Genomic DNA, 72,089 nt, shown 5'->3' on the forward strand with positions numbered 1-72,089 from the left:
CTTTCATAATTCAAGGAGAAAATTAGTCCTTTTAAGGGAAAATCCTTTGATTCCCCTTCATCCTGCTTGGGGTGACAGAATATAGCTTTGTCTGCTTTCAGTTCAAGACGGTGTAACAAATGAGAATGTAACAAAACCGCTCCCCCCCCCCCCTCTCTCTCTCTCTCTCTCTCTCTCTCTCTCTCTCTCTCTCTCTCTCTCTCTCTCTCTCTCTTTTAATCACTAAAAGGAGAAAGGAAAAGAAAAGGGGGGGGGAGAAAAGATCCAGAGCTTTTAAAAGGAACATCAGCAATTCCTGCATTGCCTCATTCACACAAATCATGTTTTTGCCCCCCTAGAAAAGAAAGCAAGCATAAGCCAACAGGCATGTATGGAAGGGATTCATTCTTTTGAACTCACTACTAGGATACTCTTTTGAGGGCTTTTTCCCATCTCAGTGTAACCCCCAAGTTTCACAACCTTGGCAACTTTAAGATGTATGGGCGTCTACTCCCAGAATTTCACAGGAAATTCTGGGAGTTGAAGTCCACAATCCTGGAATATTCTGGAATATTGTAACCTAAAATATCCTAAAATATTGGTCACCGTACTACTACTACAAAAAAAAAAAAAGATGTCACCATAGCAGGGGTCGAATCCAGCAGGTTCTGACAGGTTCTGGAGAACCAGTAATGGAAATTTTGAGTACTTCGGAGAACTGGTTTGAGAAATTTTGAATAGTTCAAAATCAGAGTGGGGTGGGAATGGCGATTTTGCAGTATCCTTCCCCTGCCACGCCCACCAAACCACACCCAGCAAGCCACGCCCACAGAACCACTAGTTTAAAAAAATGAATTTCACCACTGCACCATAGACATCCATGGGTTGGGTCCAGATTCAGCCAACTGTGAGGTTAGAATCGCACTCCTTCATACCAGCAGTGACTTTTGCTTCAGCCTCAGTGGCACAGTGGTTAGAGTGCAGGCTACGTCTGCTGACGGACAACTGTGGTTGTAAGTCGAGGACTACCCGCATTCCTTGGGGGTGGCAGGGGGAAGGAGTGGTGGCGGTGGAGGTTTTATTTTTATTCCCCCCCCCCAGAAAATGTGTGCATTGTGTGTGTGACTGTGTGTGTGTGTGTGTGTGCATCAGCTTTCTCCACCTCCCTTTCATGAGGCCATTCCCGAAGCGTGAAGAAGCCCTGGAATGTTTTATTGAAAGCTCTTCGTTGACTTGTAGCCATCCTTTTTCTGTTAAGCGTGGCATTGTGAGATGGCTGCTGTTGCACCTCTTCCCAATCTATCCCCCCCCCCCCCGATTGCTCCGTTTCTCTCCCCCCCCCCCGTAACCAGGCAACACTTTCTGAATACCCCAAAATTGAAAAGAACCGCTTCGTCTTCCAGAAAGTCCTCAATAATAGTAGGGAAAAGAACAAAGATCCAGGAGACAACAAAATGCCACAGGGGTGACTTTTCAAGAGCAATTATCTCTCATTAATCAGAAGAACAGCTGCAATATTAATTTTCTCGCTTTCTTCCTTGCTTTTCAAAGTGTTGTCTTCCCCCTCCCCACAGCCCTCCCGACATTTGAATCATCATAGATTTTTGGCTTCGTACTCAGAGAAGCCACCGATTCAGGAGCGGAAAACTGCACACTGAAGAAATAGTTGGCAGTTTTAAGGTTTTGGGGAGGGAATCAGAGTGACAATGTTAATCACAATTCTTTTTTCTCTCTCTCTCTTAAAAAAAAAAAGAGAGAGATTTAGTTTGGATCAAACCGATCCATTAGCCTGTAGAGATTCTCAGTCATCCAGGTGATGGTTGTCCCAAAGGTGCGTTTTCAGGAGGCAACTGGACTTTCTTGTTTTTCTTTCTGAAGAGTTTTCGCTTCTCATCCAAGAAGCTTCTTCAGTTCTGACAGGATGGTGGAGAATGGAAGGATTTATATTCATTGCAGACCGCTGGTTATTTGCCTCCTTTTAGAAGCCCTTGGAGATTTATCTGTGTCCTCAGGGTCTACTACTACTCACTACTCCCATACATCCCTTCGGCCGATTCGCTCACACAGAGAGGGACTCCTCCGGGTGCCGTCCACTAGGCTGTGCCAGCGGGCGACGCCTAGGGGAAGGGCCTTCTCTGTGATGGGCCCAACCCTCTGGAATGACCTTCCCCCCGACATTAGAATGACTACGGATCTCCGCTCCTTCCGTCAGAAACTTAAAACCCACCTATTCCAGCTAGCCGGCTTGGCCTAATTCCATCTTTCCCACCTCAGTTTTATTTCTAAATTTTTAGGATTGGTTTTAGGGTCTGTTTTTAATGTTTTTAATTTTTATAAATTTGTACAGGGGTTGTTTAATTTGATTTTTAGCTATGTATATGATTGTTTGTATGTTTTTAAATTTATTCCTGTACACCACCCCGAGTCCCTCCGGGGAGAGAGGGCGGTCTAGAAATTTAATAAATTATTATTATTATTATTATTATTATTATTATTATTATTATTATTATTATTATTACTCAGGAGATCCTGACGGAAAGAGTGTTTCTGAGAACATGCAATACCATGGAGATGACTCACCTTAAGATAACCACAAGACCATGTTCTGCCAATCTTTGGACACTGATTGGACCTCCTCCATCAATGTAATGTACTGTAATGGCAAAGGTGATGTTAGGTATCCTGACCTCAAATGGTGTGTTTATAAACCACCAGCAAGACCTTTAAAAAGAATGTACTTCCTGCATCAGCTCATACAACTCAAGACTGCTGATACAATTCTACGGAGGAATTATTGAGTCTGTCACAGAATCAAAGTCACGTGAAACATTAGTACCACTTTATAAAGTCTGAGTAAGGCCACACCTGGAATACTGCAGCCTGTCTTGGTCCCTGCATTGCAAAAAAAAGATGTTGAAGCTTTGGAAAAAGTGAAAAGAAGGGTAACCAGCACGATTAAAGGCCTGGAGACCAAAACATATGAAGAACGGTTGCAGCAGTTGGGCTTGGCTAGTCTATACAGTACGCCAGGGGTGTCCAAACTTGGGAACTTTAAGACTTGTGGACTTCAACTCCCAGAATTGAAATCCACAAGCCTTAAAGTTCCCAAGTTTGGACACCCCTGCAGTATGCAGTGGCTCAGTGGCTAAGATGCTGAGCTTGTCGATCAGAAAGGATGGCAGTTTGGCGGTTCGAATCCCTAGTGCCGCGTAATGGAGTGAGCTCCCCTTACTTGTCCCAGCTTCTGCCAGCCTAGCAGTTTGAAAGCACGTAAAAAATGCAAGTAGAAAAAAGTAGGGACCACCTCTGGTGGGGAGGTAACAACATTCCGTGCACCTTCGGCGTGTAGTCATGCCGGCCACATGACCACGGAGACGTCTTCAGACAGTGCTGGCTCCTCGGCTTTGAAACGGAGATGAGCACCGCCCCCTAGAGTCGGGAATGACTAGCATGCATGTGCGAGGGGAACCTTTACCTTTTATCTTTAGTCTAGAGAAAAGAAGGACTGGGAGGGGGGGCACGATAGCAGCAATCCAGTATTTGAGAAGCCACGAAGAGGAGGGGGTCAATTTATTTTCCAAAGCCTCAGAGGGCAGGACAAGAAACAATGGATGGAAACTAACCAAGGAGGGAAGCAACCTGAAATTAAGGAGAAACTTCCCAACAGTGAGGCTAATCAACCAGTGGAACACCTTGCCCTCAGAGGTTGTGGGTGCTTCATCACTGGAGGCTTTTAAGAAAAGACTGGACAGTCACTTGTCTGAAAGGGTATAGGGCAGACCTCCTGAAGGTCCCTGAAGGCTCTGGAAGGCTAAAACCGACCCTACGAGCAACCCGGAAGTTCATTCCTGAACCTCTCTGGTTTGCCCGTAGGGTCAGTTTTTCGTGAAAAATGGCATCAAAAGAAGGCTGAAGCATACGTGCTGGCCAGCTGACAGGGCAATGCCTCGTGTGCCCTGAGAAATGGCTCCGCGTGCCACCTGTGACCCTCGTGTCATAGGTTCGCCATCATGGGTATAGGGTCTCCTGCTTGAGCAGGGGGCTGGACTAGAAGATCTCCAAGGTCCTTTCCAGCTCTGCTCTGGTTTATTCCTCTTTAACTATCTGGTTTGGTACCTGTCCCAAACAGGACAGGTACAAACTTCAAGAAAAAACAGCTGCAACCAGCCTACCTTCCATTGAGAATCTGCATACTGCACGAGCCAGAAAGAGGGCTAAAAAAAATATCTCCAGACGCCCCCCCACACCCCAGATGTAAACTGTTTCAACTCCTCCCCTCAGGATGCCACTACAGAGCATCGCAAGCCAAAACAACTAGACACAGGGACTCTGCTGAACACCTAATTCCCACAGCACTGTCTGAGGATGTTAACCCGTGCAGTAGGACTGCATTGCTATTATCCTTCTCATCTTTCCTATTACCTTCTCCTATTGGTCTCTTACAATTATATTACTTTGTTGTTTATATGTACACTGAGAGTTGACGCACCAGAGACAAATTCCTTGTGTGTCCAATTACACTTGGCCAATAAAGAATATTGTGTATTGTGTATTGTGAACTTGGCTGAGCTGTGCAGTTGCTTTTGCAGAAGTGAAATATGTACACCATGTTTCCCAGAAAATAAGTCCGAAATAAATGCTTGGCCTTATTTTCGGGGAGGTCTTATTATTTTTGAGGTGCCGGAGGCAGGCGAGCGTGGTCACCTCATGGCTGCTGCTGTGTTGCACGTCGCTGGACCTGCTGCTCTTTTTGCAGCGGCCATTAGTGTGACAGAAGTAGCATGGTGGCTAGGTAGTTAGAGAAGGGCGTGTAGGTTGCATGGGGCATGTTCCCCATCCCTTTCCCCCACCTCCAGCCTCACCTCACCTCGTGTTGTTTGGATGGCAACCAAGCAGAGGGATCGTCTGCGGACATGTTTAAATATTTTTGGGAAGCTCTTATTTTAGCACATGCACTCAAAAGCCCGATTGGGCTTATTATCTAGGGAGGTCTTATTTTGGGGAAAACAGGATACTATATGACAGTGGTGGGTTCCGGATCCCGTTCCAACCAGTATGGCGCATGCGTCTTAGCACCTCCGTGAGCCTCCGTGACGCTCCAGCTGCTCAGCAGAGCATTGCGCAGGCGCTGTAAGTGCCATGCTCGTGCGCAGAAGCGCAGAAGACTTAAAAGACTGGTAAGGAGCTCGGGCGGGCAGATGGGCACTCTGGAGCACCGTACCAGAACGGTATCCGGTGCTCCGGGGCGTACAGCCTGCAACCCACCGCTGCTATATGACCAGATGCACTATGGCTGCTGTATTTTTTAATTTTTGGCTCGAATCAAGGAGAAGCTGCCTCAACTTAGCATTCTGTGCTGAGGCAAGATTTCTTAGGTTTAAGATTTCTTAGTTTAATTTGTCTCTGACCAGGTAATAACATACTGTATTTTTCGGAGTATAAGATGAACTTTTTTCCCTCAAAAAAGAGGCTGAAAATCTGGGTGCGTCTTATACACTGAATACAGCATTTTTTTGCCTCCTGAAACTCTGCCCCTTCACTAAAATGGCCGCGCATTGCCTTTAGGAGGCTTCCAGAGAGCTCCTGGGGGCTGGGGAGGGCAAAAATGAGTGAAAAATGGCCCATTTTTTGCCCCCCCCCAGCAGCAATCTATAAGCTTTCTAAAGGCTATCCACGTCCTTTTTTTTTTTTGACAAAAAACGAGCCCATTTTGGTGAAAAATGAGCCATTTCTTGCTCGTTTTTGCTCCCCCACCCCCCAGGAGCACTCTACAAGTCACCTAAGGCAGGGGTGTCCAAACTTGGGAACTTTAAGACTTGTGGACTTCAACTCCCAGAATTCCCCATCCAGCACTGGCTGGGGAATTCTGGGAGTTGAAGTCCACAAGTCTTAAAGTTCCCAAGTTTGGACACCCCTGACCTAAGGGCTATTCATGCCCTTTTTTTGGAAAAAAACAGGCCCATTTCCGTGAAAAACGGGTGTTTTGGGGAGGTTTGCAGAGTGCAAAAACTTTTTTTTTTAAAAAAAATCCTCTTCAAAACCTTGCTGCGTCTTATACTCCGAAAAATATGGTACATGTTAGAACAAAGTTCAGCCCTGATCATTCTTCTTTTCTTTGCAACATTTGATATCACCCATATAGGATGGGCTATCAAGAGGGATTGTGAGTTTGTACGATTACAGAATGGTGATGGGAGATTGTCCTACAATATTTGGCAATGAGTCTTCTTCTTATTTTAAGGAAGACTGGAGAACACACAGTTACAGGGCTTCAGGTAACTCAAAAATACTACAATTAATTCACTATTGAAGTCCTATATATTCAGAAACAATTCAAACTTTTTTTCTTTTCTTTTTTGATAAAGCAAGAAAATGCCAATTTGTCTGTTTGGGACAATTTTGTCAACCATTTCAGAAAATATTGTTTAATTAGAGGTTAAAAATGGTAAAGCGTACAAATATGGTTATTTTTCCACATTGCAAAATGAAGCCTACAACAAAGAACAAATGTGATCATTTTGACACTTTTGAACTCAGTCATCTTTTGTGATTTTTCTCAAGATCAAAATTTGTCATTGAGGAAGGGCTAAGTACAGGGATGGGCTGCTGTAGATTCACCCGGGTTTGGGAGAACCTGTAGCTAAAGTTATGGAAGGTTCAGAGAGCCTCCAAATCCTATCCTGGCTGGCCCCGCCCACCCCACACTGCCCACTCCACCCCTCCCCTCACAGGAGTCTCCATGTGGCCCATTTTGGATGCGAGGTAAATGCAGGAACCATGCGAGATTCAGGGAGGGGGAAAATGGGCTTACTGGAAGTTCTGGAACTTTGAAAACGAGCCCATTTCCAGCCTCCGGAGACCCTCCGGACCCCAGGGGAGGCAATTCTCAGTGTGCACATGCACACAGCTGCCAGAAGACAAGAACAACTAAGAAAGCAGGGTCGACTTAGGAGTAAAGCCACACCTTGAAGGTGATTGGCCCCTCCTATAGGAAACAAAAGAGGAGCGAGTGGGGAGTGGGCTTTTGCAGGAAACAATTCGTTCCTTCGGTCAGTTCAAGAGTAGAAAGTTCTGTGTGTGACTATAAGAGACTCTGTGTCAAGTTTTGCCTTGCCCTGCGTTTGGAAACAAGTTATCAGGCAGCTCGCCAAGCGAGATAAGGTTCGTGTTGATAAACATTCCTCTGAAAGACTGTTTGCTAAGCCTTGCAGACTGTGAATGACAGGAATTCACAGTCACATAAATAAAGGGGCGTTTGCCGGGACCAAGAATCTGCTTCTTGCTTTTTAAGGAAGCCTGTATCAGAACACCCCTCTTTCTCGAAAGTCAATCCCACATTCTGTTACAAATTTTCAATTGGGATTATCTCATAGCATCAATATTTCATGGGAATTAGGAGCGAATTTAAACTTTCTTCTCAACTTTACCCGTGTGAGTGTCCTGATCTTTTAAGGACAGTGACAACTGACAAGCAAGCCTTGCTCAACTTAGAAAACTGAATCCAATCTTTTGACTCTTACAAAAGTCCAATTCCTACTGTTGGAAGAAATGTCCATCTGGGTTCAGTTCCATGTGGGGAAAAGGACACTGGAAACATGGAGACAGCTTGGAAAGATGGTTTAATGGTGGACAGGATCATATGATTTTGAGGTCCTGGGGGGGGGGGAGAGTGCATGGGTGAGAGAGGGAGATAGATTGGGCCCTGCCTTGGAGCTTCTTGTTCCTGTGTAAGAAATGTATTCTGATTGGTTGTCAGACTCCCATGGGACCGTGCAGGGGTAACTTTGCAGTGTCTTGAGTCCCAAGCTTGGTTGAATCTTGCTGGGTGATGTAATCTCCCCAGGTGCCATGTGGTGAGTTCTGTTGCTAGATGGGTAGACGGCTAATCCTATCACATCCTGAGTATTGTGGCCCGCCAGTGGCCAGTGGAGCTGGCAGCGGCTTTGGACACTGAGGAGGTTGAGGAGGAAGATAGGCCAGTCCTGGAGTCTGGGGAAGGCTCTGATGAGGGCTCTGTGTCGGAGGCAGAGAGGGGGCTAGAGCCATATGCCAGTTATCAGCTGCCTTCAGAGTCAGGCATCAGTGAAGCAGACGAACAGCTGGAGCCTGTTCCCGGTGTGTGTATGAGCAGAGTTGCCAGACAAAGGGAACAGCTAAAGGATAGGGGTTGACTTGGGAGTAAGGTCACAGATGGACGATGAATGACCCCTCCCAGAGGAAATAAAAGAGGAGTGAAAGGGGAGGGGAGTTTGCAGGAGACAATTAGTTTGCTTAATTAGTCTCTCTGAGACTCCTTGCCAAGTTCTGCAGATATCGGCCTGGCAGCTCTCCAAGCCAGATAAGGTCTGTGACTGTAAATCCTCCCTTGAAAGACTTTGCTGGATGTGAATGAGCAGAATTCACAGTCAATTAATAAAATGGGGTTTTGTTGGGACCAGGAGTTTGCTTCATGCTCTTGGGAAGCCTAGGTGAGAATACGGAGGGCCATGTCTTTTGTGTTGTAGATAAGCTGGCCCAGTTTTCTGGGGCTATTAGCAAAGGTGGGGGCTGCTTTCCAAGAGCCTGTTTCTCCTTTTCTCATCCAGGGAGGTATAATATTCTGCCTTTTTAATATTTCCTAGAACAGTGATGGCTAACCTTTTCCCCATTGCGTGCCAAAAGCCTAGGGAGTGCAGGGAGGTCAATTCTATGCGCACGACACACACCCATACCCCCGCGTACGTGATAGATCCGTTTTTCACCATCCCCAGGCTCTGGAGGCTTTCTAGGAGCCTGGGTAGGACGAAAACACCCCCCCCCCACCGCTCTCCCGGAGGCCCTCCAGAGGCTTCAGGAGACTTCCTTGAAGCCTCCGGAGGGCGCAAAACGGCCCTACGGTCAACCCAGAAGTCCATTCCTGAACTTCCGGGTTGCGCATTGGGTTGTTTTTCACCCTTCGGAGGTTTCAGGAAAGCCTATGGAGGGCGAAAAACAGACAAAAATGAAGGCTGAAGTCAGTTGGCCAGTGCCCGCATACACGTTGGATCTGACAGGGCAATGCCTTGCGTGCCTTAATAAATGGCGCCATCTGCCACCTGTGGCATGCATGCCATTGGTTCGCCATCATGGTCCTAGAATATTTCATTCTTCTAGGAGGGGGGTGGGTGCTCACTTCCTACAAAACCATTTGTGAAATGGGAAACGATTGAGTTTTTGTCCTTCATGGGAGTTTTGATGATCTTCGCTATTGGAAACTTGAGAAGATTAAATGGAAGCCTTCAATGGTAAGTAGGTAGATTTATTAACAAGACTGATATGTCCATCTATCTCATATAACCATGATGCATGCCAGAAGAGCAGGGGTAGGTTCCTGCCAGTTCTAGCCTCTTCTACAGAAGAGGTTCCACAAATCTACCGTGCCGTTTAGAACAGGTTCCAGCTCCCTCCCCCCACCCTTCCGCACATCATCAAGATGAAGAGCGAGAGGAGGAATTCTGGGAGTTGAAGTCCACAAGTCTTAAAGCTCTCAAGTTTGAACACCCCTGGGTTTTTTTTCCCTAAAGGGTTAGGGGTGCAAGGGTCTTGTAACTTGACAGCTTTAAGACTTGCACACTTCAATGCCAGAGTTTCTAAGCCAACATGACTGGAGGAGGAATTCTGGTAGTTGAAGTCCACAAAGCTCTCAAGTTTGAACACCCCTGGGTTTTTTTTCTAAAGGGTTAGGGGTGCAAGGGTCTTGTAACTTGACAGCTTTAAGACTTGCGTGCTTCAAATGCCAGAGTTTCTGAGCCAACATTTTGGTTGCTAAGCAAGAGCGTTGTTAAGTGAGTTTCACCACATTTTACAATTGGCCACGCCCACCCAGTCACATGGCAGGCAAGCCACTCCCATTCAGTCACATGGTGGGCAAGCGACTCCCATCCAATCACATGGCCGGCAAGCCACTCCCACCCTGTCACATTGCTGGCAAGTCACCTCCACCCTGTCACATGGCAGGCAAGCCATTCCCACCCAGTCACATGGCCGGAAAGCCATTCCCACCATCACATTGCAGGCAAGCCACTCCCACCCAGTCACATGGCTGGCAAGCCACTCCCACCCAGTCACATGGCTGGCAAGCCACTCCCACCCAGTCACATGGCAGAAAGCCACTCCCACAAAGCAGGCCAAACCTACAGAAGAGGTTCTAAAAAAAATTGAAACCCATCACTGCAGAGGCAGCACGCAGAGCCCTCTCTGTGGGCAGGTGCACTGTGTTGCTCTTAAGAGTTCTGTTGCGCCCATGCGCATCAGCCAACTGGTCTGGCGTTCATGCACGTGGCAGCCGACTGTTCTCTTCTGGATTCCATCATGTGCATGTGTGCCAGCCAGCTAGTCTTCATGCGAAGACCAGCTCTATTGTGTGCATGTGTGCACTGGAACCTGGAAGTGCAGCTGGCCACTATGCGCATTCGCACCAGCCAGCTGCTCTCTTCCAGGTTCTGGTGCTCCAGTACATGCGCACGCTCCAGTTTCGGCACTCGCTGCTGAAAAGGTTAACCATCACTGTTACATAACAACTCTGGTCAACTAACAACAATCCATGAAAAACATCGTTAGTAACAAAAATACTCTCGCTTCCACCCCTCCACCCCACCCGTGCCAGTCTAATCATCCTCTGAAATCAACTCCATCCAAGTTCAATGCTTGGAGGAAGAGCCAGGTTTTCCCAGCTCTCCAGAAGTTTAAAAGAATTTTGCCAAATCATCACAGTACAAATGGAAGCAATGAAATTGAACTGTAAATGTGACCACTAAAATTCATTTAGGTCATTGACAAGTGCTTGTGAAACTTCCTTGCAGTTCGGCAACCCTATAAGCTACAGTCAGATGATAGGTTTTAATATAATTCTTTATTGGCCAAGTGTGATTGGACACGCAAGGAATTTTGTGTCCCTATGCGCTCAGTGTACATAAAAGAAAAGATACATTTGTCACGAATCATAAGGTACAACACTTAATGATAGTCCTAGGGTACAAATAAGCAATCAAATTATACTACAAAACAATAAAACAATATAAAATTTAAAGATACAAGCAACATGGTTATAGTCATAAGTGGGAAGAGATAGGTACTAGGAAGGATGAGAAGAGTAATAGTAATAGACTCTTACTAAATTATTGACAGTGTTGTGGGGATTAGTTGTTTAGCAGAGTGATGGCATTTGGGGGAAAACTGTCCTTGGGTCTAGTTGTTCTACTGTGCAGTGCTCTATAGCATCGTTTTGAGGATAGAAGTTGAAACAATTTATGTCCAGGTCTGTAGATACTGTACTTTCACAGCCCCCTTTTTGACTCGTGCAATATACAGGTCCTCAGTGGAAGGAAGATTGGTAGCAATTGTTTTTTCTGCAGTTTTAATTGTCCATTGAAGTCTATGTTTGTCTAGTTTGGTTGCAGACACTTATGGAGGTGCAGATGACAGACTCAATAATTATTTATTTTTAGAATAAATAGCCCAGTGCTGCTTTAAAATAACTGTCAAATATCTCTTTCAGAATAGGTTGCAATGGAAGGACACTTTGATTCCTACAATGGATTAAATGGTTGCAAAAGTTGGTGGAATTAGCAGAGATGGCCAAATGGACTGTTTTGACAAAAGGAAAAAAATACAATTAGTTTGGAAACTGCCCTGGACTTTGTGCTTCAGGTGGAGGAAAAAAATGAAACTTCGATTTTGGGTTTTTACCGATTAATAGGTTTGTTGTTATAGAAATGGCTAGTTCATATTATTATGCAAAAGGAAAAAGTTGAGGCTTGAAGTTTGTTTTATTCTATTGCACCAGAGACGGAAGTCAACACCGTTTCTTTCTTTTTTCACTTTGCCCACACTATTCCCTTCCCTTTTTCCTCCCTTATTTTCCTTCTATTTTCTTTCATATTTTTGAATTATATATTATAAACTAATAAATAAACATAAGCACAACCATCAAGAATAGGCTTCATAACAAAGAATTAAGAATACCTTCCACATAATTGCAACCTGGTGATTATAAGGGTATTGTTTAAAATATGATATAGGACAATCGTCACAACATTTTTATAAAGTCACTCTAGAACAGGGGTGTCAAACTCGATTTCATTGAGGGCCACATCAGGATTGTGTTTCACCTCGGGGGTGGTGGTGGTAGGCGTGGTCAGGGTGGATGTGGCCAGCTTCACATCATTCATGTCGGGGGCACATGTTGTGGTCTGAGTGCTTTACCAGCGAAAACGGGCTCCCGAGCTCTGTTTTCGGCTGTGACAGCCTCCTGCAGCCCTCTGCCAGAGAAAATGGACCTCCGTTTTTGCTAGCAGAGGCACCATGGGCCGGTCCTTTGCTGTTTCCAGGGTGGCCCCACGAGCCAGATCTAAGCGCCCTGCGGGCCGGGTTTGACCCCCGGGCCTTGAGTTTGACACCCCCTGCTCTAGAATGATTTGTCTTTACTGAAAAATATGTCAATAATAAGAAACAAAACTGGACTTCCCATCTAGAGAAAAAGAGGAAGAGAGATCCTTAGTTGCCTGTTAAGTTCTGTTGATTGTTTTAGGATTAGAAATTAGAATTTGTTTTAGTTTTCTTTATTTTTGTTCTGCACTGCCCAGAGTTGTAATTTCTTGGGCAGAAATTATCCCAGCCCTTAGCAGATTTAACAGATTGACAGAGTTGGAAGGGACCTTGTAGGTCATCTAGTCCAACCCACCACCCAAGCAGCAGACCCTATACCATTTCTGACAAATGGCAGTCTAGTCTTTTCTTGAAAGTTTCCAGTGATGAAGCTCCCACAACTTCTGACGGCAACTTCTGTCCATTGGTAGATGTTTGTCACTGTCAGAAAATTTCTCCTTATTTCTAGGTTGAATCTTTCCTTGTGAAGTTTCCATACATTATTCCTTGTCTGGGCTTTAGATGCTTAGGAAAATAGCTTGATTCCCTTCCTCTCTGTGGCAGCCCCTCAAATATTGGAACATCACTATCATGTCTCCCTTTGACCTTCTCTTCATTAGGCCAGCCATGCCCAGTTCCTGCAACCATTTGTCATGCGTTTTAGTCTCCAGTCCTCTAATCATTTTGGTTGCTCTTCTCTGCACTCTTTCTAGAGCCTCAACATCATGAATGTTGTTAATGAATTCAGTATCTCAGGCCATGGTGAGAATTTTCTATTAAAAGTGGTTCCCATGCCCACATTCAATTGCTACTTTGGCTCACAAATTACAGATTTCTCTCTTAAGTCACTGGGCATCTGACTATATTTATGAGATGGCCGAAGTCCGGATAATATTATAATTCTAACATTTAATATGAATACTTCTTAACTCAATATATAGTCCTTGACTTACAACAGTTCCATTTGGCGACAATTTGAAGTTATAACAGCACTGAAAAAAACTGACGTATGACTGTTTTTCACACTTACGATCATTGAGGCATTCCCATGGTCCCATGATCAAAATTCAGAAGCTTGGCAATTGATTCATATTTATGACCATTGCAGGGCCCCAGGGTCATGTGATTCCACTTTATGACCGCCTGAGAAGCAAAGTCAATGGAGAAGCTACATTCACTTAACAACCAACTTAACAGCTGTAGTGATTCATTTAACGACTATGGCAAGAAAAACTGTAAAATGGGGAAAAAGTTATTTTGGTCTCAGTTGTGGTTATAGGTTAAAGATTATCAGGGGTGGGATTGAAAAATCTTAACGAACTGGAACCCTATCTCAAACCTCAAAACATGGAAGAAGAAAAGGGAGAAAATTTGGCAGAAACAATGAGAGAAATTCTGGCAGAAGCACCGGTGATAACTGGTGGAACAGATAGAGGTTTCGAGTTTTTACAAGATACACAATGAACAACAAGGTGCCAAGAGAAGTCCACATAAGACGTATCAAGAAAATAATTAGAATACAAATATCACAAACGGCAAAGAGATATAGGACTGCACTACTGCTGGAAGGATACAGGATGATGAAATGAAATGTTAGAATAAAAATTACGTTAAACTTAGTTAAATTTAGAGTATTATGTATAAAATAAAGTAATAATAGTTATAAATAAATGATTAGTAATGATAATAATGCATATATATAAACTAGATTGATAATATGAAAATTTATATAAATTGTAAGTGAGGATTATGGTTCTGTTTTAGGCCCAGTACTCTTCAACATCTTCATCAATGATTTGGATGAGGGAATAAATGGGGAACTCACCAAATTTGCAGATGACACCAAGCTGGCAGGAATAGCCAACACTCCAGAAGATAGGCTTAAGATACAGAAGGATCTTGACAAACTTGAACATTGGGCACTATCTAATAAAATGAAATTCAATGGTGAAAAGAGTAAGGTTCTACATTTAGGCAACAAAAATGGAATGCACAGGTACAGTATAGGTGGTACCTTGCTCAGTAGTAGTAACTGTGAAAGGGATCTTGGAGTCCTAGTGGACAACCATTTAAATATGAGCCAGCAGTGTGCAGCAGCTGCCCAAAAAGCCAACACAGTTCAAGGCTGCATCAACAGAGGGATAGAATCAAGATCACGTGAAGTGTTAATACCACTTTATAATGCCTTGGTAAGGCCACACTTGGAATACTGCATTCAGTTCTGGTTGCCACGATGTAAAAAAGATGTGGAGATTCTAGAAAGAGTGCAGAGAAGAGCAACAAAGATGATTAGGGGACTGGAGACTAAAACATATGAAGAACGGTATACAGGAACTGGGTATGTCTAGTTTAATAGAAAGAAGGACTAGGGGAGACATGATAGCAGTGTTCCAATATCTCAGGGGTTGCCGCAAAGAAGAGGGAGCCAAACTATTTTCCAAGGCACCTCGGGGTAGAACAAGAAGCAATGGGTGGAAACTAATCGAGGAGAGAAGCAACTTAGAACTGAGGAGAAATTTCCTGACAATTAGAACAATTAATCAGTGGAACAGCTTGCCTCCAGAAGTTGTGAATGCCCCAACACTGGAAGTCTTTAAGAAGATGTTGGATAGCTATTTGTCTGAAACGGTATAGGGTTTCCTGCCTAGGCAGGGGGTTGGACTAGAAGACCTCTAAGGTCTCTTCCAACTCTACTATTGTATTGTATTGTATTGATTATGGAGAGGATGTTGAAAAGCTTTGTTATAAAAGATAAATGATTCTATATAGAATAGAATATAAAGATGTAATACTATTGGATGATTTCAGGATGATGTAATGAAATGCCATAATATAAATTTATTTTAAATTTAGAATATTTTACATAAAAAGGATGTAATAATAGCTATTGTCAAATGAATGTTTAATAACCATAACAATTATATACATATATATTAGAATGATGATATGAGTCTTTATGTAAATTGCAAGTGAAGACTATTGTGAGAAAGCACAAAAGTTTTGTAACCAATCGACACACTGTAAGTAATTGGAGAAGGGTTTTTATTTTGTGGGTGTTTATGTCTGTTTGTTTTATGATTGTCTAAAAATAAAAACTTTTTTATATATAAAAAAAGAAAAATCTCGGCCCAGTTGCTGGGTTGGCGTGGCCATGGTGGACGTGGCCTACTCGGCCTACTGCACCATGGTAGGTGGAGGAGGCGTGTGTTCAACCTCCCCAGGCTTCGAAGGCTTTCCTCGAACCTCCGAGAGGTTGAAAGCGACCTCCCCGGGCTGCGGAGGCCCTCTGGAGGCTGGAAACTGGCCCGTTTCTGGACTTCTGGAAGGCCTGTTTTCAACCTCCCCAGGCTCCGGAAGGTTTGTTTGAGCCTCCGGGAGGGTGAAGACGGCCTCCCCCAGGCTCTGGAGCCCCTCTGGAGGCTGGAAGCAAGCTCGTTTTTCAGACTTCCGGGACGCCCGTTTTTCGCCCTCCCAGGCTCTGGAAGGTTTCCTTGAGCCTCCAGGAGGGGGGAAATGCGCCCATTTATGGACTTCCAGAACTTCCGGGAAGCCCATTTTTCACCCTCCCAGAACCTTTGTGCGGGGCCCTGCACTTACCTGGCATCCAAAATTGGCTGCATGGATACTCCTGGGAGAAGCAGGGTGGGGTGGGCAGGGCCAGCCAGTCCTTGCAACTATTGGTTCGGCGAACCAGATGTAAAATTAGCATCTCGTTCGCCCAAACCGGCTGAATCCCACCCCTGAAGACTATTCTTCTTATTTCATTCCTATCCTGTAATTACAATGTATTTGTATGTCAAGAAGTATATTGCCATAAGTTTCTAAAATAGGTTTTCACTAATTGATTCCCTCAATATTTTAAGCATTATTGTAAATAAATAAAAGGGTAGGGTATATATGTCACAATTTTCCCCCAACCCTTAATTCTTCAATATAAAGTTGGTATTTTGTTCAGTTAAATCAGGATAAATCACTCTTGATGCTAATAATAGAATTATTAATAATAATTCTAAGAAGCTTATGAGTATGTCCAGAAGAGCTTGTTTGCTACAAAGATTAGTTTTTGCATATCAAAGGCAATGTTTTGGCTCCAAGGAAAAACATGCTTTCCTAAATTTTAAAAGGAGGCATGGATGCCATTGCTAAAATGCTAATATCACCTTTATGCAAATTAATTTTTAATCAATTTATTAGCCACTTCTAAGAGAACCGGAGGAAACCAGAGCTGTAAATAGCTGTGGAAATTGGAAAGACCTCTGAGGGATCCTTGGTACTCTCTGAGTTTGCTTGTTTTCTCGCAGACGTTCCATTACCCAGTTAGGTAACACCATCAGTGCTAGTAAGGAGTAGTGTTTGCTGTCAGTTTATAGTCTGGTGATTTTCCTGTCTGTGTGGGTGGGGGCGGCCTTAGAGATTCTTTGGTTGGGCTGTTTACTGATGGCTCTTTAGAAGTTTCTTCATTAGGGTATTATTTACTTGATTGCTGGTCTGAAGTTGACCTTGAAATTAATCTATGCTGATCTGAGCGCTGATAACTGGTGGAGAGGTGCTGGAGTCTTTTTCTCTTTTGGGCTGGTTGATTGTCTCTTTTGCATTGTCTATAGATGCTGTTAATGTCTATGTGTCAAGTAAACAATACCCCAATAAAAAAACTGCCAAAGAGCCATGGGTAAATAGTCCAACCAAAGAATCTCTAAGATGATCCCCACCCACACAGACAGATAAGACACCAGAATGAAACTGACAGCCAACAAAACTCCTTACTAGCACTGATGATGTTACCTAGCTGGGTAATGAAACATCCACAAGAAAACAAGCAAGCTCAGAGAGCACCAAGGACGTCTCATTTCAACCTTGAGCTACAAATATTCTCCTTTACACTTAGAATAACGTTGTCACTTTGAATGTACACTAATTGGTATACATTAAAATGAAATTTCGTTGCATACAGCTCTCAAAGGCTCTAACCACCTCCAATACACACTACATAAACATGACAAGATAAATTCAAAATTATGTATATACCCACATATATGATATGACACAGAGAAACAACACAGTCTCATTTGGATGTATACACGTACATGGCAAGAAAAACAAATCTTGTGAGATGGACGTCATAGGAACAAATTATTCATTGGAAATACCTCTAAAACAGACTTTCTCAAACATGTTTGGTTTCAGATTCGGGTTAATGTCAGGGTTCCAAGTAACACCCCCAACGAAAGAAGACTCCGAGGCTTGAGTTTCCTCAAAGTTCCATTTTATTAGAGATGGCATATTGGCACATCTGGGAAAACCCGAATCTGAAAGTTTCCAGGTTTTTCCCCACCCAAACCAAAGTTCAAGTCCCTGCCCAGCACCAATAAGTCCATCACATGGTCCAATCAGGCATCATCCAAAATGGGAAGCCTCCCAGTCACCTCATTGCAGCTGCAGGGCAAGGTGGCCGTGACTTTCTGAGAAAGGAATGTTATTTTGACTATATATCACCCACTCTCTCTATAGCCCCCCCTCCCATTTTCACACTGTAGAACAGGGGTGTCCAAACTTGGGAACTTTTAAGACTTGTGGACTTCAACTCCCAGAATTCCCCAGCCAGCTGCTGGGGAATTCTGGGAGTTGAAGTCCACAAGTCTTAAAGTTGGCAAGTTTGGACACCCTTGCTGTAGAAAATGTGGGAGGTGTGAAAGCCCAAATGCAAAAGATGGCTTTGAGGTCTGACATTTGGCTGGAGAATTCATTAATCTTAAAAGTAGCCAAGTTTGAAAACCATTGCTCTAGAAGATGCACAAAGGCAAATTACAATTCTGTAGTCAAGTGCACAAAGTCAGTTTAAGCTCAATGCCTCATCCCTCATCTCAAGAGGGGCCGCTGTCCTCCCCCCTCCAGCTCTCCAGTCATCGCTGCCCTGCAGCCCCAACCCAACCGATTACCCAAGGGGCATTTGCGTATTTATTTATTTATTTACTCGTTTATTTGTTTCTTTCTTTGTTTATTTTCCCAAAAGGCAACTGGACTTTCTTGCTTTTTCCTGGAAAAAGTTTCGCTTTTCATCTAAGAAGCTTCTTCCGTTCTCGGAGGAGAAGCGAACGGGAGAAGCTTCTTGGGTGAGAAGCGAAACGCCTTCCAAGAAAGCCCAGTTGAAGTTTTGGAATAAGAAAAAAAAGATTTAAAAAAAGCGCCCCTCTGGGTCAACCAGAATGACTGAGAACTCTATAGACGTTCAGCCCAACGGACGCGACAACCGGCGCATGCGTTTAGGGGCTCTCTCGCGCAGGCCGGGAAGAGAGGCGGGGCTTCGCGGGCCCACTCGGGCTCCTCTAGCCAGTAGCTGCCGAGGCTTCCGACGACCGGATGTTGTGATTGTGACTGTTCCTGTCCCTCCCCTTCCGGGGGAGCTCGACGGGCTCTTCCTTCCCGGCGGTTCTGAGGGGGGGAAATTTTTTTTTTGGCCCGGGCGGTGGCCGCTTGGGCTGACCGTTTCCCTCGCTTCGCTTCCCGGCTCTCGAGTCTCTCCCTCCTCGAAGGGTCCTCGGGAGAGTCATCGTGGCCCGGCCTCGGTCATGGCGGACTTCGACGAGATTTATGAGGAAGAGGAAGACGAGGAGCGGGCTTTGGAAGAGCAGCTGCTGAAGCACTCGCCGGACCCGGTGGCGGTGCGCGGCTCGGGCCATGTGACCGTGTAAGCAAGGGCCGCGAGGAAGGGCGAAGAGGGCGGCGGGTATTAGAAGGCCGGGCAGGCAGCCTTTCCGGGGCTGTTGCTCTTCCGCCGCCGCCACCGCCGCCTCCTCCTCCTCATCCCTCGTCCCCACCCGACCTTTCACGCGGCTTCTTTTAATCCGGCCTCTCCTTTCCACACAAGGCGATCCGTAGCGAAGGACAATCGCTAAAAACGCTCCCTTTAGGTTACCAAACGCTGCATTTGGGAATTTCCCCCAAGCTGCTGCTGCTTCTTCCTCTTCCTCTACTTCTCTTCCTCCCTTCTTTCTCCTCCTCCCTTCTTCTTATCCCTTTTCCTCCTCTCCTCCCTCCTTTCTTCTTCTTCCTCTTCCTCCTCTTCTTCCATTTCTTCTTTCTCCTCCTCCCTTCTTCCTATCCCTCTTCCTCCTCTCCTCCTGTTCCTCCTTTCTTCTTCCTCCCCTCCTGCTCCTTTCTCCTCCCTTCTTTCTTCTTTCTCCTCCTCCTTCTTATCCCTCTTCCTCCTCTCCTCCCTCCTCCCTTCTTCTTCCTCCTCTCCTCCTCTTCCTCTTTTCTTCCTTTTCCTCTTCCTCTTCCTCTCTTCATTCTCCTCCTCCCCCTTCTTTCTTCTTTCTCCTCTTCCCTTCTTATCTCTCTTCCTCTTATTCCCTTCTTTCTTCTCCTCCCTTCCTCTTCCTCTACTTGTCTTCCTCCTCCTCCTCCCTTCTTTCTTTTTTCTCCTCCCTTCCTCCTCCTCCATCTCCATCATCGGACATTGGTCATCATGTTGGCAATCCTATTTTTGTCAGCAGCCACATGAAAAAGTGCTGCTGAGTTTTGTCCAAACCAGTCAGTCCCTTAGGTTTTGAAGCTATGATGTTCTTCTTCTGCCTGGACCTTGTTTGCCTTCAATCTTTCCCTGGAGGATTAAGTGAAGGATGCCTTTTTGCTAAGCGGGTGTCCCCCCCCTTCCCCCTTTTGGCTCCACCCCTTTTAACGATCCCCCCAGGAAGCGATTCTTGGGCTGTTATTCTGGTTCCTTTTACAGGTAGCTCTCGACATAACCTCAGTGGAGCACAGAGTTTAGGTTGCTAAGTGAGACATTGGTTAAGAGAGTTTCCCCCCGTTTTACATTTTTTCTTTATATGTTAGGGTTTAGGTAGATACGTGTATGTATGCATGTAGCTTGTTTGTATGTGTCCACTTTTGAGAGCAGGAGATAGGATTTTCTTTTCAATGGGTGCCAGAGTGCCCACGGGGAAAAAATGACAATAATGGTTATCTTATCTTGACAGGCTTGTTAAGTGGATCATTGCAGTCGTTAAGCTAGTAATATGGTTGTTAAGTAAATCCAGCTTCCTCATTGACTTTGCTTGCTACAAGGTTACAGAAGGGGATCGCATGATCCTGGGACACTGCAACTGTCATAAATCTGAGACAGTTGCCAAGCATCTGAATGTAAATGACTTGACCCTGGGGATGCTGCAACGCTTGTAGGTGTGAAAAATGGTCATAAGTCACTTTGTTGGGTGCCATTGTAATTTTGAACAGTCACTAAGCAAACTGTTGTAAGTCGAGGACTACCTGTACGTTAGAGGGGTTAAAATGGGGACTCGACTGGTGCTTTGGTCTTCATGCTCCAAATAAAAACCTACCCAAAGCCAGAATGGAATGAGAGATGCCTTTTATCTTCTCCCTAGTTGTTATGTTAGGTCAGTACCAGGTAGTCCTCAACGTATGACCACAGTTGAGCCCAACGTTTATGTTGATGAGACATTGGCTAAAGGAGTTTCCCCCCATTTTATGACTTTTCTTTATATGTTAGGGTGTAGGTAGACATATGTGTATGTATATATCGTATCTACATGTATGCTATGTGTCTACACTTTTGAGAGCAGGCGACAGAATTTCATTTTCAAGGGGTGCCAGAGAGCCCACAGGAAAGAAAATGACAATAAAGGTGATCTTGTTTATCTTGCCACGTTTATTGAGTGAATCACTGGAGTTGTTAAGTTAGTAACACTGTTGTTAAGTGGCTTCCCCCATTGACTTCGCTTGTCAGAAGGTTGCAAAAGAGGATTGCCTGACCCCGGGACATTTCAACCGTCATAAATATGAGTCAGTTGTTAAGCATCTGAATGTAAATCACATGACCATGGGGATGCTGCAACGGTCATAAGTGTGAAAAATGGTCATGTCACTTTTTTCAATGCCATTGTAATTTTGAACGGTCACTAAGCAAACACTTGTAAGTCGAGGACTACCTATATCTGGTGTTTTGTAAGATCTGGTAAAACCGAGATGCCATAGTGGGTGTGTGATTGAATCATTTTTTAAACATAGGTCTCGTGAGAGCAGATAAAATATATAGTAATTTGCATAGTCTTTCTTCTGGTATTGATTAACATAATGATAGTTATTTTTCACCTGCCGTCACTCTGCTGAACACTTAATTCCCCCAGCACCGTCTCATTTTTAAGCCTCTCATCTTTCCTACCATCTTCTATTGCTTTCTTATGATTTATCAATCATTTGTAACATGATTAATTATTTATGACCTATTACTTACTGTTTATATGTATACTCTGAGCTTGTGCACCGGAGACACATTCCTTGTGTGTGATCGCATTTGGCCAGTAAAGAATTCTATTCTATTGATGGGAAGTAAAGCATATTTGATTATATGTATTTTTTTTACAGTACTGTAGAAGATGAGGAATAGAGATGAAAAAAATGTGGTGAAAGATTGCATTGTAGATCCATGTTTGAAGGAAGGCAGGTCTTAAAAAGTATAGTTTAAAAGTCTTGTCTTCCAATATAGGTTAAATGATAACATACCTATGTGGGTAGTACCCAGACACACGATAGAGAATATAAGTATAGAACAAAAACAGGATGTAATTACATATAGAGAACTTCTTAATATAGAGAGAGGTGTACTACAGTTAAAGCCTTTGAACGTATTAAGAGAGGAAAGGGTAATTCAAACCTGGTTCCAGTATGGACAGTTACAAGCTAGATGGAAAAAAGATCAGACAATTGGTATCACGCAAAATGAGGATAGTTTGGTAAAACAAATTAGGGACCAGAGTCAAATGCATATAAAAAGGTTGTATAATATACTGATAGAAATAGATTCTGAAACAGAGTTAGTTAAAGACTGTATGATAAAATGGGCACAAAATTTCAAAGAGCCAATAATGATGGAAACATGGGAAAAGATTTGGGTAAGAAATGTAAAATTTACGCAAGCTCAGAATATGAGAGAGAATTTTTATAAGATGTATAGATGGCATTTAGATCCCAAAAAGTTATCTTGTATGTATCCGAATTTACAACCTAAATGTTGGAGATGTGATTGTGTTGATGCTACGTATTATCATATATGGTGGACTTGCAAAAAAGTCAAAGCATTTTGGATAAAAATATGGTGGGTTATTCAAAATATAGTTAAAAAGAGGATAAAGTTCACTCCCCAGTTGTTTTTGTTAGGTATAATTACAGACTGTACAGTTATAGAGACTAATTTGATTTTGAACTTAACGACGGCAGCAAGATTGTTGGTGGCGCAGTACTGGAAGAGGGAAGAATTGCCTACTATTCAAGAATGGACGCTAAAAGTAGTAAATCTAGCAGAGATGGCCAAAATTACAGCATATTTGAAGGACCATTCGGATGAGAAATATAAGTTGGAATGGAGAAGATGGATTGACTATATTCAAAATAAATATCGGACTAAAAAATTTCAATTAGCTTATGAGTGAAGGCACAAAGAATGTTACAATTTATCTAAAGTTAGCTTAACAAAAGGGGAATTAAAGCTCAAGAGGAGGTAGGATGTTAAAATCAGTTAGCTTATGTTAGTGTATGATTGTTAAATGTTTATACCCTGTATTTTGCTCTGGGAGGTTGGGGGGAGGGAGGGTCGGAGGGTGGGAAGGGGAAGGAGTAATATTTGTGAAATTTGTTAAAACTTCTAATTAAAAAAAAAGTCTTGTCTTACCCAAACTTTAATGGGCAAATCAGAGGATAGCTCTGAAAAGTATTATTATATTATGTTTCAAGTTTTTTTCCTCAAACTTCATGTTTGCTCGTTTTTCTCCATCTCTTCTTTTGAATTACTGAAATCAAACATAAAATTTGTAATTAGAATTTGCTGAATCTTTATCTGTTCCTGTCCTCCACTTTTCCTCTCCTTTGGTTTTAGAGCAGGTAAATCAGATTAGATCAAAATATTGAATATTGTATTTGCTCCACATTCAATTGGCAATTTATTCAAGTGCATTATGATGCACAAATGCTAGAGAATTGTTAGGTTGCATAGGGCTTACATTTTTCATATTTCCTGTAGGAGACTCCGTTTTGAAGTACAGATAGTCCTCGACTTAAAACCAGTCACTTAACACCCATTCAAACTTATAACACAGCCACCCCTGCCCCCAAAAGTTACTTACAACCTAGATTCGAAGTTCCAATGCTCTCCCTCCCTACAGTAATGCAACCACATTCGGAGAACTCAACAACCAGTCCACATTTATGACTGTGTGCCCTGCATGTTTTTTGCTGGAAATTGATATTTATTTCTAGTTTTGGCAAAAAAAAAGGCTATTAAAGGCAATGGGTTTGCTTAACAACGGCTGCATTGGCTTAAAAATTGCCACAAAAAATGTAAAATCATGTCAGTCACATAGGTGTCTTGACCTATGACAGTCATGATATATGATGAAAATTCCAGGCTCCATTACCCTCATAAGTCACATGCTAACTGTACTCTTCAGCAGTATATTAAATTGTGCCTTTAGTCACACAACCTGAAGGCGAAGGATCCTTTGTTATGTGTTATATTGAAATCCTGGGAAAAATGTGTTAGGTTTAAGGAATTGCAGATAAGTGTATACAATGTTGGTATTGTATACAAAACATTATTTCATGTAGCTAGTGAAGACTCATGTAGTAGATTACAGGATCTAACTTACCTGGGGTGATACTGAAAAAGCTCAGTAGGGTCAAACTGGGCTAGTAGAGGGGCTTGGATAGAGACCATTATGAATTTCAGAATTGTAGATAATGTGAAAGAAGGCAATGCAGAAGTAAATGTCTTCTGTATTGCTGAATCTGTCCATGTTGAATTTGTCTTGAAGGAAACTAAACTTAAACAAAATGATTTGAGTCATTTTGTTTAAGATTCAGAGTATATATTACATATACCCATATACACTTGCATTCAAATTGTACTCTCTGTGCAAAGCCTTAAGAGTGACTGTATGATTTGTCTGATAGTTTAGTTCAGACCAAGGGAATATTAGATTATGCACTACTACTATGCTTGTATGTTGAATTCCTTTTTGGGGTTTTGGTATGTTGTATATGTTATTTGCCTGGACTTATTTGTAAAAATAATAAAAGCAGGATATAAAGAAAACAAACAAACAAGAAACCACAATGTCTGGGTCAGTAAGGAAATTCAGCTAATTATGACTAAGGCAGCATATAAAGAATTCAAACAACATGATGACTTGTCAGGTAGAAGAATGCTTGGAATATATAGCAACAGCAATATTGTAGCTAAACGTAAAAACTTAATGCTTCTTTTAATCACAGCCTTGACCTACTCATGTAATAACAAGTTTGACCTTTTTTCTAAGGCATGAAGAAGCTGCTTTAATATATAGTTTGTAAATAGGACATGCTTGGTTATTTCAACATTATTGCCCTCATTACATGGAATATAATGTATAACTTGCTCTGTTTTTTTCTTACGAACCTGGGCCCATTTCTTGTAGCTTTATTAGTATTTTCTCATGATCCTTAGCTGGAGCATTTTCAGGATACTAATCAGTGTAAGAAATAGTGCAAAATTATAGATTTAATGTGGATTGTTTGAAATTATTCTAGAAAATGACTAATTTAAGTTGTTGGCTTAAATCATATTTCCAGTACTTGACAGCTATTACAAATAAAGTACAATATCTTGCAACTGAATATGCTCTTAATATCTAGGAACATAGTAAAATATTGTAAGTAGCCCATTTACCGTACCTGTTGTATTGTGTAAAATATTTGTGGAAGTGAGTTTGAGGGATTACCTTAAAATTATTTTCTGTTTTGCTGGTTATATATTCAGTGATTAGTAACATATATCCTTATCTAGATCATTTATTAAGTCTGGAAAAATTCATGATTTATATGCAATATGATATTTTGTGTGAGAGTTCAGTTCTTAGGGAATGATAACACTGAAAACGGTAATAAAAATGTGAGTAATATATTCAAAAACTAAGTTATCTGCTGCTAACTTCAAACTGGAAGCAGTGGGCAAAGAGAATATGAACTATATAATTTCAGTTTTTCAAAATGTACAAGGAGGCTAATGGTGAAAATGGGGAAATCATTTTTTTAATGAAGAAGAAAGAATATCCAGGAATAATAAAATAGTTTGCCGGAATGCTCGCTGGAATAAAAAAAATTTTTTTAATAGAGTCACAAAAATATGTGAAGGAAGTTCAAGGTTAAAAGTATATTGCTTGGATGCAACTGGCCAAGAAGCCTCCCCTGCATCCCAGCAGCTTTTTTTATTGATTTCAAAGTCATGCAAAGACAAGACTTCCAAGTGAATAGAATATTTTTTTTTATTTTTTTAAAGAATTTTATTGGTTTTTACAAATATTTATAGGAAAGGGTAAATAGGTACAAGAAAATTTTGACAGCTACATCGTGCGAAAGGTAGAAATCCCCCCCGAATCTCACAACTTTTACAGAAAAAAAAGGATCAAAAATTAAGAAATAAACATTGGCAGCTTTTTGTTTTACATTATATCAACAATATATTCAATCATCTTTTATATCACTTCCAACAATTACATTATAACAACAATTGCAATAATGTTTCAGACTCATTTTTGTGACCTGAGTCTTTTCACTATTGCTTCCCCCCTGTCTTCTGGCAGAGCCATGGCCCCTCCCCCCCTCATATCTTGTGTTCTGTCCTCTGTTCCATCCAGAAAGGCACTGTATTTTTCAATGAAAGTCTCTGCCTCCACAACTGTATTAATTCTAATTCTAGTGCCCTCCCAGAAAATCACCATTCCTTTTGGCAATAACCATCTGAACCAAACTCCTTTATTATATAATTTCTTTGATAAAGAGGAATATTTCTTCCTCTTATCTCTTACTTTCTTCGGAATTTGTTTAAGGATGGTTATTTCTTTGCCTTTATATTTTAATGGTCCCACCCTTTGAGCTCCTAAGACCTCATCTCTTGTAGTCTTTCTAAGAAATTTAACATGTATTTCCCTTGGAACATTGTATTTTCTAGTGTATGCTGAATTGATCCTATAAATCAAATCAATATCCCACCATAGCTGTTGTTTATCTCTTTTAATATATTCTGCTAAAATTGTGGTCATGATTTCCTTAAGGTCTTCATTTTCTGTCTCTGGTAAGTTTTGAAATCTAAAAAAAAAACATTCTTTCAAATTCCATTTTTATCATATGATTTTCAAATTCTCTATTCCCCTTCTGGACAATCTTAACCTCCTCCCTCAGCCCAGTCGTGTCTTCCTCCAGCACACCTATTCTCTGTTTATTTTGTGTTGCTTGTTGTTGCGTTTCTCTGAGCTGATCATTTAAGTCTGCCAGTTGTTTTTTCAGTTTGTCTTGTCCCTTCATAATAGTTTGAAACATTTGGACAACAGATAAGTCCTTTGAACTCTCTTCAGTTGTTTTAGGTTGTAGAAATGAGGCCATTTGTGTCTGTTGAGTAATCGGGCTAGACGTAGAAGATGTCGGGGCCGAGGATGCCTTACCAGGCGATGGCTTTTTAAGACCCATGTTAAGTTCAGAGATAGCTGTAAGTCTTATACAGAAGAAACAGCATCTGTGGAATGCACAGCTGGGAGAGATCGTGAGGCAAACAAGCCCAGAAGTGAAAGTTAGTCTTCCTGTACAGCTCCAAGCCAAAAGATAAGAATCAAATGTTCCAAATCCAAGGGGACCACATAAGAAGAGATGCTCCAGGAGATCTCTGGGGTGTAGAGTAATATAAAGCCAGAAATCCTTTCAAAGGGGAAACTTCATTCGTAAAAGCAAAGAAGAAGGAGGAAGTTGGCCATCTTGGCTCCGCCTTCACAGGGGATCAGAAAGCAACGTATCTAAAGTTTCCAAAAGGTAGTTTAAAAGAATCAACTCAGTAGTCATCTCTTGCAATTGTTGCAAAAGTCATTCTCCCATTGCTTAGTGGAAGTGAAAGTTAACTTTTAACTCTCTCTCTCTCCTCCTCTGAGAGAGAGAGATATTCCGAGTGCCGCTTTTCCGGGGGTGGTGGTGGAAAATCCCCCCCTCCAATCTTAACACTTCAAAGGATTGAATCCACAATTTAGAAAGGCTGCTGCTCATCAATTAGATAGATTTAAAAGAGATTGAGGGAAGCTTCCCACCTCACCGCACTTCAGCTGTAACATCTGATTGATTGTTTCCTTCCAGGCTCCGTTCGGCAAAGGTGCACAGTGACAGCGCGCAGCGCCGCCATGCACCCCCATGCTCCCCGGCTCCTGGGGCGAGGTTGGAAACCCCCCTGTGGCCGCCGCCGATCCAGGGGGTCCCAACGAGCCGCCCTACAGCAGGGAGCCCCTCCAAGGCCCTCTGTGCTCCTAAAAGGAGCCCACCAAAGAGACGAGCAGCGGGCCTTCGGGGACCGGAAGTTGTCTCTCTAGAATATTTTTTTTATTATGGCCACTGACGAGAATTACAAATAGAAACACATTTAAAGTAAATCTTCCAGGTGTCATTTTGGGTTTCTAACATAAACCCCAAAATGCATTTATTTGTAGTTAGGAAAGAACTCACTTTGCCAGAGACCCAGTCATAGGAATTTTTGTTGCAGTGTTTTGCACGCCAAAAAAGTGTTCACGATAGTAGTCTGACCTTGAGAGAACTGAGGTTCATGTCACTTAGCCGTGTCAGCCTTTTGAAGAATGAATACATTTGAAATACCTTAACACCTGAAATTTAGTAACAAGAAATTAACTTATTGCAAGTGTGTTTTCAAAGGGAATGCTACCCCAATTTAAAAAGTCTGAAATACTGTTCTCTGATTCAATTTCCACAAAAAAAGTTTGGTCTATTAGCCAAATCTACAGCATCTTTTCTTGATCTCAGAAATTATTCAGATATTGTGCCGCTCTTATTGCGTCCGCTGATAACCGCCCTGCCACCCTGTTTAGGGTGACCCGCTCCCTCTTATCGCAGAGGACGCGGGGGGCGCCCTTGCAGGGCAGAGCAGAGGAGTTTGGGGAATATCTGCAGGACAAAGTCGCTCAGATCCGGAGTGGATGGGCCCCCTTCAGTGGACCGGACGGGCCGTCAACAGTGAGTCTTGTGAGACCATTCTGGGAGGAGTTTGATTCTGTTGCCCCCGAGGATTTGGACAGGTTGCGTGGACGGCTGCGACCCACCACATGTTTAATGGACCCGTGTCCCTCCTGGTTGGTAATGGCATCTTGGGAGGTGACTTGAGGCTGGCTTCTGGGCCTGGTGAATGCCTCATTGGGTGAGGGATCCTTACCAACCGCCTTGAAGGAGGCGGTGGTGAGGCCCTTACTTAAGAGGCCTTCACTCGACCCAACGGAGCTAGCTAATTATCGTCCAGTCTCCAACCTTCCCTTTCTAGCGAAGGTTGTCGAGAATGTGGTGGCGCAGCAGTTTCCACGACACCTTGACGAATCCGATTATCTAGACTCACGCCAGTCCGGCTTCCGACCCGGGCACAGCACGGAGACAGCCTTGGTCGCGTTGGTCGATGATCTCTGGAGGGCCAGAGATAGAGGTTGTTCCTCTATCCTGGTCCTATTAGACCTATCGGCGGCTTTTGATACCATCGACCATGGTATCCTATTGCGCCGGTTGGAGGGGATAGGAGTCGGAGGTACCGTTCTGCGGTGGTTCGGCTCCTACCTCTCCGACCGGAAGCAATGTGTGTTGACGGGGGCAGAGGTTGGCCCTGAGGCCACTCACTTGTGGGGTGCCACAGGGGTCGGTCCTCTCGCCTCTCCTGTTCAACACATATGTGAAGCCGCTGGGTGAGATCATCCGTGGTTTTGGGGTTGAGTACCATCTGTACGCTGATGATACTCAGCTGTACATTTCAACCCCAAACCACCCCAACGAGGCTGTCAAAGTGATGTCCCGGTGTTTGGAAGCCGTCGGGGTCTGGATGGGGGACAACAGACTCAAACTCAACCCCTCCAAGACTGAGTGGCTGTGGCTACCGGCACCTCGGTTCAGCCAGCTGATTCCATCGCTGGCCATAGGGGGCGAACAATTGCCCCCTGTGGAACGGGCGCGCAATTTGGGCGTCCTCCTTGATGCCCGGCTGTCAATGGATGACCATGTGGCAGCCGTGGCAAGGGGGGCGTTCCACCAGGTTTGCCTGGTGCGCCAATTGCGCCCCCTACTGGACCGGGATGCCCTGCGCACGGTCACTCATGCGCTGGTGACGTCCCGCCTGGACTACTGCAATGCTCTCTACATGGGGCTGCCCTTGGAACGCGCCCGGAGACTGCAGTTAGTTCAGAACGCAGCCCCGCGGGCTGTGATGGGGAGTACTAGGTACTCCCACGTAACACCTCTCCTGCGCGAGCTACACTGGCTACCTGTGGTTTTTCGGGTGCGTTTCAAGGTCCTGATTACCATCTTTAAAGCGCTCCATGGCACAGGACCTAGTTACTTGCGGGATCGCATCCTCCCACACACATCCCTGCGGCCAATTCGCTCACACAGGGAGGGGCTTCTCCTGGTGCCGTCCACTAGGCAATGCCAGCGGGCGACACCAAGGAGTAGGGCCTTCTCTGTGATGGGCCCAACCCTCTGGAATGACCTCCCCCCCGACATCAGAACCACCACTGACCTCCGCTCCTTCCGGCAAAAATTGAAGACTCACCTGTTCCGATTAGCGGGCCTGGCATAATTACAACTGTTACCTCCTGGTAGACGTATTATTAACTGGTTATTTTAGGGGTATTGTTTTTAATTTAATTTGTGTGTTTCTCAGGGGTTTTAAAATTATATTTATATATACTGGCTAACTGTACAGTTCTTTTTAACTCTATTTTAACCTCCTCCATATTTAACTGTACATATTTAATTTAATTTTTCTATTTATTGTATTTTGATGTACTCTTTGCATGGACTGTACACCGCCCCGAGTCCCTTTTGGGAGAGGGGGCGGTCTAGAAGCACAGTAAAATAAATAAATAAATAAATAAATAAATCCTGGATAGACTTGGTAGCTTGTGAAAAATGAGAAGAATATACTACTAGTTCTTGATGAAATTCTTTAGCAGTAATTGTCTTGTTCAGGCTGTTCAACCAGATATTTATACAGGTGAAACTCAAAAAATTAGAATATCGTGCAAAAGTTCATTTATTTCAGTAATGCAACTTAAAAGGTGAAACTAATATATGAGATAGACTTAATACATGCAAAGCAAGATAGTTCAAGTCGTGATTTGTCATAATTGTGATGTTTATGGCTTACAGCTCATGAAAACCCCAAATTAGAAAGAAAATTAGAATATTACATGCAATCAATAAAGCAAGGATTGTACATAGAACAATATCGGACATCTGAAAAGTATAAGCATGCATGTGTACTCAGTACTTGTTTTGGGCCCCATTTGCAGCAATTACTGCCTCAATGCGGCGTGGCATGGAAGCTATCAGCCTGTGGCACTGCTGAGGTGTTATGGAAGACTAGGATGCTTCAATAGCAGCCTTCAGCTCTTCTGCATTGTTCGATCTCATATCTCTCATCTTTCTCTTGGCAATGCCCCATAGATTCTCTATGGGGTTCAGGTCAGGCGAGTTTGCTGGCCAATCAAGCACCGTTATCCCACGGTCATTGAACCAGGTGTTGGTGCTTTTGGCAGTGTGGGCAGGTGCCAAGTCCTGCTGGAAAATGAAGTCTGCATCCCCATAAAGCTCATCTGTGGAAGCATGAAGTGCTCCAAAATCTCCTGGTAGATGGCTGCGTTGACCCTGCACTTAATGAAGCACAGTGGACCAACACCAGCAGATGACATGGCTCCCCAAATCAGCAAAGACTGTGGAAACTTCACACTGGACTTCAAGCATCTTGCAGTGTGTGCCTCTCCATTCTTCCTCCATATTCTGTGTCCTTGGTTTCCAAATGAGATGCAAAAGTTGCTCTCATCAGAAAAGAGGACTTTGGACCACTGAGCAACAGACCAGGTCTCTTTTTCTTTAGCCCAGGTAAGACGCTTCTGACGTTGTTTGTTGATCAGGAGTGGCTTGACAAGAGGAATACGACATTTGAAGCCCATGTCCAGGATCGGACTGTGTGTGGTGGCTCTTGATGCATTGACTCCAGCCTCAAAGTCCCAACACTTTTGAATGGCCTTTTCCTGATAATCCTCTCCAGGCTGCGGTCATCCCTGCTGCTTGTGCACCTTTTTCTTCCACTTTTCCCTTCCACATAACTTTCTATTAATGTGCTTTGATACAGCACTTTGGGAACGTCCAACTTCTTTTGCAATTACCGTTTGAGGCTTTCCCTCCTTATGGAGGGTGTCAATGATGGTTTTCTGCACAACTGTCAGGTCAGCAGTCTTTCCCAGGATTGTGATTCCTACTGAACCAGACTGAGACCATTGAAAGGCTCAGAAACCCTTTGTGGGTGTTATGGCTTAATTAGCTGATTAGAGTGGGACACTTTGAGCCTAGAATATTGCCCCTTTTCACAATATTCTAATTTTCTGAGATTGTGGATTTGGGTTTTCATGAGCTGTAAGCCATAATCATCACAATTATGACAAATCACGGCTTGAACTATCTTGCTTTGCATGTAATGAGTCTATCACATTAGTTTCACCTTCTAAGTTGCATTACTGAAGTAAATGAACTTTTGCACGATATTCTAATTTTTTGAGTTTCACCTGTAAGTTAGAATTTATTTATGTATTTATTCAATTTATATGCTGTCCATATCACTAGTTGACTTATAATCATTATGGGTTTGAAGCCCTGCTGTTTCACATTTGAAGTGGACAGTTTTTATCATTTTGGATAAACTGTTGAGATGAATATTTTGAGATGAATAAAATCCTTGATTATATTGTAGTCCAGTAGTTGTCCAACTTTTTAGGGGTGGAAATGCTTAAATATCCTAAATATCTATTACTATAGTACTTGCTCTTTTTATCTACCCTGATATTACAAACCAGGATATTTTTTTAAAGTTGTATTTACTATATTTGACATAATGACCCCTTTCTTTTACTATCCTATTGCTGCTTTATTGTCTTGGAGCACAACTGTTTGTTTCTGTGACATTTACTATTCTTATCTCTCCATGGGATGCAAACATATACCACAGAAATTCTCTGATACCGTTCTATAGCATGGTTATTTTCCGGACATTTGGTCAAAAGCTTGCCACAAATTCTTCCAGTAAAAAGGAAATATAAAGAGAATGTGAATATAAACAATATAAAGGTTTTGTACTGTATCCATGTTATGGATTTGTACTGTTCTGTCCAACACTACTTGGGTATATAAATATTTTCTTATTTTTTTTCTCTGACAAATGTATGTCTTGATTCTTTGAAGTTGACATAAGGGAAAATATATTGAAGAAATATAAGTAAAAGAAATACATTTTAAATTGAAGCCCTACTTCAATTTTTTAAAGTATAGATACTGTGTTTCCCCGAAAATAAGACAGGATCTTATTTCTTTTGACCCCCGAAATAAGCACTTGGCCTTATTTTTGGGGAGGTTTTATTATTTTTGAGGTGCAGGAGGGAGTGAGCATGATCACCTCAGGGCTGCTGCTGTGTTGCAATATTTTTGGGGAGGGTTTATTTTCAGAGAGGGCTTATTTTAGTGCATGCGTTCAGAAGCCCGATTGGGCTTATTATCTGGGGAAGTCTTATTTTGGGGGAAACAGAATACATATATATTTTCATATAAAACTTTCTATTACTATTGCTGTATAATTGATCATGGTAGTTGTTCTTAGTGGGTGAGGAAATTTTGAAATTATAAGATCATTGGACCCAGGTGATTCCTAGAATTGAGTTTCAGTGTTGGCTGAGAATAGGTTTGAACTGTAAACAGTACACTTGTTGTGTACGTTGCTTGTTGATATAAAATATAACATTTGTCTTCAGAGGGATTTGTCCTTAGAATATATTTTAAAAGTCATTTATAATCTAAATGGTTCCTTATAAACTGTTGAGATATCCTTTGGGGTTTATTTATTTCTTTAACAACTTTCGATTGAAGAAGTTTCTCCAGAATGACCTATAACGATGACATCTTTTCCCTCAACCTTACAACCAAGAAGGAAGAGAAGGCGGCAGTGTTTTTAGTCACCAAGCTCTTGTAGCAAACAGCTTAAACGGCCTGGCTCTGGCCTCACAATGCAGGCAGTCCTCCTGCTTCCCTATCCTCCCTCTGGTAAAGCTTTATGACGTGGCGGCTGCCAGGAGACTGTTGCTGTAGAGAAGCTGGCTGCTCCAAAAGACTGGTATACGCTGGCACAGTTTCCCTTATTGCAGCCTCGTAGATTAGCAGCTGAAAGGTTTTATCACTGAGTCTGCTTGACCTCTTTGATTGCTTAGCATTCTGCACCACAGTGCTGCTGTAATTTTCTAAGAGCAAGGACTTACTCACATTCTCAGTGTCTCCTGTTATGGCTTAGTCCTTGTACCATTTTAGCAGATTCTAGAAAAATAACGGGAAAGGCTTATTGGAAGTAAAGCATACATACATGTATCTTGCAACGTATAAAAAGATTGCAAATTGCTGTAACTTTTGAGGATTACAACCCACCTCATGAAAATAGAGGGTTTTTTTTTTTCATTTGGCAAAAGTTTACAGACACACAAGAGAAGCTATGGAATGTTTCCTATTTCATGCCTTTGAGCCATGCTGTTTAGACTGCAAGACAGTTTTGCGAAGCTCAAATGTGTATAAAATAAGTGCAACAAGCACATACAATAGTAGAACTTGGCCACATTACATTTTTCTAGCTGTCTGATGTTATTTTAATATGTATGGCAAGAGAAAGGCTTTACCCCCCCCCCCCCCCATTTCAGTGGCGATCCTTTTGCAGAATATCAGTTTGTTAACAGATAACTGAACAGTTCAAAGAATCATAGAAGTAAGAAATACAGCTGAATATGTTAAGTGTATATCAGGTTAAAATTGTACTCGGTAAGTATCAGAATTACTTCTGATAATTTACTTCAAAATATTATTTTTTATTTCATGCTTATTGCTTTCTCCATAGTGGTGGAGGTAGCATCCAGGCTGGGTTGACCTTCATCCACTCATTGCGAGGACTGAGCCTGACAGTTAATTGAAACCACGCCCCTGTCACTTGGCAAAGCCCAGTTCCAACTCAGTCCTTGAGGATGGATGAATCATCGCCTTGTTCCTAGGCTGAGAGGAATAGTTGTGGGATTGCCTTTGTGAGTACGGAGATCGTCTTGATTTGATTCCATCGTACAGGAGTGACCCTGGTCGGTGTCTTTGAGCCCCTTCAGGGCGTGACGCCGTTATCAGGCGAAGGCGGTTTAAGTGCTCTTTTGTGGCTTGAGAAAGCGAGAGTGACTTGAATTGCTATATTGCCTGCCAGGTTCGCATCTTTCAAGCCCGCTGCTGCCGTGGACCCCTGCCTTCGCCGCCTGTCCTTCTCCGCTTGCGCTCTGGACCTGTCAGCTTCCCCTGTGAGTTCTGGAAATTCTATCACGCCAGGAAACGCTCCGCCGCTCCTGCTTGCAGTAGAATGGTGAACCGTGGTAGCTTTGATTGATTGGTAGTCACTTGAGCGTCTTTCAGCTACCGTGGAGCGACCCGAGCCTTCAAAAGCGGGGAATTCAGCTTGCGGAGTGGCACACAGTTAAGAGAAACAACTTGCTTCAGTGACCGGGACCATTGGAAAAAAGGCATGAAGCGCCATTTTCATATTTCCGTGCCCTATTCTTCTGTCAAAATGACAGCCGTCATAGCATCTGAAGCAACGGACATTAGCAAGGAGACTACTGCCGAGGCTAGCATTCCCCAGGTGGTGGAGGAACAAGTGGGAACTCCCCCCCCATTGCCTCCACCTCTGCCTCCTCTGGCACCACCGCAAGAAGCCCTTAAAGATCTCAGCAAAAGCCGGCAAGTCTAAGAAATCCTCTAAACCTACTTCTTGTTATGAGAAGCAGAAGGAGAAGGCGTTAGAACGCATTTACAGGAAAGCTGCTTCCAAGAAGCTCCCCTCCTCTAAACCTACTGATTCGCCTCAGCTTGCCCAGATGCAATTGACTTTACAGCTTTCTCCTGGGGATAGACAGGGCAGGGAGGCTTCCCCTAACCCTCTTTTTTCCATTGATGTGTCAGGCATCTGGGGGCCAACGCAGGAGATAAATCCAGCTGTGACTCCTGCAGCATCACTTGCACCTCCCACTTTGCAGAGGGTAGACAGTATTCCATCTACTTCAGCAGGCATTGGCCAGCCTAATCCCCTCAGCATGGTCAATTTCCAAGACATCATTGCAACTGCCATTTCACAGGGCATTGCAGCTGGTTTGCAGCAAAGGGATGCTCAATCCAACAAACAGCCAGCCCAAACGCAGTCAGCTGATAGACCTGCGGTGCCTCCACCCTTGGCAACAGTAGAACGTTTGGCCCAGATGAGGAGGAATCAGACCACTTTTCTGAATCCGAGGAAGAGGAAATTAAAGAGGTCAAAATGTCCGAGAATGAGGGCAGGGAACCTTTTTCCACCAACCCTGTTCCCTTCATTACTGTACAAGGCCAAAATGGTTTCAAAGTTCGGCACACAGCCAGCAACCACCACAACCCTGCCCGGCGACTGTGTCCGCAGACACTCTCTTTTCCAAGCAGGCTCCCCCATCAGAAACGATACCTACCCCAAAGATCTTCGTTGACCTGGTGCAGCGTCAATGGGAAGCTCCTACCTCAGGTCCGACTCCATCGGCTTCTGACAAGAAATTCTTCAATGTGGCCAACGAATTGGCTCAGTTCCTGTCGATCCCAGCTATCGACGCCCTGGTAACTGCCCTCTATACTTCAGCCAATATGCCGGCCCCTCCAGAAGATGTCCTTAAATCAGAGGACAAAAAAGCAGATCTTACTCTGCAGCGTGGCCAGCAGGCAGCAGCATGGGCAGTCCGGGACTCAACCACTGCCTCATTTTTCACCCATTCCTGTCTTCTCTGGCTGCAGGACGTGCAACAGTGTATCCTCATCGCAGACCTCCGTGCCCATCAGGATATCGCCAAACTGGTGGTGGTGGTTCAGTTTACATCTGCTGCTACCCTCTCATCCATCAGATTCGGCTCCCGAACCATGGCATCTTCTGTGGCATCTCGCAGACTGTTATGGCTTCACCAATGGCAGGCAGACGTGCGCCACAAATGGTGTTTGGCCTCAGCCCCTTTCAAGGGCAAATCTCTCTTTGGGGATGCATTGGATCCTTTTCTCACCGAGAACAAGGAAAAGAGAAAGGTTCTCTGTACGGCGCCCAAGAAAGGGTTCTCCAGTCCCCTCCCTATCCCAAGCGGTCTTCCTTTCGGGGCCAAGATGGGGGGGTCGTCCTTTCGGAACCAAGATTATGGTTTGTCCTTTCGGGGGGCAGACTACGGCAACCAGGGGTATAGGCAGCAGGGAGGATATTTCTCTAGGCAGAGGGGGCAGTCAGACTACTACCAGAGGGGTAAGGTCTCCAAATGCCCCTTTCGCGGGGCGGGAGATGTTTTTACCGCCAGACCTAATTTACCGGTATCTAGTTATCCCATTGGAGGCAGATTGGCTTTTTTCGCTGATCAATGGAATAAAACCACCTCTGATGTTTGGGTTAGGTCTACTGTTCGTTCAGGGCTCGCCCTTGAGTTTATCTCCAACACCCCTGGGCTCTTTAGGGCCTCCCTGTTATCTAACAACCCGGCTCGACGACGCCTTATGCAAGAGGCGATTCAACATCTTTTGGACATACGGGCAGTCCAGCTGGTGCCGGCGGACCAACACGGCCAAGGATTCTATTCTATACTTTGTGTCGTCCCCAAGGCCTGGTGGGACTGGAGAGCCATCCTTGATCTTAAAAAATTAAACAAGTTTATTCGTTATAAATGTTTCAAGATGCATTCCTTGCAGACTATTTTGAGTAGCGTTAGACACAGATTTTCTAACATCAATTGATTTAACAGAGGCATACCTCCACATTCCCATCTTACCTCAGCATAGGCAATTCTTACGTTTTTCCTACCTTGGCCACCATTTTGAATATACGGCGTTGCCCTTTGGGCTGTCCTCCACTCCTTGAGTCCTCACCAAGGTGCTTGCGGCCCTGGTCGCTGCACTGCGGAAGGTACCTGTCAGATTGCAGACATATTTAGATGACATTCTCATACAATCTTCATCACCTAGCCAGGCGCAAAGGGACCTTGTGACCATGACGCAAGCCCTTCAGGTTCGTGGGTTTTCAATTAACATACCCAAGAGTCATCTCCATCCGACCACCAGGTTAGTGCACCTTGGTGCCTTAATTGACACAATTGAGTGTAGAGTTTTCTTGTCACAGGAATGTCAGGAATCCCTTAAGTCATTGGCAGGCCAAGTGGCCAGGGGACACAGGGATTCCTTAGCCACATTTTCTAAATTGCTGGGCACCATGGTGTCCGCCATTGGGATAGTTCCTTGGGCATGCCTGCATTCCTGCAAGATCCAATGGTTTCTCTTGCCTTTTCAGAGGAGACTCAATCTGTTCCCTGGCCAAGGTGTGTATCCCAGCGGAGGCTTCCCGTTCCCTCCTTTGGTGGATGTCTCAGGCCATCACCATGGGCCATCTGTTCAAGGACCACAACTCACCGACTCTCACCACAGATGCCAGTTGGCCCAAGGGCAGTGGGACCAGGTGGACCAGACTCACAGTATAAACTGTCTGGAACTACAAGCAGTCCACCTGGCTCTCCGCACTTCAAAGACACAGTGGCGGGCAGGCACGTCTTGGTATTGACGAACAATATGTTGGCCAAGGCGCATATAAACCATCGGGGGGACCAGATCACGTTCCCTGATGGATGAAGCCATGCAGTTGGGTCTTTGGGCCGAGAGGAACCTGCTCTGTCTCACTGAGGAGCATATTTCAGGGGTGGCTCAGCCACGAGGTTGTGGACAGTGCCGAATGGCGCCTGCACCCATCGATTTTCCGGGACATTGTGCACCGTTTTGGCATGCCGGTGATCAATCTCTTCGCCACCCTCCCAGAGCACCCAGCACCCGGTTCTACTCTCGGTTCCCGGCACGGTTGGAAGGGGTGGATGCCCTGAGATGCAGGTGGCCTCCGGGCCTCCTCTATGCCTTTCCCCCGCTTCCTCTCCTGCCTCGTGTCATCAGAAAATCATGGGAGAGAAGGTGGAGATGATCCTGGTCACCCCCCACTGGCCGCACAGGCATTGGTTTGCAGACCTATGGACTCTTTCGGTGGACAGGCCCTGGAGGATCCCTCGGGACCGAATCTCCCTCAGCCAGGGGTCGCTGGAACACCCAGATCCTCAGTGGTTCCAGTTGACTGCCTGGCGCTTGAGCGGAGCATCCTGAGCATCCTTTGTTTAACTTTTCCTTGTTATAGTTTTTTATCTCATTGCAGTTGGTTTTTATGTACTTTTCTTTTGTGGCTGACTGTTGCTTTACAATTCAATATAGTACTTACTTGCATCAGACGATTGACATTTGACGGACTGGATCTCGGGAAGCGATGATGCATCGAGTCTGACTTCCTTCGTCGGAGCTGGGCTTTGCCTAGTGACAGGAGCTTGGTTTCAATTAACTGTCAGGTTCAATCTTCGCAATGAGTGGATGAAGGTTAACCCAGCCTGGATCCTACCTCCACCCTATGAGAAGAGGCGTCTCAGGACCAACGCCCTTTTTAATTAATAAAAGAAAAATATTTTTTGGAGTTTAAGACACACCTTTTTCCCTCCAAAAAGAGGGTGAAAATCTGTGTGCATCTTATTGAATACAGCATTTTTGGTCTCCCGAAACCCCGCCCCCTTCGCAAAAATGCAGAGGGTTTGGGAGGCTTGTAGGGTGCTCTATGCTGCTAATCCAAACAATGTTAAGAAATGTAATTTTAAATTTATTTCATTTCATTTCTATAGTCTCCCTCTCTTTGTCCCACTTGGTTATCACAACCTCTTTTGTCTTTACCCTTTTGGAGATTTCCTCCATAGCAGGTTGGAAGTCTTATTAAAAAGGAGCTTCAAACTTCAGATATTTGGTTGGAGATTAAGAATTTAGGTTAATGTTTAGAAACAGTAAATCTGGATGTGGTGTACATTTTGCTTTATTCTGTGGACAGTGACCTAGGCTTTTATGACTGTGTGTGTGTGTGTGTGTGTGTTTGTGTTTGTAGCTAGAATGGGGGAGGATCCCTTTATAGACTAGATTCATAGATTGGAAAGTTGATATGTTAGGCCAGGCTGCAGTTGAATAAATCATGGCAAACTTTTTATGAAGATGTGAATTGGATAAATATGATTAAGATGCTGTACAATCTTATAGATGTTAATTGAGAAGTAAGTCATGCTGAGTTCATTAAAGCATATGTAGCCTTCCTTTAGATGCAATTGCTTTTTAGAATTTTTAAAAAAACCTTATGGCATGAAACATAAGCAGAACAATAATATTGTACGCTTATAACATGGAGTTAATAGTGTTTGCGATGTAGGAAATAAGAGTGTACAATTATTCAGCACAAACCAAAAACAAAATGGCACAGTTTGGAGTGATTGTTAACTCAGTGGACGGTAATAGAGTTGTCAATCTTAAGCTTTTGATAATAAGTTATTTGAAAACTTAATGTATTATATAGAAATGCAGCATGATGTGCCCCTGATAAGTGAGAAAAAGAAACTTCAAACATGATCATTTAGTGCTTGTTAGCTTTGCTGTATGGCAATATTGGATTCAGTGAACTTTGTAATAAAATAAATAGTTGTTCATAGCGTCCAAGTGGTATGGACGTGAAGACAAGAATCAATCTTAATTTGTCTATCACTTCACTGTGTCCCATCATCTATCCTTAGAATTTGTAATCGCTATTTGATTGGCTTAGGGACAGTGCTTTGTTTTATGAAAAGATCTATCCATCCATCCATCCCATTGTCCAAAGCGAATCTGGATGGCTTACAATATAATAAATGCCCAAATATGAAAACATTAAAGAACATTGTTTTGTTTGTTTTGTTTTGTTTTATTGGATTTATATGCTGGCCTTCTCCCAAAGGACTCAGGGCGGCGTACAACATTAAAAAACACATATCACAAAAGTTAAAAGGAAATTAGATAAATATCCACAAAAAAACAAACCCAATTAATATGACAATAACATTTAAAAAATTAGATAAAATTAACAGGCCAGGCCGTCTTAAAACAGGGATTAGATAAAACCAGGAACAACGTACACAAGCATATATTTTATATAATGATTGAAATAAGATTTATTGTGGTAAATTATAATATACATTTACTGAACAAGTAAAATATTGCTGTGCAAATGTAGCCCCCCTAGCCAATATGGATTAGTGGTTAAGGCATCAGGTTAAAAACTGGGAGACTGAGTTCTAGTCCCTTAGGTATGAAAGCCAGATGGGTGATTTTGGCTCAGTCCCTCTCAGCTCGACCCACCTCACAGAGTTGTTGGGAGGAAAATAAGAAGGAATATAAAGTGTACTTGACTTGAGTTATTTATAAAAATAGTAAAGGTGGGATGAAAGCAAATAAATCAAAATCTTTTGTTAGTATACAGCTCTAAATGCTTTGTTAAAGTAAAGCAACTATGAAATTAGTGATTGGGAATTCATGCAAACAGTTTCATTTTACCGGAGGATAATTCTTTTCAATCAAACTCTGCAGCTTATTCTATTGTTGGCTGCAGTGGGAAAAAGTAGATGGGGGTTAGAACAATTTGTGAGGGGACAATGGATGGAGCGGCAGTAATAAGATCCTGAGAACTTCATTTCTCTCATTCACATGCCTCATTCATTCTTCTCCCTCAAGCACAAATTATTTCTGAAGTAGATCTTGGTCAAATGTTTCAAAGAATGCAGTTTTTTTGACTTTTCTCCTTTCTTTTTTCCCTCAACCCCCCCCCCCCCTGTTTCGTTGAATTTATTCAGACCAAATGAATTTTAAAAAAGCAAGAGAAATGTGAGATAGACAGGTGTTTGCAAGAGCCTTGAAAACCAGCAGCAAAGCATAATTATAATACCTTTCTGAAGGATGCTACACAGCTCTGCATTCAGCTTGGCAATCTGAACTCGTGTGCTCTTGGCTGCTCTTCTTTCATGCTCTATAGGACAGTGAAAACAAGCGGTCTATGTGGATGTTTTTATGAAGGAGTGACCACAGTAGCTAGAGCCTCTTTCTGAAAGTTTATGGTTGTGCCTGAAAAGTTGTGTGTAGCTCTGTGTACTTATTCTGAAACCTGGCTGTTCAGTTCTTTGTAAAGTCTTCAACAAAAGACCTTACAAAAGACCCTGTAAGGCAGTGATGGCTAACGTTTTTGCTGCCAAGTACTCAAAGTGTGCCTGCGTGAATCCCCAAAATGCGATGTGAACACCCCTGTGCATGCGCCCCGACCCCCTCACCCATTTTTGGCTTTCAGGTTGGTGCAGAAGGCTTTCCAGGCCCAAAACGAGCCATGGGGGTGGTCGCTCTGCATGCGCGTAAACCCCCAAAATGCAATATAAGTGCCCTCCCCGCACATGCGCACACGTGTCCCCCATATGCATCCCGCACCTCACACATGAACGGCAGAGACCAGAAGACCAGTTGGCTGGCAGGAGACACGCTGGGCTGGGTCAATGGCCGGCGTGCCTGCAGAGAGAGCTGTGTGTGCCACCTGTGGCATGCGTGCCATAGGTTCACCATCACGGCTGTAAAGTCTTCAACAAAACTTCCTGTAAGAGAGGAATCAATGCAATTCTTTAATAATCTGTGTATTATTTTCCACCTCTCTTCAGTTTCTGATTCCTTTTTCTTTAGTCCCATTTGTTTCTATCATATCCAACTCATCGTTACTTTTAATTATTTCTAGCTTGTTTGGAAGTTCTAATTTCGGATTAAAAATAGATCTTATTTTCTTTTTTGTATTATTTGCTAACATTCCGGACTGAAATATTTTTTTACAATCTTTTCCTATGTGATTATGGAACTTTGGGTTGAGTCATCATACATGCTCCTTATTGCCACAGGCTGCTGTCCTCTCCCTTCCTCTGGGTATCATGACAGTTTGCTTTGAAAGCATTTGAATCTCTTCTCCTTTGCATTACTAGCAGTGATCTCATCTTCTGCTTCTGAGTTTTTCCATGCAGAACTGTTATCTATTCCATATTCCCTCAGGTTCTCTTTCATATAAGTTTAATGCAGGAAATAAGGTTAGTAAGATCTTTTTTTACCAGTGCTGTGAGCATCATACGTACAGGTCTTACACATCACTGGATGGATAACCCTGGAATCAAATAAACTCAATCATAGGGAGTAGAAAATATAACATTCAATCTCATCATCCAGGTTGCATCTGTGTGAAAATTAGGGAATATACCATAAATTATTCATGTCAAATTTGTAGATTGAATTTAAAAAAAGATAGAATATTCAACAATGTTGAATAGATCTTGGAGGGAGATCGGTGGTTAAGAAATAGAATACATACATACACACACACACACACACACACACACACACACATTTAGCATTGCATTAAAGTTGATTTTAAGACCAATTAGCCTTTTAAACATGTACATATTTTTAAGATGAAAAATAGAGTTTTTTAACTGATTGATGTATATTAGGCTGTTACTGTAGAAGCTTTTAATACTTCGTTAGTGACACATGAGTTGCAACATATATTCAAAACTTTGAAGGCCTCCGAGCCTCAGTTCTTACAGCATGAAATTGCTTATCATCCTTAAAAGCAGTAGTTATACACAAAAATGGTAATAAAAATAATGACACGGTAAATGCAGCCCCAGTTCCTGTGGCCTTGTGCTCATATTTTTGGATTTTGTAAAGTACTTATTCCTATGTTCTTATTCTCAGCACGGGACTTATTAGTGGCTAATTATCAGGCCATCATGGTTCATTATGAATCTTTTATTATGGTATAATCTCTTCTCCACAGTTAATTGTGTTCATGGGAGCAAAAGGTCAGCCTTTTTTTGCCTCCTAGAAAAAGGGAGGTCAAGATGAGAGAATAACACATGCCCCAAAAGCTTAAGATACTTGGAATGAAGTTGCTTGACCTCGCTGAGTCACTTTTGGTTAAGGATGACATGATTACTTCCAGAAACTCTCCTGAGAAAACTTCTCCTCCTCCTCTTCCTCCTCCTCTGCCTGAGAGAATGGATATTATTTAAAAGTGTGTTTACTTTATGGAGCTTTGAAAGGAATATCAACTGTACAGTTCCAATTGTAACACTTTTCATTTTTACATTTTTAAGACTCTTCCTTGTCTATATCTACCCCCCAAAATTATAAAGGTGAAGGACACCTGTGGGGGTGGGTGGGCAATGAAAACAGTGTTCCCACACATTTTTTAAGTGCTGTTGTAATGGTCACTAAATGAACTGTTGGAAGTCGAGGACTAGCAGTATTTAGAGGCAAGTATGGGAATTTCTTGGGTGAGCTAATCTTATAAATACAATAATCCCAGACTTCCGAAAGTTATAAAGGAGATAGAACTGTATTCTGAGCGGGACTTCAAGCTAATGAAAATTGGATAGAAAATTAACTGAGGTTGCAAGTACTCCTGGTTTCCTTCTCGGTGGAGAAGCCTGTTTTGTCAACACAAGTATGCTAGGTACATGTTGGGAAATTGTACTTAGTTAGCAGGTGTTGATCACATGCTTAGTAAAGCAAAATTTCTCATCCAATGTTCCTTTTATAGAATGGCTTAAATCATTTATTTCTGCTTTCTTCTTTGGTGCATTGTCGTAGAATGCAGAACTACAAAAGTAAATAAATCAAAGGCACTCTATATATTTGTAGAAGTGCTTGTGAAGTGAAGCAGTGTATATTGGTAGATGTATAACATTCTAGCATAGCATCAAAACATCATCGAGCAAATGCAACTATATTAAAGCCAGTAAAGCCATTAATTTAAACCATTGTTGATTCCTGGCTGTTAGGCATCCTTAATAGCCAGATCTTAACAAAAGGACCTGCTTGAATTATTGTTTCTATTGCTTTCCTAGAGGCGAGCAATGTTGGTACCACCCAGATTTTTGGTAGAAGGCTGTTCTATAGAATAGATGCTACCAGAAAAACATAGTCATCATATAGATGCCTCCTCCATCCTGCTGGTTGCTGCTTTGCTTGAGACTATTGCTCAAGGCTCAGCTTCTTCAATCAGTATGTCTTTCAATATGCCTGTTGAGGTGGTGAGATAAAAAGTATTTTCAATTTGAGCTTCACTCTGGATGTCCCAAGATGCTTTTTCAGGAGGCAACTGGACTTTCTTGTTTTTTCTCTGAAGAGGTTTTGCTTCTCATCCAAGAAGCTTCTTCGGCTGTTACCAGATAGTGGGGAATGGAAGGATTTATACTCCTTGCAGACATTTGCATCCTTTTAGAGGGTTGTTGAAGCACTTGGAAGTTTATCTGTGTCCTCAGGGTCACCTGAGTGATGCTCCTGTTTCCTGTAGTCTACAGTTTTTTCTCTGGAGATCCATTCCTACAGACCTTTAGCTATACAATTTGGGATGAACACCGTTTGAATGGTGTGGGAGTAGGAATCGCCATGGCCAACTCACCACAGGACAAGAGTTATGCTAATATCAAGAAATGGTGGAATAGAATCATTAAAGGATGCAAAAGGAGGGACAAAAAACTCTGAATGATAAAAATTAAAATAATGTTTAAATAATTTTAAATACTTAAATTGAATTGCTGAATTGTCCCACAACGACCTGTCCTGCGGTGGGTTGGCTGTGGCAATTTGGACATGATGAGTTGGTCACAGCGAGTTAGCTGTGCCAAGTTGTCCCATTCCTCACCTTCCTACAGGCCTGTTACTCTTGTTTTGATCTCCCATCCACAGACTAACCAGACCAAAAACTGCTTAGTTGCCAAACCTCTGCAAGATTGGCTAGGTGCATCCACCTGTTGAGACAGGTGCAGCAAACTCAGGCAAACTTAATAATTAGAAATGTAACTGATTGGATAAGATTTCAAATCGCCACATAATTTGGTAAAATATGGAAAATTATTTATGAGTAAAGGGACATATAACAACATCATAATAAGATACTCAGAGATGATTCACACCCTGGTCAGTGTCCTTTCGCATTTCTACCATCGGGCAGAAGACACCAAAGCATAGCCAGTCGAACAAATAGGTTTAAAAATAGCTTCTATCCTTGGGCTGTCAGACTCTTAAACACAACCACAATCACTCCATGCACACACAGAAACACATGACTAGTTTTTCTTTAGCTTTCTTTTTTCTTTTCCCCTACTTACTTGCATTGGGATTATTCTTTATACTATTTATGTTGTTTGTATTTGTTGTCGTGGATTGCAGCAGTGGGCTAAAACCAATTTCATTGTATTTATTTTGTACAATGACAATAAAAGCTATACTATACTATCCCTGCGAGGATGAGGGTTGGGTGAAAAGTAATGTTTCCAACAGATGGACATCCTGAAGCTCTACAGAGGATCTGTCATGTTATTTCGTATGTATTCCTTCACTTCAGTAAGTGAGAAGTTGCTGTGAGAAATGGTGATGCGACTATTGTTCATGAAATGGAATCCTGCTATGAGTACTCATTATTCTGCTTTAAGCATCACACTGTGATGTAATTTTTGACTGCTGAATTAGAATTCACTGCCATGTACAGATTGTTTTATGGTAATGACTGTGTTGACGAGAGTCTAGATGTAAACATGAGAACTGGGAAGAGCTGATTGATATGATCAAGAACAAAGTGGCAGCAGCCAACAAGTTGCACATAAGAAAGATTGAGGTACAGGCTAAGTGCAATTCAGCAAAGGGTCATTGTTGTCAAGTTTGGCATTTCAGAAGAATGTATGGGTAACATTATTGATCTTCGTCATCAGAAGGCTTGGGCAAGATGGGCTCCTCACATACCGACGGCAGAAACGAAACCCTCAGGAGCTGGAATTTGCCAACAGTTTTCAATTTATGAGAACAAAGATGGGGAATCATTACAATCCAGAAACTAAGGGCTTGCCCTTGGAATATCATCACAAAGTTACCCCTGTAGAAAAAGATTCAAAACTTGAATGCTCTTGAACCTGGCAGCTCAAGAGCACCATACTGCAGCACTCAAAACTTTGAAACAATGACTAAGGATACTTTTGAGGCACAAGAAGAAAACTTTGCTGCAATGTGGTAATCCTAGGCCTCACACCTCATGAACCAGGTTGAATCTCATCCTCTTACCACACGAGTCTAGGCTTAGCCACATGGATCTTCCATCCTTTTCCAGTATTGGAAGAACGCCTTCAAGGGCATCTGTTTGACTAAAATGAAGAGGTGAAAAGGAGATTGTAGGACCTGGTCGAAGGGACAAAAATATGAAGTTTCATGATGCCTCTTAAGAACCCTGTCCATCATTGGCAAAATTGTGTGGCCAATGGTGATCATGGGTAGAAAGAAATGCAGGTGGCCTAAGTTCTCATTTCAATTTATTGAAATACTTTTATTTACACTAAATGTGACGATGGAAGCATTACGTTTCATTCAGCCCCCCCCTCTCCATATGTGTGCACATGGTATATATTGACATGTATGATGCTATTTTCCTATACATACAATGAAAACTAATGGTCTAATGATCTGTAAATAAAAATCTGGTTGCTGAAGGATAATTCTTCAAAAACTGATGGGAACCAGCATAAAATGAGGCACTGATCTACTGGAATAGCTCTGCAAGGGCAGCATTACATGCCAGAGGAATCCAACCACTGATCTTAAAGGACAGAGTAATCCACATGAGAAAAAGTGGCCCTTTAATAGCTAAACCATTCAGTTAAGAAACTATTCTGTATTTTAAGAGAGAGAAAATACCAATCTCATGTTTTAAAAAAATACCTAATGGCACCCTGAAATTTAGCAAAAACCCTTAGGTTGTGTCTGTGTGTGTCTGTGTGTATTTTAGTTTTGTTGAAGCCATACAAGATACTGAAATTTTTAAAACAGCTGGAAGTGTGCTTTTCAAATGGATTCTTGAGGAGACATTCCATTTAGAATTGCTACACAATTTTATGCATGAGTTGTGTTTAATAATTGCACTTGCTGCACTAAGATATGTCAAATGTGAGAGAAGGCAAATGCCTTCCCTTGGCCTCATGTATGGGCAGCAGTTTATAGAATGTAGTTCTTTAGCAAATGTTTTCTGAACATGTCTTGGGCATTGCCATAAATGTCTTTATGCTAACAAAATATTAAGAATCTCTTTGTCCTAATACGTTGAGTGAAAAAATGTCTTTATTTTGTTTGTAGGTTTGGGCTGAGCAACAAATTTGAAGCAGAGTTCCCTTCCTCATTGACAGGAAAAGTAAGTATCTTGAAAGAAAGTAAAGTTAATAAAACTCCTAACACATTACTACACGTTGCATTTGATGCTGCTGCTAGAGCAGGAAAATGGTTTCTTAATGCATATCAAGCCTTAGAAATATATATATTTACCATCCTGCTTTCTGGGTTCATTCTTGAAGGTCGCACCTGAAGAGTTCAAAGCCAGCATCAGCCGAGTGAACAGCTGTCTTAAGAAGAATCTTCCAGTTAATGTCCGATGGTTACTCTGCGGCTGCCTTTGCTGCTGTTGTACCTTAGGCTGTAGTATGTGGCCTGTGATTTGCCTCAGTAAAAGAGTAAGTTAGATACCACTTATTATCATAAATGCTCTAGACCATGTGATTGCTTTTAATGCCTGGGAGGACATCAGCAACTCTGTGTGTGTGTGTGTCCCCGTGCGCGGTGGTTGTTGGTTATTTAAATCCCAATCAACCTTGCATAGGCAGAGTGTGAGCATTACAAAAATGTGTTTCTGGCTTTGCTGCAGGCCCTGCCTGTCTGCAATCCAAGGAGCATTGAAGTACCTGTACATTTGATATAATTTAAAATCTACCGTATTTTTTGGACTATAAGAAGCACCGGAGCATAAGACGCACTTTTGTCTTTGGGGAGGAAAATAAGAAAAAACAATTCTGCCTCTGCCTACCAGCATCCATGGTATTCATCTGGCTAGCGTCCTGTCAGTGTGTGAGAGAGTTGAGGGCTGTTTGGAAACAAACAGTATTTGCTGTGTGAGCAACAAGGAAGGAGACAGCAAGGAGCCTGGGCGTGGCTTATTCTGTACTAAAGCTGCATGCTGTGCTGATATCTGAAACTAAAACGGAAAGTGAAACTCCTCTCCTCTGCTGAACTACCACATTGGAAAACCTGCTTTTGGTATTGTATATTTACTTAATGTGTTATATTATATATAAAGAGAAGTTATTGAATCCTGCTCAATCAGTTACTTGTGTGTGCTTTCTGAATGTGATGGCTGCTGCAAACTCTGACACATCCTTGCAGCAAATAGCAAACAGCCAGTCAGCTTCAGCACATTATTGCAGCCTGATTCAGCATCAGCAGCTGATTGGCGGGTGGATCAGCTGTTCCAGGCTGCAGGGATTGCCATAGACCATCGCCTCCTCCGTGCCTTGTGTTTATACTCCGAAAAATACGGTAATCATTAAAATAAATAGTATATTTACTTCTTGACTAACCCTGCCATGAAATGTTTAATTTTCTTGGGGAAGGGTTCATCTAATATCATTTTAGGAGGGTGCAGTTTGAGAACCCTTATCCTAAGGAGTTGAATTTTATTACTAGTATCTTCTGCATCCTTCCCCTGCAAGGAAAATTTCTAAATAAAAATAGAATAATTGTTATTTACTTAATACTGTACATGGTTAATATTTCTGAAGCTGGGATCTACAATACAAGTAGTCCTCAACTTATCACCACAACTGAGCCCAACATTTCAGTTGTCAACTGAAACTTTTGTTAAGTGAGTTTTGCCTCATTTTACGATTTTTCTTGGCGGGGTTGTTAAGTGAGTCACTGAAGTTGTTAGGTTAGTAACATGGTTGTTAAGTGAATGCAGCTTCCCCATTGACTTTGCTTGTCAGAAGGTCACAAAAGGGGTTCACATGATCCCAGGACACTGCAACCGTCATAAATATGAGTCAATCGCCAAGCATCTGAATTTTGATGACATTACTATGGGGATGCTACAACAGTCATTAGTGTAAAAAACTGTCCTAAGTCACATTTTTCAATTCCATTATAGCTTTGAATGGTCACGAAATGAACGGTTGTAAGTCGAGGACTACTTGAAGCAGTAACAAAAGAGAACTATACTTTTAAATCCCCCTTCTAAAGAGTACTGCACTTCAGACTTACAGTATGTTTTTGTAACATGCAATATCTAGTTTGGTCTGAACCTTGCCTTCTCTTTTTCGGTGAAGTGTAAAAACATTGTCATGTACACCATATACCTGGGTTGCAGTCTAATATTAAATTAATCCCAGCAATTTTACTGAGGATCCAGTAAAATTTTCCTGACACCATTTCCTATTTACCAAATTTTTCCAGCCACACAGAAAGCACTGTTCTTAAGGTAAACAGGAACAATGATCAGAATTAACAATACAGCATAGTTGTCAGCCATCCCATTGGTAAATGCAGCAGAAGAAACTCCTGGGACATTATTCTACCAAGAGTAGAACTTTACTAATAATTCCACATAGGCACAGACCTAGCAAAGCCAGTTTCCAGGAATAAATTATCGCAAACGGGCAAAGGTAAAGTTTTGTGCCTTCAGTGGTACATCTAAGAATACTTCATGCACTTCCAGTCTCACTTCCTTGTGCACATAGAGATGCACACATAAATATTCAGATATGTGGCAACTCCTTCATCCGTATGTGAAGATTTTTATGAACAGATACACACATAGGTACTTTCCATTACATACAGCTAGACACACACACTTTTCTCACATAGCACTAAAGTTGTTGTACTGTGCAATTATTGGCAAGACAATTTTTGAGTAACATGCCCTAGACGTTCTGCCCGTTTTGGTGATCCCCTTCCTTTGGCTGGCTTCTGCTATCCAGCTTACGCTCTCCGTCCTTAGCAATAAGAATGATGATTGTCAGATCATCCTTTTGTAATATTTACCATCCTGTTGTAAGAGCTGTAAGACCATCTTTTAAATAGCATAAAATATAGTTCTTCTTATCACTCGTTATTGTAAAAGTAATTCATGTACAATGTGCAAAATATGTTACCTAAAAATTGCAGCACAATGTCCTAAAGTTATACCCGTGTTTCCCCAAAAATAAGACCGGGCTTTAGATTAATTTTTGCTCCAAAAGATACATTAGCGCTTATTTTCAGGTGATGTCTTATTTTCGGGCAAATAGGGTACTAAATGCATTCCTCTGGCTGACAATCTTAACTGGGACTTATTTTTTTTTGGGGGGGGGGTAAGGCTTGTATTATGAGCATCCGGAAAAATCATGCTAGGGTTTATTTTCCAATTGGGTCTTATTTTCAGGGAAACACAGTACTTTCTCAAATTACGCTTCCTTAGTGTTTCATGGTTCCTTGTCTCATTTTACCATAATGTCAGGTTTAATGTTCAGAATGAAGTTGGGGCTCTTGTTTTACTGTTGATTACAAAAATGTCAAATGAAGTTGGGAACATAATGCCTGAATATACCTCCAGTGGATTAGTAGACATTCCTCAGTCTTCCTCTCTGCCCACCCACCGCCTCTATTTTCTAGGATCCCCTAGTACTTCATATACTGAAGGTATATAAAGAAAATTGACTAAATTAACGCAGAACATTTAATTATTATACAATGTAGTAAATGAGGTATTGTGTTTATTTCTGTAATTGATAGCATTATTGATGAGTGAGCTAATTTTGCCTTGTTCATAACTTGTTCAACCAGTTAGAAATACAACATTTTCAGACTAAGTTCCATTTTGTAATTAAGCTAAAGTAATATCTGATGGTCCATGGGCTTTTTTAAAAAAAATCAAATTTATTTTCTAAAATATTAGAAAGGAGAAAATCTCCCTCCCCCCGCCCTTCCTTTAATAGAGCCTGTGGAAAGAGTACCATGATCTCCATTCTGAGGAATAATTTGACTCCAATTGAAAAGGCACAGCAGGAATTGTTGCATCAAACATTTCCAAAAGGGTGCTGTGTTTAATTTATACAATGAATTAAAAAAAATAGTCAAAAAGTCTTCCTAGCGTGATACTACTTTTAAATTTACAAGAAATCCTCTCCCCCAATCCTCTCCCCCCAAAACAGTTAGTTACAACTGTTTTCAGAGTAGCAAAATGAGGGCTTTCTATGTTCAGGATTTTCTGATGGAGATATAATCCGTATGCTTAAAATAAAATTGCAGTATATATAGTTATTCCTATTGTTAGTAAAACTGTTGTGCAGTTTTATGGATTGTGTTTATCCCCACATGGCCATACTTTCCCTTGGTTTTTCAGACCCAGATCTTTTGTTTGAATAATGTGTTGTAGACCATTAAAGATGCCTTGAATTGACAACTTAAAAATTATCTTTTATTTAAGGATCATCTTCATGATAGAATTACATTAAAACCAGTAGTTAAATTTTTTATTGTATAATTTTAGAACTACTTCATTAAGTTTCTCTAAGTAATAGATTTTTTTAATGGTCCATCGTACACAAAGGGGAGTCATGTCCATGACTCCTCAGTAAATCCACATGACCCACTGTGGCCCTTTTATTTATTTAAGATTAGGTTGAAGTGGTTTCCATAAGTAATCGTACCTTGTTCCCAGATAAGAAGTATTAATCTGGTTTTAAAGAAAAAACACATCTGATGGTTAGTGTTCAAAATCTTCCTAATGTCTTTTCCCCTTTTAGTTTTGTTTTGTGTTATCAAATGTTCTTAGAAAGTTTTCTCTATGGCTGTGATTGAAAATCTCCAGTCTTGCTCTCTAGATCAAGAGCCCCTCTTGGGCTGTGAATGTCCTCACCTGCTCCTCACTGTAAATCACTGAGCTGTCAAGTATCATGATTAATTAAGCTGCACATGCCAGTCTCTCTCTTTTTTCCACCTGGCAAATAGAGGGGAAAGGAAGCTTGATCTAAGAATTGAGTGATGCTCTTTAAAGTCACCTTTTCTTCCTCGGCTTTCGAGGTACTTGCGAATGTTTCATTTAAATGTTCATTCCCATTTTATTTAGTGGCCAGGGGTTGAGCAGATTTAAATACTTGGCAACATTTAAGTAACGATGAAATGATTGACAAAACTGGGATATTTTTATAGAGGGAAACATCAGTGGCATCTACATTAAAACTTAGGACGGGACAAATTGACATGAAAGTATTTTTTAAAAGCTTGATTTCCACATGTTTAATATTGTTTTTTTTTTAATTGGTTTTTATGTCACCTTAAATCAGGATGCCGTTCAATTTGTGCTTAAGATTTCCTCCAATTGAAGAGTAACAGTCATTAAATGTTAATTTTTTTTTTAATCTGCAGAAGGCTCCTTCGGAGGGTTGCATTGAACCTTCCTGTGTTCAGTTTCCTATTTATAATGTAAAGTGTTTAATTGTGCTAGTATTTGGGAAGCTGGTTTCTTTGCCACCCTTTCTCCATCCCCTCCATGCAAGCAATGAAATTTAAATTGTACAGCAGCCGTAATCTATTATTTAAAAGGCTCTGGCAAGAAAGATTACAAGGTAGCTTCACATTTTTTGAATCGGGTTTTGCCATTGGTTTAACAGCGGGTGGGCACAGGCAGATGCCCTATTGCCATTTTTCACCATTGATAGAGTAGCCTTTCAGAGTCAATGAGCTCTGTCAATGTGAGCTTGTCAAGGCTACAACTTCATAGACCTGAGAGGCGGTTTGAGAGGTCAGCCCTTTTCAGGTTTGCTGTGATGCAAATGAGCTTTAATGCTTAAACAACTATTGGAATTTTTATGTCTGCTCCTTGTTCTTTTTTTCCTTCACAAAGTCATTGACGAGACATTCAGTGCTTTTTAAATTGGAAGTTGCATTGTGCTAAAGACCTAGTACAGATTTACTGAGGGCTGAAAGCAGTTAGATCATGTTCTTTTCATGGTGCGATTAGAATCAAATCGATTTCCCTACAGCCTTCAGCATTCAGATGGCAATTTTAACAAAGCTTAGGGGGCTAGACAAGGGACAAAACGACTGAACTGAATGTTAATTACACTCTGCAGCCTTATTTTCTTTTGATTTGGAGCTGACTGGCAACTAAATTAACAAAAGTGTGACCATAACTGCTGCCCTATTTTCATTTAAAAGGAGAGCAGGCTCTAAAAGGCTATCTTTACAAAGAAACAAGAGAGGTCTGCTGATCATTGTTAAAGGGCAGGCCTCGTCTTTCATAAAATAAAATAAAAAGTATTAGCCAAAAGTAACAGAACTTCAAAAACTACAATGCGGTAATTTAGTCTTCACTATTTAAAAGCTGACTGGAATCCCTTCTTTTTAGGGAAAAAAGATGGCACAGAACCTTACAATTCATCCGTAATAGTTGGATTCTTTCATGTAGGCACAACTGAGATTTGTGCATTTGCATTGGTTGGAAACGCAAAGAATCTCTCCCCCCCCTTTATTTTAGCCCATAAATACTTGCATGTATACATGTTCACTCACAAATATGTTTCCCTATAGAACAATTCACATACTGTTTTCTTGCTTTTTTTTTTTGTCGATACTCAGTAAATTTGGAGAGTAAGTTTAAATTTTATTTTTTTAAAAAAAAAAATCTTGCTGGACCAGGGATGCAGTTTATAACACCTCTTGTTTAGCTTCAGTTGAAGTGCAAGATGCTTTTCCACCCCCCCTCTCTCTCCCTCAATGCCCCCCCTTCTCTTTGCCTTATAAGGAAACTGCAGCTGTACAAAGTTGAATTTGCCACAAGGCTCAGTGATCCATGCCTTTGCACCTGCAACACTAGTCTCATCTCAACACCTGGTGTCATGATTTATCCTCCCTTATGCATAAAGACTACAAACCCCGTCTTATTGTTGTGTGGTTGATGGCACGGCCGTCAAATGACTATAAACAGTAGGATGTATTTCTGATACAACTCAATCAGAACGCTTACTTGAGTGTTTAAAGTTGCGTGGTTTTGCAGGAAGATTTAATTCCTGTGTTTAGAACTGAGTATTGAAGTGCAGGAGATTTAAGGATCAAATGCTTTTGCATAATTTTACACGATGTGTTAAGTGAGAGAGCATAGATTTACAACTCGTATCTGTTTTATATGAAAATCCCTATTGTTCTTGTGTAGGTTGCTTGAAAAATGCATCCCATTAGATTAGATTCAGTGGATTGTGAATTAATGACTCTGTTCCTAAAAAAAAACCTTTGTTAATGCATAGCTTCATAAGTTTTCCAACTATTTGGGTATTTCTTAAAAGTTGCTTTGCTTCCATTTTACTCTCTATAAGCATGCATAACCTTTTATTACTACGACCCCAACAAGTAAATATACAGTACAACAAACTACCCTTTACTAAGTTCTCTTTTCTGCCTACACATTTTCACATACAGCCAGTTGCAAAACAAACTCCCCCCTCCCCACAAAGCAACTTGAGAATAAAAATTCTTTTTACTTGCCTTCTAGACACGAAGATCGATTGAGAAGTTATTAGAATGGGAAAACAATAGATTATACCACAAGGTGAGTACTGCAGGGAGCAGCTTCGTACTGCTGGGGCTAGAGTGGCTCAGTATGGAAACAGATGCTTTTGTTGAAGGCCAAATATGAAAAGTGAACAAACGGGGGTGTCTCAATGCCGGCAATAAAACATTGCTCATTTTTCTTCTTCCCCTTTCTCTCCGTTGTCTAGTTGTGCTTGCATTGGAGGCTAAGCAAAAGGAAATGTGAATCGAGTAACATGATGGAATATGTAAGTTAAAGGGCTGTTTTGTGCGTTTCTCTATTAAATGATCATTTATTTTGCTTCTGATCTTATTCTTTCCACGATTATTAATCAGCAAAGGTGTCAGCAGGCTTAATCGCCTGAGTGGCATAGATTTTCTACGGTTCACAGATGCATGGCTTCATGCGCAGGGCTGATTTATAAAAGTTATGAATGACTTGAAAACAAGGCTTCACTGTGTCCTTGGAGGAAAAAATAATAATAAATTAATTGCCAAGATAAAATGGCTTGCACATGTGCTGATGGGGTGTGAAATTTTCAAATGCCGTATAAAAAGAATAACTGCAACTTTGGTTACGCAGTGAATTAGACGTGGGCTGTTTTATATAATGCTAATCAAGTCTTGGCGTATGGAAAAGACCTTTCAACTGAGCAGTTGGAGCTTAGGAACCTCTATAAAGACTTTGTAGATTTTAACTGCTCCCATATCTCAGCAGCCCTGAAAGTGCAGCCGTCAACTCTAACGTTTTAAAAGCCTCGATTGTAAGAAAGGAAGTTTAGGTCGTCTTCCTGCTTCTGAAGCAGAACTTTGCATATTGTTATAAAGACTTTTGAAGATGCAAAAGTTCTTCCTTTCGCAGTCTTTGCAATTGAAATCGCTCTGCTTTATTGTTCTTTGTATTTTTCTGGGGCGCACAAGGGAATTGACTGCAATAAAACCAGCCCTCTCTAACAAATATACTATTGCAAAATATACCAGCATTGTGAAAATTTAAGATATAAGCAGGGGTTAACAAATTAAGACTAACCTGCAAAAGTATCTTGCTTTAGCTATTTCTAACATCCATGCCTTTTAATTATATATCTTGTCTATTATTTAACACAATGCACGCATTATAGACAGTATGTTAGAAGATTGATTTAAAACAGTGCTTAAATAGTTACAAATTATCTTAAAATCATCTTTTCTGTTAGCACTGAAAAAGAGGAAATACTAAGGCCTATATCTAGCCTAAAACATAAAAGACTGCCTAAAATGCCCTTTTTACAGAGTAGCTCTATTCAACAAACTGTTTCTTTTTAACATCTATTATACTTAACATGTTAATTTATGATCATCTATTATAGCGAACATGTTAATTTATGATAGCAGACACATGATAACTTTGCAATAATTGAAGGCAAGAAAAGAATTTTTGGCACTGGTTTTTAAGATTGGCTATGTAAAGAATTCAGCACTTTATTTTAACAATTACTTCAAGCTTCTGGCCTTTATAAGACCATAATAAAAAATAATAGACTTTTTGCCTGCTCATATAGAGATACTCTGATTACAATTACCGCTTTTCCAATAAGATGTTCAGAGGGTAATAAGTTAATATCCTAGCCTTTGAGCCTATTTTAATAGTATTATAATGCACACAACAAAATCCAGGTCAGTTTAGAAAGCAGCTGTGCAGAATTTCAGATTCGAAGAAGGGCACATGAGTGTGCAGGCAACAGCTGGTGGCAGCCCTCATAAACCACATACCAGTTTTCACAGGATCATGCTGCAGTGGTGGAGGCAGCCACACAATTCTGAGAAAAGATGCAGCTGCTTTAAGCAATTGCTGGTAGGTAGCATGAGAGGGCTGCTATCTGGTTCAAAGTGCCAGTTTAGCTTTCCCTTGAAAATATGAAAATATTAATGAAAGCTGCTTTCATCATCTATCACTTGGTAATGGGCTTATACTGGAGCCATTTTTCTTCCTCTTGGTTAACCTTCAGAATTAATTGCTCTGAAATGGCTAGTAGTACTTTGACCAAGAGACTTTAGGCATGGTAAAATGGGCATGTTCACACAGCCTGCATTTTCTAAGTAGACCCTATCTCAGTGATGGTGAACCTGTTGTGTTTTATATGCATGAGTTTCAGGTTCCTTCTTCCTGTTTCCAGTTAAAATGATCACACTAGAATCGATCTAAGATACCTTCCATTGGTCTCGTAGAGATGCTGTCCAGCTGAAAACATGCCCAGGTAGTTAAAACAGATAGAGACCCAATTTGGGGTAGTGGTTTAGGCATCAGGCTAGAAGCCACGAGGCACGAAGCCAGCTGGCTGATCTTGGGCTAATCACTCTCAGCCCTAGGAAGAAAATGCAAGGGCAAACTACTTAGTTAAACAAAATAGATTCACTTTTGAAAAAGTAATTTCCTTTTTCCCGACCACATATGCGTCAGTTGCAAAAATATTTTTAAACTGGGAGGAAATTCAAAAATAATCGTTTATGTACAATAAGGGAGCAGCATAAAAGCAAAATTGAAAGCTCTCTTGGCTTTGCCTATAGCAGTGATGGCTAACCTTTTTGTTGTTGCGTGCTGAAAGCGTATGCACCCATAATGCAATGCCCCCCACATGCCCCGCCCCCTGCGTGCACCCCCCCCCCCGCATGAATGCAGGACCCCCGCACTCCCCCTGCCCCAGTGCATGCATGTGTGACCCCGCACATTCACCCCACCCCATGCATGTGCGTCTCCCACATGGACCCCACACATGGGCAGCAGAGACCCGAAAACCAGCTGGCCAGCGGGAGGAAGCTGAGCTGGGGTGCCATAGGCTCGCCATCACAAGCCTATAGTAATTTGGATCCTGGCTATGGGTTATTCCCTTGTCATGCTGAAAACATCTGCTAAGAAACTTTGAAAATAACAATGCTGTCCAATAATTAATTTTCTCTTTCTCTTTCTTTTTTAATAGGTCATTCTTATAGAATTTTTACCAAAGACACCAATTTTCCAACCAGATTAGCATTTGCTTTACCTAGAGACTTCCTGAGTATGTTTCATTTCCAATGGTGCCTTGCTTGGTGCTCTCCTTGTAATGATACAGAGTTGGTTCTACAGGATCTTGTGGTCGTCTTCGTTCTTTTCCTTTCCGGGTTTTTTTTTTTTTTTGAACAACATGTTCAAAGTTCATTTTGTCAAATTTGGCACATAGCATTCTGTGTGATTTAAATTATTACCTTCCCCTCTTTCTGTTAATGAACCCTGGTGTTGAGGTATGGTTAATATGTGTGGGTATGTGTTTGAATACGCACACACACACATACATGTGTGTGTTTCTATGTGTATATATGCATAGCTATTATATACAAATGAAAATAGCTATAAGTATTCTAACCCCCCAAGATAAGACATGAAAATTGGCAATCATTTTTAACCCATGCACTTGCATCTCTAAATCTACATCTCACCATATTTGGCTGATGACAATATCTGTTTGTATCAGATCCCCCCCCCTTTTCACTGGGATATAAAACCAATCTCTTCTGAGCCAACAAGCAGTATTCCTACATAGCCCTTAGCATCCATTCCTTTTCTTGCATCTTGAAAAAACTCCCGTCTGCTCAGAAGATGTTCCTCCTCCAGAAACTTGGACATAGATTGCTATTTCTCCACGAGAAGATGTACGTCGCAGATTTGCAGGTGTCTAATGGCTAATCCTGCTCAGGACTGTAAAATTGACTAGTATTTCCCTAAGAGGGCTGCTGCATGGACAACAGTTAGGTAATCTTCCTGTGGCTAAGAGATTAAGAAGTGACTAAAGAGAACCCAGGGTTCTACTCCTAATCTCTTAATCATGGTGAAAAATAAATAATTAAAGTGATATTTTGTTTATACCAACTCCATATGTATTTGTGTGGGTGCTTGGGAGAGAGGGGAGAGTGAATGAGTGAGTGAATATGTCTGTCGGCGTGCAAGCCAGCGAGCATTGTGGTTCATGCCATGTATCAGCTTTCTTATTGTTTACCCGATTGAATAGTACACGAGGATGCAAGATGGGCAGAAATCTATTTGTTAATATTTCAGTCGGTTTTTTTGAGTTATTGAATGTTACAGTGTTTGGCTCCAACCCATAGGAAGCTGTATTTAAATCCCATTAAAACCACTGGGCCTACGTTTATTGGTTTCTAATGTTCTCAAGTTCTATTTATTTCATTAGGACTTACGTGCGACTAATCTTCTCCTTTCTTTATTTTGAAGCTTTCCCTTGGGTTGGGGCCTTTGTGTGTAAAACATTAACAGCATTTGTACCAGATGCTAGATGTGTCGTTAATGTCTTGATTTTTACATCTGTATTTCAGGTGGATGAATTTTAAAAAATGGTTATTTGAATTAATAGTTTACTGAATGTCTGGAGTAAATACTGCATTCTAACTTTTAAATTTTATGTTTACATGGTTAGCTTTCTGTTTTATTTTATTGTTTGCACAAGGAAACATTTAAAAAATATGAGTATGTAATATTATGCTTTGGTCAGGCCAGTTTTTAGTTTCTTGGCTGTGCATATCTTCATGTATTAAGTTCAATGCCTGTTGTATGCAGTTACTTCTGAAACATTTGTTTCTGGATTTTAATGTAGATGAAATGTAACATATTTTAAGGGCCTGTTCTTCATGTAGCAGAGCAATAATGTGAATAGCCAACGAATACAGTTTGCATAATATTTGTATTAATGAAATGTTTATCCCACTATTACAACAATATCAGTTCTTTTCATTTAAATATGTGTTTTGCTTTATTGTCATATACAGATACGTTGTCATATACAGATATTGTGTATTTGCCAATGTTCGCTACTCACAGCAGATTGCTAATTATTTTGAATATATTTTGTGACAATTTAAAGCTCTGCTTGCATATCACACCATATAGTGACTCCAATATACTTTCATTGGCTAATCTTCTTGTTGTTCATTCAGAGTGGCATTTCTGAATCTCAGAATCTCAATGGGAGACAAACGGAGCATTTGCATAGGCCCTTCTGTTACTGAAAACAATACAACTGGCTTTGATTAGATGGCATGCATTGTACTTTGCTCGAAATATGTACCCCTGGACTCTATTTAAAATGGGTAGCTTCCTTATCATTTTAAACCATGATACAGTTTGCTTGTTTGAGGCTGAGCATGTTGCGTGAATGAAATCATGGTTTATTTTAGGGCATTAAACTAAGGTTTGAAACCATGGTTTGTTGTTGGCTTGCTGACTGCAACCTTGATTGAGCTATTGTGGGAAATGAACAGATACATAGGGGTTGGATTCTTTCCTGGTTCGCTTTTGGTTTGATTCTGTACCCTACCAAGGACCACATTAACTGGGCCTCAGAAAGAAGGGTAACCAAAAAGAAGGGGGGGGGGAAATAAATTTGCCCAAACCTAAAATTACTTTGCCCATCTGCAAAACTGATTCTAGCTTGATTTTAAAAAATGGCACTAAGATTATTCCATGGTTGATTATAACACATGAAAGCAGCCTATGAAAGAACTTTAAAATACATAGGTAGTTTTATTCAGGTATTCCAAAACCAGGGGTGGGATTCTACCGGTTCGGACCAGTTCAAGTAAACCGGTAGCTCCGATGATCAGCTGGGAGCAAACCAGTTTGCTCCAACAATCAAGTGCCCCCCCCCGCCCACCCCGGCGGTTTACTTACCTTTATCTTCTCAACTGAGTTGCGTGGCAGTAGGGATTGCCGTGCCTCAGATGTTTTCCTCCCCAGCAGTAATGCGGAAGGTAAATTTTCTCCAAACCCTGCACGCAACCTGCGAAATGCACAATCACTGAACCAGTTGTTAAACCGGTAGGATCCCACCACTGTCCAAAACTATTTCCTATCCTTCAGGATCTGCTTTTTTCCCTAACAAAAGAAACCATGCCAAGCATTTTCTCCTCTTCTTTGAAATTTCCATAGTGTCTTAGAACATCAATATTAATAATGAAGACCTGGACTGTTTTCCAACACATTGTGCTTATTGATTTGAATGGGCTTATTGCCCTTCTATTGCCCTTCTATTCTATGTTGTCGTCGTGGAGTCTTAAGTACACAAGGGGTAAAATTCACCTCTGTCCCTAAAGTGGAGAGAAAATTGCTATTCACCCTGAGCTTCTCTCTCTTTACTTCTGTGAAGCTAGGACCTCTTTCCAAGGATCCGTTTTGCATTATTTAGTTTTCCTGGGGAAAGAAATTGGCAATTTCTTGCATGTGCAAGAAGCTTGGCCTGCATGCTAGAGCTCCTGTATATCGCTATAACTGCTGAGTAGGTTGAATGTTTGATTTGTTACATTAGAAAAAAACTTGGCTTATAAATATTTTCTTCCTGAAAAGTTTTTGTCAGTCGGAACTTTCCATGGATAGTTTTGCAACTACAAAGGACACTAATGAAATAAGGACTGCTCCAATATTATATTTCTCTCTTAGTTAAATAATACGTCTGAGCTAGCTCAGGTAATCTGTTGAATGATGATGCAACCCCAATAAATCTGGTCCAACTAACAAGTTTTGCTAAGCAGCATAAGTTCTTATGAGCTGAAGCTCACTTTGCAGATGTTTAGAGTCACTAGGATGATGTACAATTTAAATTTAAATGGAAGGGCAAAGTGACCCCATGAAAATTCTTGCTTTTTAAAACTGCCCTAATGAGTAGATCTTCTCCATAATAATGATTTCCCTGAACTTGGCAACTGAGGTGGCTGGTCACCTTCTAAAACCATGGATACACTTTTGCTAGACTCATAATTGTTTATACAACGGTGTTAATTTGGCAAAAAAAAAAAAATTTTTTTTAAAGCATGTCCACTCCTTTGATTTGAGTTGCTTTATATATATTTGCCACCATGTCTTTTCTCTTTCCGGTATGTACTGGATTTTTAAGGAAATATTGGGGTTGGGGGTTGGGTTGGATTTACTTGAGTCACAAGCACAAAACTTAAGAAATTGCTGGTTTATTCATGCATGTCTATGTATTAGAGAACAGATTTACATCTCACATGGCAGTAGCAATATGCATATTAAAGCTGATAATAAAAATGTTGGAAGTATGAAGACTAACGAGGCCAGAAAAGTATAATATTATTGTTTAAACCTTGCATCCACAGAGGGAGTTTTCAGAGAGAGTTCACATTTAATCCCTTACGAGTGTAACAGAATTACAGTTGGTCCTCACAATATTAAGTTGCATTTACATTGCTCATTTAAAATAATCCTATGGTTACATGCCTTTCAATATGCAAATTAATTGATGCTCCTCCCTGCTTGTATGTAATTTTCCTCTGAACCTGATGTACCTCAAGGTACTAACCACGAAGTGCTTGTCAGTCCCCTTGTTTTGCGGTATAAGGCAAGTAAGGAAAAAAATGTTTCACTGGTCCCTTGATGGGCGACTGTACGGAACTGATACATTCATCCTTAAAATTTGATCCTTAAAATGAAGCTTTTCTATAATTATGCAGGTCTGCCTTTAGAAATATATGTTCTTTATGAAATCATCCCCAAAAAAGTTTTAAGGCTGTACGTACCCAAGGCTAATCTTTACTGAAGAGTATGCAGCCTTGAACATGTTGCATAAGACTGTAATGTAACCCTAACCATTTGGACAGCTAATAAAGAAAATCAAAACCTCTTACAAGGATTAAGAAAACATAACTCTGCCTAATCAAGCATTTGTGTCTGTGCGTGTGCATGTGTAAATGTGTATTTCCTTAAGTTTCTTGTCCACTAACTGCTGATTTGGTCCAGAGACTGAATGCCATTCTGCACCATGAAATCTATGATATACAGACCTACAAACAAAAGGTTGATCAAATGCTACATGAACAAATAGATGAACAAGCTTTTACATTATGCACATGATCTGCTTTTGGTTTGTTTTTGTTTTTTAAATGTAACCTGTCCATCTTTCCAGAGTAATTTTAAATGCTGTCCAGATTGCTCCTCTTAGATAGGAAATCTATGAGAATGTTCTGCTTAAAAAATGTTAAGTTTTGAATAAAATTGCCTTGTCTATATAAAGGAGGTAGTGAATAACGTTTTTTAAAAACTTGAAATAATTCTTCATTTCTGGGTATCTGCATTGGCTTATTTTGAATTTAACCTCATATTTCAAATGTACCTTTAAACAAAGATACAGCCTTAATACTTTTGTCAAATACACTGACAGAATGTCCTTTGAAGATGTCTCTGGAATTGTATTGTATACTGCTTGATTAATTCCTCAATTGTTACGTGGTTAAAATGATACTAAGATACATTCCTAGCCTGTTAAAAGTGTATGTGTCTATAAGAGACATTTTTTCACAATGTGGCTTTTGGCTTGACATCAAGCTTTGGGGGACCATAGTTCTTAAACCATTTTGAGAAGATTGTATATCAGAAGTTTCACCGGCATCCTTTGATGAATTATATGACTTTTGGCCAAAAAGAAAAGTTGCAGTAAAGCTGAAAACCGATTCTTAGCATACAGTCTCAGGTCTTGCCACATTATAACTTCATTCCTGGTCATTGTAGATCTTCCTGTCCGAAGGTTGTCATGAAACTATTTTATACAAGGTTATCTAGACCAGGAAGTTTTGGTTTGGCACTGCTAGATTCTGAAGGCACACCCCAATTCTGGCCAAATAAAGGAAAATGCTGAAATGTCACGGGATCACTTTAAGTGGGCTTATTGGGATGGGAAAATGCTGTGGACGGCCTGGGCTTGACCCTATACTCATGGCTGAGGTCAGCATTCCCACGTTGAAATGTCTGTCTCTTAATTGTATTTGGAGATTCTCAGTCATCCAGGTCATAGTTTTCATTCCCCACCATCCAGTCAGAGCTGAAGAATCTTCTTGGATGAGAAGTAAAGCGTCTGCAAAGAAAAACAAGAAAGTTCAGTTGCCTCTTGAAAAAGCACCTTTGGGACTCGGGTTGTATTGCAAATGCTATATGAGTTGGAACTACCATGTTGTATTTTCTCTCACCCCCACCTTTCAACCCCCACCTTAAAGGTAAACTGGAACCAAATCGTTTGAGCCTTAGATATGTCAGTTCCTGTAGCAGTTGAATGAGAAATTATGCTAGAAGCTGTTTCCCATTACCTCTTGGAAAAGAATCAAAAGGGCAAGATAGCCTTCCCAGTAGCCCTGGGTATTGTAACCTCTGTGGAAGACTTCAGGTTGGGAATATACAGCTGTTACATGATTAAATTTTCCACCCCACTGTCGGGTCGATTACCCTTAGCCTTCAGCTCTTTTTCCCCTCCGTACTTCCACATGAAAGCAGAATTGAATTCTGCCTATCACCGGTAAAACTGCCACTTAGCACTCTCGGGGGGCATTTCTGTGACAAAGAAACCGGGTAAGTTGCCAACTAAATGTAGGCAAAAAGTGGCAAGTTAAGAACTTGGGTAGTTCTTGGAATAGAAATAAGGGAACAGAAGCAGGAAAACCTTGGTAACAAGGATAAATTAAGAAAGGGCTTTCTATTTAAGATCTTTGTTGCAGTGGAATATTGTTGCATAATTCCTGAAGGTAGGGGTATTAACAGTCAAATATACCATGAAAATATATCGTATTTTTCGGAATATAATATGCACCTTCCCCCCCCCCCAAAAGACGGTGATAAACTGGGTGCGTCTTATACACTGAATACAGCATTTTTGGCCGCCTGAAACCCCACCCCACGCATCCAGTTTTTCACAAAAATGGACGCACAGAGGGTTTGGGAGGCCTGCAAAGTGCTCCTGGGGGCTGGGGAGGGCAAAAATGAGTGAAAACTGGCCTGTTTTTGCCCTCCCAAGCCCCCAGCAGCACGCTATAGGCCTCCCAAACCCTTTTAAAGTACTTTCAGTAGAAGAGCAATTCACTGCAGGACTTATTTCTGAATAAACCAATACAGAATAGACTATTAAGGCCAATGAAAGTTGGATTTTAATGCAATTCAGAAACTCCTTTGTTATTTTATTTTCAGATTTCTTCATGTAGGAAAGGTAGTCTTATTATAAGAACTCTCAAAGAATCCAACTTGTCATTTTAAGAGTAGCCTCCCATCTCGTGCAAAATGGCAAACACTTTTGAATTAGAATTTCAAAAACCATCTCTCATCTAGTATGGTGGTCTGCTATTCAAAGAGGACTTTTTAAAAGAGGGCATATGAATGCCCTCGGGCATATGTTTGTGTGTGGTGGTGGGTTTTATTTCTGGATCTCAGCCATGCTGTTTAGCCTTTTCTTACCTAGCTAATGGGTGCTCCACTTGTGGCCTTTCTGGATTGTCATCCTTGTATGTCACTGTTGGTTTTTCTAAATAAACAGGGCACATTTGACTATTTGTGGAAAATCATTTCAAACTGGAATTAATCTTAATATTCTAATATATTTTAGAACATTACTATGGAATACACCTATCCCTTGCCAATAAAAAGTTTCGTATAAAAGAGAGGAATCAATGTTAGTGAAATACATTTTTATTTACAGTTTATATTATACAGAGGTCTGATAAAATTGGATGTCTTAATAAAATAAGAGCATTGGTTAATCTCTCTTGGGAAAAAATGCTGTTAAAGTACTTTAAAACATGTATCTGATAATGTGTGTATATTCAAAGACATGGAAAGAACAATTAATAGGGAGGGTTTTTAAAATGCACAAAATGCACTTTAAAACCAATCAGATATGGTGATTTTAAGTTTATCCACTCACCAACATTTCATAACTTTGTCTCTTTATCAAATATCTTTTCCTGACCCGACCCAGCCTTAAATAATGTATTCCAGTCCGAAATCTCTCTAAGAGAAAAACGATGTGTTACAAAGGAATAAAATTGTGAAGCTATCTTACAAAGGCTTGTTTTCCTTTCTTAACTGAATGAACTTTGCATGATTTCACCAGAATGCTTTTAATCGACAGTTTTATTCTTCAGAACATAGGAAGCTTCCTTCTACTCAGCTAAGCCTTTAGTCCAGATAATTCAGTATAGTCTGGCTGGAGCTCTGCATGGCTTCCCAACCTTAATGAGATGCCAAAAATTAAATTAGAGACTCTGCCACCGTGCTGTGGTCCTTTCCTAGTAGAAAGATATCTCACCGACTTGAATGGCAGGCTTTGCTCAGGCTGAGCCTTGCTGGATTTCAATGGTGATTATTTTCAGTAGATATACAGAGAATTCCCTCATCTCATAGTTAGCTCTACATAATGGTATGGAACTAAATTTCACTAATACTGCAAGGCTGTGGGTGTATCTTAAATTTTGAAAAAAGTGTTACGGGCGTATGTTAAAAATTCAAACAAGGATGTTCTGATTGGATAGCATTGCTGAGTAAAGGTTTTTTTTTTTAAAGAAAGCATCTTCATTTTCCTAAGTACCATTTAGTTTCCTGTGTGTGGGTTTTTTTTTTTTAAGCGTAAGTTTCGCCATATGTTGCCCCCAACCTCTTTGGAGAAATGGAAGGGAGTTTTGACAATGAAGGATCTCTTAATATGAATGGAATGGCTCTGCAGACTTTTATAATACAATTGATGGGAAGCAGGGAGGCATTAACATCATTTTAAAAGTTTTAACTTTTTAAAGGATTTAAAAAAATTTAACTGAAAAGCCATGATATAATATCCAGGAAAATTGTGTTGGAAAATTTTTTTTAGAAGAAAGGGGAAATTAATTTGTAGGTGAGAGTTTGCCAAATTCTGTCTTCCAAGCTAGAAAAGACGAATAAGTATGTAATCAAGCCTCAGCAAAAGCTTTACCGCCAAGTTACTATCTAAAACTTTAGACCTTTGTATATCTTTAAACTCTGGGATGTCCTCTTAGCAGAAGTCCAAGAGCCTCTGAAATGAAGTTATCTTCAGCATTTCCAAAGTCTACCATTAAACTTTTTCGTGTGCATCTTCCTATTTTTGGAGGGTCTTTAGATGTTGTCTGTAAAAAAAAAAAAAAAAAAAAAGCAACTGGCAAGAAAAGCCAGCTAACAATCTCTTTAGATGTATAATTTTTAAAAAAACAAAACCCGGAGCTACTCAGGGTGTTGTAATTTTCAGTTTGCAAAGCAGTATGATACAATGTTGCTGAGCAGAAAGGCCCAAGATAGATTTAATGTAGCCAATTGTGCCCTTCTTTTTTTTTTTAAAAAAAAGGTAACTGTTCCGTGTGAGTTAATTTTGGGGAGGGGGGTGTTTCCTCCCCTTCTTCTCCAGCATCTCTTTTTTTAGGCTTTGTGCCACATTCTTCCAGACAAATGCGTATTCCGTGTGGACCACTGTTCTGCTAAATGCTCTCAGTTCTCTCTTTGCAATCAAGATTATGTTGCTAAGGAGATCTTGCTTTTATTGGTGCCATTGATTTGTGTTAATACGTTTTGAATACCTCTCGGCATTCTTCCGTAGACAAGGGCAAAAGAAAAACTCCCCCCCCCAACCACCCACCCCCAAGTTTCCCAATTTACATGACAAAATGGAGCGGTGGTGTAATGAAGCCGATAGAAAGTGGCCAGTTGAAAAGCGGACCAAAGAAGGCCACTCAAGTGAGAAATGAAGCAATGTGCCGGGGACAGTCTGGCCTGCCTTTGCTCCAGCTGCAGGATCTGGCTTGAGCTTGGGCGAGAGATGCAGATGCACCGGGCGACGAGAGAGAGAGAGCGCCTCCAATCTGCAGAGACCACCCACTTCTCAAAGCCCCAGCTTTCCCTTGGATTACCTCACTGGTTTTAAGACAAACACTCGCAAAGCAAACGGCCTTGGGAAAGAGCAGAGGCGATCCATTGCCTTCCACCTTCTCTTCCTCCATCCCAAGGAAGACTGTTGAACTTTGCAGCTCAGCCCTCAAGGCCCATCCTTGAGAAGTGTGGAATATGGGCAGTGCTAGACTTAACAACAGTTATTGTTGCCTGCCAGCAGAGCTGGCAACAGATTTGGACAGTGAGGAGGTTGGGGAGGAAGATGGGCCAGTCCTGGAGTCTGGGAAAGGCTCTGATGAGGGCTCTGTGTCGGAGGCAGAGAGGGGGCCAGAGCCGTATGCCAGTTATCAGCTGCCTTCAGACTCAGACATCAATGAGGCAGACTAACAGCTGGAGCCTGTTCCCAGTGTGTGCATGCACAGAGCTGCTAGACGAAGGGAACAGCTAAAGAACAGGGGTCAACTTGGGAGTGAGGCCACAGGTGGACGATGAATGGCCCCTCCCAGAGGAAATAAAAAAGGAGCGAAAGGGGAGTGGAGTTTGCAGGAGACAATTAGTTCGCTTTATTGGTTTGTGACTTCGAGACTCCTTGACAAGTTTTGCAGATATCGGCCTGTCAGCTCTCCAAGCCAGATAAGGTCTCTGACTGTACATCCTCCCTTAAAAGACTTTGCTGGATTTGAATGAGCAGAATTCACAGTCAATTAATAAAAGGGTTTTTTATCAGGACCAGGAGTTTGTTTCATGCTCTTGAGAAGCCTCGGTCAGAACAACGGTTTGGTGACTGGTCAACAGCATCCCTGAAAAAGGGGACTTTTTTTTGCAGTTATAACTTTGGAGCAGCATCGTCTCGTGATTGAAATCCAGATGCTTGGCATCTGCAACTGAATATTGCAGTGTCCTGGGGTCACATGATCTCTTTTTGTGACAAGCAAAGTCAATGGGGAAGCCAGATTCACCTAACTAATTTAACAGTTGCAGTGATTCACTTAAGAAATGGAGCAAGAACAGTCGTAAAATGGGTCAAAGTGCGCTTAGTGACAGGAATTTTGGGGTCAATTGCAGTTGTAAGTCGAGGACTACCTGTAGTAAAGATGGTAGGGGAATATGGAACGTGTTGACTTCAACCCTCCTCTTCTTTCAAAATGGAAAAAAAAAACCCCAGCTAGTTTTGGAGAATGCTTACTTGTAAATTATTGCCTTCATTTGGTAGATGGGTAAATGATTGTGATTCTAATAATGGAGAATATTTGCAGCTCAGAATTGAAATGAGGAGTCCTTGGTGCTCTCAGACCTAGCTTGTTTTCCTTCCACACATTTCATTACCCTAACTAGGTAACATTGTGGTTGTGAAGATTGTGAGTCTGTCTGCAACCTGGAAGAGAAGTTTGTACAAGTAGATCTTGGCTTACAATCGTTCGTTTAGTGACTGAAGTTACAATAGCACTGAAAAAAAGTGACAAGACCTTTTTTTTTCACATGACTATTGCAGAATCACGTCGTCACATTTTGGACGCTTGGCAACTGGTGTACATTTATGACAGGGGTGTCCAAACTTGGGAACTTTAAGACTTGTGGACTTCAACTCCCAGAATTCCCCAGCCAGCATAGCTGGCTGGGGAATTCTGGGAGTTGAAGTCCACAAGTCTTAAAGTTCCCAAGTTTGGACACCCCTGATTTATGACAATTGAGGTTTCCCATTGTCATATGATCACAGGTTGCGACTTTCTGATATGCAAAGTTAGTGTGGGAAGCCAGTTTCCCTTAATAACCGCGTATACCGTCTTCGCAGCTGCATTCATTCACTTAACAATGGTGGCAAGAAAGGTGGTGATAGGGCAAAACTCACTTAACAACTGTCTCACTTAGCAAGAGAAATGTAGGGCTCAATTGTCATCCAAAGTCGAGTACTACCTGTATTGTTAATGAGTACCTGTTATGCATGAAAGTTACAGCTCAGTTCTAACTTTCAAGAATCTACCCAGGACAGAGGAAACGTAATTTGTGCCAGAACATACATAAGAAACATACATCTTTTCTAAAAACAGAACAAATGGGGAAAGAGGATCATGCAAATTTACTATTTGTAATATACTTAATATGGTGTAAAGAAGGAAGGATTTACACAGCATGTGCCTTGTAGAGGCTTGATGTGTATGAAGTTGGATTTAACACCACATTAAAGCTATTTTAGAGTATTTCAGTTGGCATACTAAAAATTTGGGGAGAAACATGTCCCAGACTAGCTAATGTAGAAAGGTTATTAGTGATAGGAGGGTTGAAAGTATCTCAAACTGATCCCTTAAATAGGGTAGGACTACCTCAATAGTGAAGGACTAGGAATTGGGTGCTATAAACAATGATGAAAGAATTGGTTGTGTTTGGCTTTCAGAAAGGAGGATTGAGAGGAATTATGATTGTCATCTTCACCTATCTAAAAGGTGAGGAGGTACCAGTGGGTTGAAACTACCAGAAACCAGATGTCTATGGAGATTCTCAGATATCCAGGTCATGGCTGTCCCAAAGGTACTTTTTCAAGGTATATGCAGTACAATGCAGTGAGACGTGCAGATCTGTGCATTGGGGAAACAAAACATCCACTTCATAAACACATGGCACAACATAGGAGAACAAACCCACCAGGACAAAATTTAGCAGAGCATCTGCATTTAATAGACAAAAGGCCAGTCTTTTGAAGACAGCAAAGTCCACATTTTGGACAGAGGACCACTGGGTCAAAGAGGCCTCCTATGTCAAAATTGAACTGCCCTCTCTCAACAGAGGGGGAGAGATCATCTATCTCCAGTCTACAACACGGTCCTTTCGGCGGGTCCAAGAAAGCTCCGCAGCCATTTGCATCGTTCAGGTGACCCTGAGGACACGGATAAACTTCTAAGTGGCCTCAACAGCTCTCTAAAAGGATGCAAATGACCACCTGTCTGCAAGGAAGACAAATCCTTCCATTCCTCACCATCCAGTCAGAGCTGAAGAAGCTTTTTGGATGAGAAGCGAAACATCTTCACATCTTTTTCTTTGAACATCTTCAAAGAAAAGCAAGAAAGTCCAATTGCCTCTTGAAAAGGCACCTTTGGGTCTACCAGAAACTAGATGAGTTATTAGAAGAAGTGAAAATGAGTCTAACAGGCAATATATGTATGCATGTATGTATGTATGTATGAAAATCCAAACAAGCATTGAAGAAAAGGGATTGAATTCTATAACTAGGATCTTCCTAAACACATTCAAGTTAATCAGGTTGTATTTTGCAGTAATTACTCTTTGGGGCTCCAGCCAAGAAACAGGTGTTGAAGAGAGACCTTAATTTGTCAGGGAAAGTAAGATTTTAAGCATTGAAAACTTCCGCGACTTATGTTTTTTTTAAAAAAAGGATTTTTATGGATGTATTTCTAACTAGCACACCTGTGGCCTTTCTCCAAAAGTGAAATAATGTAATGACTGCTTTTTTCTTCCTTGTCTATAAAAATATTTCCTGAAAGAAGATTGAGGAACTGGATTTATTTTTCAGTAGGGGAAACCTGAGCTGTCTAATTTACTGAAATTTCTTGCAATTCAGACAATACCATTAACAGTATGACAGAAAAGCATTCTGGACACAATATTAATAATAATAATAATAATAATAAATTTTATTTGATTAGCCGCAACCCTCTCCCGAAGGACTCGGGGCGGCGTACAATCAAAAGGATAAAATACACATAGGACACACATACATACGAAAAAAAACAAGGACAATTACATTTGTGCATGAAGGAGAGTAGACTTGTAAGTGAAGGACAATAAACACAGCTAAAAACACAATTAAAACACAGTTTAAAATCCCCTTAAATAAAATTGCTAAATTAAAAACCCCTCAGGAGCGTAACGAAGTTATGGTTGAGCCAGGCCAGATATTTGAAAAAGGTTGTATTGTATGGAGAATTCAGTGCATGATATAATACATAGGGAACACTTATAATGTCACACATATATTTTCTTAATAATCTGGTAGTATCTAAATTTGTCTCTACAATCTCTGCAAAGTTTTTCAAACTTCTCTCTTCTCTTGTTCTGTTGCAATCTTTCTTTTCTAGTGTGTGTCACACTGAAGTTTCCACGCTCTAGTTAAGAAATGTAACATCTGGACTTTCTAGAATTCGGAGGTGAGTCTTTAATGCCAACAGATCGCACTATCTATCTATATATAAATTTCTGAAAGTAGTCATTTTAAATGACTCACCTGATTTGAACAAAAGGCAAGGAGGTAAATGTTCCATTAAAAACCACTGCCAACATAATTTTACCATTAGCTTTTATTCTCTGCCTTTATTTCCCCCTTTCCATTAGCATGTTGATTGCTTTAATTAAGGACCTTCCATATGCAGAGATAATCTTTCTGAATGGCTTTCAAAGCACATGAAACAAAGTCTGGTGCACTTTGATAATATAAATAAACTGTTCTCCTCTCTCTCTCTAGAAAAGCTCTGATCCTGCAACCCACAACATGGCTTGCAAGAGATCTCAGTGGTTTTTTTTAAACCAGCAATTG

The 72,089-nt window shown here is 41.4% G+C and overlaps 1 protein-coding gene across 1 annotated transcript; it reads left to right on the top strand.

The window, feature by feature from the left end:
- The first annotated feature begins 18,731 nt into the window (after positions 1-18,731).
- Positions 18,732-59,602, top strand: CHIC2 (cysteine rich hydrophobic domain 2). The gene is made up of 6 exons (XM_081959675.1): positions 18,732-19,048; positions 47,605-47,659; positions 47,820-47,975; positions 54,821-54,877; positions 55,047-55,106; positions 57,816-59,602. Exons 1-6 carry the CDS (start codon positions 18,930-18,932, stop codon positions 57,864-57,866), a joined length of 498 nt encoding a protein of 165 aa, XP_081815801.1. The 5' UTR covers positions 18,732-18,929; the 3' UTR covers positions 57,867-59,602.
- The last annotated feature ends 12,487 nt before the right edge of the window (positions 59,603-72,089 follow it).

Source organism: Natrix helvetica (genome assembly GCF_964273705.1).
Source record: "Natrix helvetica genome assembly, chromosome: 7".
NCBI lineage: Eukaryota > Metazoa > Chordata > Lepidosauria > Squamata > Natricidae > Natrix > Natrix helvetica.

Excerpts from the sequence above, each read along its gene's own strand:
- CHIC2 (XM_081959675.1), top strand. The coding sequence starts at position 18,930 with ATGGCGGACTTCGACGAGATTTATGAGGAAGAGGAAGACGAGGAGCGG. Across the intron at positions 47,660-47,819 it reads CTTCCTCATTGACAGGAAAA|GTCGCACCTGAAGAGTTCAA; the intron begins GTAAGTATCTTG and ends TCATTCTTGAAG. Across the intron at positions 54,878-55,046 it reads ACAATAGATTATACCACAAG|TTGTGCTTGCATTGGAGGCT; the intron begins GTGAGTACTGCA and ends TCCGTTGTCTAG.